This window comes from Simochromis diagramma, unplaced genomic scaffold, assembly GCF_900408965.1.
Source record: "Simochromis diagramma unplaced genomic scaffold, fSimDia1.1 OVJJ01000753.1, whole genome shotgun sequence".
Classification (NCBI taxonomy): Eukaryota; Metazoa; Chordata; class Actinopteri; order Cichliformes; family Cichlidae; genus Simochromis; species Simochromis diagramma.
The window spans coordinates 6,926,342-6,984,107 of record NW_024387523.1 but is presented as its reverse complement, the minus strand read 5'-3'; the positions used below and the strand labels follow the sequence as shown (position 1 = coordinate 6,984,107).

The following is a 57,766-nucleotide window of genomic DNA, read 5'->3' as shown; positions in this document are numbered from 1 at the left end:
TTTTCACGTGGCCCGTCTATGCAGCACCTTCGGTTTCGCAAACACCTCTTCCGCCATAAAACATAGTGACAGCGTGGAGGGAAAGTCACAGATCCAAATCTCCCACTCTATCCATCTCTCTTTCTCTTCTTACTCAAAAAAAAAAACACCTGCAAGCTATTCATGTCTCCACAAATCTGTCTCTCCACATCACACTTCTTTCCCTTTGCCCCTGTCAGCTTCTTTTTAATCTTCAAACCCAGGACAGAAAGACGCCGACGATCACTAGGGACGAGCCTCAGATGCTCTAATGTCCGTATCAAAGAGCGAACAGAGGGGTCAGATAAGATTTTGTCTTTGATGTTCTACGTCATGCCTACAATCACATTAGAGAGGAAGAGAAAGGCGTTGTGAAGATTCAGCTGTCTGCTTGTGTTCATTTAAAAAAAAAGAAAAAAGTGCTGGACGTCCAATTTTTTTTTACATGTAGGTTGTAGGATTTTTGCCAAGTTAATTTGACGTACATTACGTGACTGACATAAAGTGGATCACAGTCAACCAAGCAGGTTACAGTGATGTGATGATGTCTGTTAATGTCTTATTCACAGCTGTTCGACTCAGCTGGGAGGCAGCGGCTCCTGATTCTTTCTGACATTTGTGCATTGAGCTGACAGGCTTATAATTGCTGAATATTACAGTAGGTCTTGACTTACAGTCCCTTGCCTTTTTATAGGTCTGTACTTGCATAAACGATTCAGTGTTTTGACACCATGAAACACTGGAATGGCTTTAGCGTTTGCTCCGGGGCCCAAGCTGACATCTTTAAACATAATTTTTCAGGAAATTGGACTGCTATGATTTCGGCAGTGAGAATCAGTCTGGTTAGTTAAGTACGGGAATTACACTGTCATGTCTGCACCTTAAATTCCAGTTTGGAAAAGCATTATTTGTTCTGCTTACTATTTAAACGAGTGGATCAGGAGTGTTACCGGTGGATTTAAAACGCCCACCTATCCCCGAGCGGCTGACAAAGAGCTTCACATCGCCACCGTGAAACAGATACCCAACAAGTGCTCTGTCCAGGCTCTAACCAAGGAAGACATTCCATTAGCTAAAGGAGATGACCTTATGCCTGTTCCGAGGCATATTGTCGTTTTCTGAATCATTTACTGTGAGATAAGCCATCTGTAGCACGGGCAGGTCTGTGCTGTCGAGAAGAAATTCCCCTGACAAGCGGCACCGTCTGGCCCAAACAATGAAACAGATGCCTCCTCCTCAGAGAACATGATATAACTCAGGACATCAGTGACACAGTCAGGGTGAGTAATGCGCCATTCGAGCGCTCTTTGGAAACTCCCCTTTCGAGGTTGGGAGTCATAAAAATGAGTTGGGGCTCGTTTCAATCTAAATCTACTGTTTTATTCTTACAGTCATGCAGCAGAAGCATAAAGTATATCACGCTTTTCTTTTGAAACATTTGACATATTCTGATTCACTGACATAAAGAAAAGTTCACATAAAAACCTGGTTAAGCCAACGTCTATAAACTTTTAGCAATAGTTAGTCTGATTATAATTTCACATATACCTTCATTGGTAGCTTGTGACACTTTTTTGCACCAGTTATATAAATTAAATGTCCGGTACGGTGAGTTGTTGGAGGGTTGCATTTGGCTTGCACAATCCTGCGAGTTGAATGAGGCTGGAAGGATGTCTGCCATGAACTGTCTGGGCAATGATTCTTTTCCATCAGCCATTCCTCCAGGAATGATCCGTGTCATTATTTTCTTTGTTACATTATCCTTTTTTTCACCCCTTCCTCAACTCCAAGCCTGGTAGCATTACCTTTTGTTTAAGAATTTCTTGATGGGCCTTAAAAATCATGGTGTGACCAAGTCCAACAAAAGAAAATCAGCCCCAGATCTTCACATTTACAGCATCATGCTTCACTGCTGGAAGAAGGCTCTTTTGGCAGTGCGCAGTGATAACTTTTCATCACACACAGCAGTTTCGAACATGACAGAAAAGCTCTATTTTGTATAGGCTCACGCCTGAATTATTATCTCCCAGGTGTTTTGAAAAGGCTCCCATTTCCAGGCAGAGTCGTAGTCGGTGTGATTGCTCTCCATTTTGTTACATTTTTACCTCGCAGACGATGGGTAAAGCTTTGTAGAGGGCTTCTTAGCTTTCGCAAACAGATATGCTTTCACTCCCCTCTTCATGATGTCCTCTAAGACCTCCTTTTCCTCTCAGCATGTGGGACTTAGGGGGGGGCATGCTTTGATAAATATAATATATAAATATGTCCACATGAAAATAGGATGAAAAGACTCAAGATAAAATAGCTTCAATAGCTCCAGAATGACCACTTATTACAGCTATACATCAGAGACAAGACAAACACAAACAAATTGTTAGATTTTTCTTTATCAAAAACATTCTTTTTGTGGTATTTATCTTCCTTGAAATGCTTTTAGCCCAGTGTCCATGCAGACCTAAACTATTTTCTGTGATCTTTATACTACTCAGTGCCTGTATTTATGCACATCATAAGCTTCTTACATTTCGCCTCCCTTTCCTTTGTATCCTTGACTGAATTTCTACGAATCTCTAAATGATTTCTGACAGCACCTTGAGGTTAAATACATATATAGTGTTTGGGCAGCTTTGGATTTATTGTGTAAAAAGTGTGGCCTCACTTTCACATACTTACAGATTCTATATTGCTACACTTTCAAGAGGAGAATCTGTAACAAGTAAAATGCTGGCAGACAGCAGCTGATACGGAGGTTTTGACTCAAATTCGGTGAGCAACCTGCTAAACAACTCTCTACCCATAGATGTCGCCAAATCTGACTTTCACTCTATAACCGTCACAGTAAAGTAGACAGGTAAATAGAGAACACATGACAGACAATATGTTGCAGATTTACTGTAAGTACACCTGTAAGATAAATAGTGAATTCAGAGAAACAGTGACGGCAGCACTAAGTTGACTTATATATTACGTGAACAGTGCCCTGAATATCTCTTGGTTTGTCCTTTAAGTAGATTTAATTTATGAGCTAAGCTCCTGAAGTTCACAGGGGCTTACATTTTGTATGTAATAACTTGCTCAGGAATAAAGTGTGTGATTATTGTAAACCATGTTTAATGGTGCTTGTGAAGCCAAGGGGCACTCAGTTTTACCAGCATGTTAAGCCAGTTAAGAAAGTTAAGATAAATCAGGCTTTAATGAGGCCGTCAGGGGACATCAAAGTCCACACAGGTAGAAGAAATAGCCTCATGGGGTATATATTGCATAACCAGTGACAGGAGGAGTTGACCTACTGTACTAAGAACATTTCTCAACCCAGCAGGATTATAAACTTTCAGTAAATTCCTGCTATTTCTGTTGTACATTGAAATCAGAGTTTATTCTTGTCGTAATCTGAGCTCAGGGGGAATAGGTTTGTTGTTGTTTTTTACTTTTTAATATCTTTGGTAGAGACGGGATGTTCTTTTTACATTTCATATGTATCAGAACAGTACTCAGGATTGTGCCTATTATTAAAGACAATGACAACTGAGAATTTGATCAACTTACGAGAGGTTATATTCTATTCTTAAACAGCATTTCGAAGTATTTCAAAATACATTTTTGACTTTGCAGAAGAGGCTTTAAAGCAAAGTTTGTTCTTGTCAGAATAAGTTTTATGACTTGATTAAAGTAAACAAGAAATAATTAAATGTCACCAGTAAGATAAAACAGAACAATTAAAGAAATGAAAAGAAGTGTGACAAAAATAGAAACACAGACCCAAAATTGAGCTTTTTTCATTTTCCTGCATTGTAAAGTAAACTAACACGATCTGTTTGGACACTTACAGACTGAGTTTTCTATGTGAGTCACGGTCCTGTGTAAAATTACAGTAATTATTGGTACAGACATGCCAGACTGCTTTGAGCTGATAAGAAAGCAACAACAACCACTTACAGCCGAGGTATGCAGAGCATCTCTGAATGGGCAGCACGTGGTGGTGTAGTGTTGTGGAGGATATTTTCTTAGCACATTTTCAGCCCTATAGTTCCAACTGAACATCATTGAGGCATCGCAGCCTACTTGATTATTGTTGCTGACCATGCCCTTCCCTTTATGACCACAGTGTATCCATCTTTTGATGGCACACGATTATATAACATTCCAAAAAGTTCAAATCCGCACAGACTGGTTTCTTGAACATGATAATAAGTTCACGGTATTCAAATGGCCTCCATAGTCACAAGATCTCAACTGAATAGAGTCGATTTTATCTTGTGAAACAAAATATTTTCTATACGAGCATCCTCACACAGAACATCACATCCTGGTTTGGGAACAGCTGTGTTAAGGACCAAAAAGCTCTTCAGAGAGTGATCCGTACAGCACAACGCTGCTGCAGGATTGCTCTCACCTCACTTCAGGACATTTGCACCAGGAGATGCCGGACTAGAGCAGCGCAGATACTGAAGGACCCGTCCCATCCTGGCAACAAACTGTTCCAACTTCTGCAATCCGGTAGAAGGTTCCGCATCATCCGGGCAAGGACGGAGAGACTCAAGAGGAGCTTCTATCCCCAAGCAACATTTCAGATTCCTTTAATTTTAAATATGTTCATTTTGTCTATTTTGTAAAATAGTCAGATTGTCTATTCTTATTTAATTCACTTAATGTACAGAATTCACCTTCTTGCTGTATACATGCTACGACTGCACATTCACCTAATGTGTTTACATTGTATATACACCCCCCCCCCCCCCCCCCCCCCCTGCACAAGTCGAGGAGCGTGTCAGGTTACATTTGACTGTGTGTTATACTTGTATAACTATGCATGTGACGAATAAAGAACCTTGAACCTTGAGAGTCACATCATGGATGTGTAGCCGGCAAACTTTACAAAATGTGTGATGCTATTATGTCAGTATAGCATCATATATAGATATGCAAACCAAAATCTCCGGGGAATGTTTTCAGCATCTTGTTGGCTCTATGCCATGAAGAATTAAGACCCTCTTGAGTGCAATCCTGTGATAGCAAAGTGTAACTAATAAAGTGGCAAGTGAGTGTATATGTAGTGTAATAATTAGCAAACAGATATGAATGCAAAGGGGATTTCCCAGAACATGAAACTCATTTCTGTTTGGCGAAAAGGAGGATAGCAAACTTTGTGAGAAGAGAGAACTGGAGCTCCAGAACTGCAGCAAACCACAAACATCCATCAGTTCAGACAAACCACCGTCTAATGAAAAGAGGAAAAATCACCCTGTCAAACAATATCGCAAATGCTAGCCGTCTTATGGCTTCAGCTGGACCAGAGATGTCAACACTACTCACCCAAGTGCATCATCTGTCGGTAAGGGTTGGCTAATGCTAACCTGGAAAGAAGCAACCTGAGAAGGCAAAAATCAAACAGACTTATAAGAGAAACTTCCCCACTTCCAAAGAACACGGGACCATTTGTTGGATTTATTGTATTTGGAGTTTCTAAAAGGCAATTGGAGCAAGCTATATTCTAGTGGATGAGGTGTGTTAGCCCTGCAATAGATTTGCAACCTGTCCAGAATGTACGTGTTTTTTCTTAATGGTTGCTGGGATAGGCTCAAGGCCCCATGAATCTAACTTTAATTGGAGGATGGATGGATGGGTGAAACTCTGAAAATACATCAGCTTAGTGAAAACATGTCAAGTGACATAGATAGATGCTACTTTGTGCATATATATGAATGCCGGTGTACCGCGTGCCTTGAATAAGGCCATCTTTTTATACAGTCTTTGATCATAGCACGTGACTTGAAAAACTCATGCATGACTCCTCTTATAAAATGAAATAATCTGCATGATCTCAGGTCCACAGCTGCAGTATGATCAAGTTCACCTTGTCACAGGTGAATGCTGAGCTATGTTAAGTTGTTTGAAAGCATCCTAATGGCCCCCGTTCAAATCATTTCAGGATTTTGGATTTGACTTGACAGTCCTCTAGCTTCAGGTTACTGTGAGTCAGCTTCTCTTCTCCACAGACAGAGCAGGGGGGGGGGATGCACTGAGAAGAGGTGACGAGATGTTTTGGGATCCAACATTAAATCACTTCATCCCTTGGGAAATATGATGTCAGTTCTGGAAACAAAAAAAAAATAGTGTCAGAAAGGGGGAGAATTCTGTGACAGTCCAGGGGGAGGAAAGCTATCAAGACAGTTAACAAGTGTGATGTCAGCACTCACTTTATTATGTTTCACAGCTGATCTGATACCTGCAGCTCTCAGGATGAGAAGGATCTGCGTGTAGTCTCATTAATAGTCCCTTTTGAGCTGATGCTTGGCAAATACAGCAACCAGAGTCAAACTGAAATTTAAATGTAGAACCCGAAAACAAAATCGATATCGCTTGCTTGAACTTTATTGCAGTGAAAACAGAATTTGTGTAGTGACAGCCAACTAATTTAAAGGTCTAAGATGCAGCGTCTCCTGGACATGTTTTTTTTTTAAAAAAGGAGCAGGAAAATGTGCATGTGCATCTTAATTAGAGCAGCGTTAAGCTTCCTAGAGGGCTTTGCTTTGGCGCACATTAATTTGGGCTCTCGCCAATCCTCTCCAGATCAGTTGACTAATGTGTTGACAAGTGGAGGAAAGTCTTTCCACATTTTCAGACTGCATTTTCTTTTTGCAGCAGCTTCTAGTAGTCGGCACAACACCGTGTGTGTGTGTGTGTGAAAATGCTTTGAATATTAAAGAGGGCAGGATTTGACTGTAACCTTTGGCCAGGAGAAATTGAGGTAGATACGAGGCTGCAAAAGTTTATGCTGCCCTTGTGGATGTCTTCTTTATGCGTTACATTTACAAGGATACCGGTAAACTGTTATCTGCTTTTCCGTTTGGGACGATGAAGCTTTTTGTGAATTATAGAAAACACATCTGGAGTCTGCTGAAAGCTGCAGAAACTTCTTTTGCAGGAACTCTGTAAGGATCTCCTGTGTAGCTTCTTAACTGCAGCGTCTTCTTGCATACATTAACCCAGGCTTGTTTGCAGACTGTGAAGATAACTAAAGAAATCGATGGGTTTGTAATCAAACGGGGAAACGATTGTGTTCCAAAGTTTTCTTGACGCTAACGATCATTCTTCTTCCCTCCAACTTGTTCAAACAAACAAAACATCTGTCTTCTGGAGTTTTTTATGTGTTTGGTTTTGTTTTCTTTATGCTGTGTCACATTTTCTCTATGTCTACCCCCGCTCAGCGCGTGGGGCTTTGCATCATTTGTGTCTGATTTTTCCATCATCAGGTTGTACTTCCTGTAACCCTTCTTAACCCGTGTCTTCATTCCCTCCAGTCTCCACGCTGTTCCCTGATCACCCCAACCTCCTCCTCTTCCGCTCTCCCTCCAGATTTAGCTGTAATCCCTCATTTCTGGTTGTCACATCTGCGCAGCACTCAACAGCTGGGGAGCGACACACAAACAGCCACAGGCCTCGTGCGTGTGTATGTGCGCGCAGATATGTAGGCTACATGTGCCCACACTTTGGGCATCTGGTCAAAACCTAAGCCCAGGAATAGCTAATCCTTGACTCTGAAAAAGTTGTTGTGACAGAGTATTTGTGTCAGGCTGATGATACAGGATGTTGCAGACTGACACGAGTAAGTCTCAAAGGAACTAGATAATACTGTCTGAAACTTAGAGGAAGCTATAAAGAGGATACATCTTGTCTGGTTTGTAAACAAATCCAGAAATCCAGACCGAAAAACAAGTGCTACACGCCTGTAAACACGGCTTTAACCATTTTGATTTGAGCCTCTGAATTTCTCCGAGAAGCTGTAGATGTAGTGAAGATGTGTTTACTTTTTCTTACTTTTCCTTGCCTCACATCTTTTTTATTTATTCATTTTTACATCACTTCATTTCCTCTGCTTTCCTCCTCACTGATTGGCTCGTGTGCTCCTTTGTCACCTGACTCAAATCCCCTGCCGCTCCTTATCTAAGGACCGCACTCCCATTCACCTTCACATGGGGTGACGGTTATGGTAAGAGGTTATGTTACTCATTATTTCGTATCATTTGTTTGCTATGTAAATTGAGAATAAGTGGATAAAAGTCTAATCTTGTTTTCTTGTTTACTTTCCAGACTGAGCCGTACACGTGTGTCTCTTCCCTTGTTTACTCTCACAACAACAATAAATCGGAAGGACTGGATTGTAATTTCATGGCTTATGCCTCTCATACATTTTGAACAGATGCCTACAGCACAAAGAACTTGATAGTTAACAGAGGACCCGGCATGACTTTGACATCAAATGATGCATTTTAGAGCTTCTTCTTTTGCTTAAACTTTGAAGCGACCAAAGTGCTCGGTGTATATTTATAAGGAGACTTTTAGATCAGCTAATTTCATCACTGAAAAAAAATATAGCTTTTAATCTCCACCAATCTACTTTTTTCCACTTTTTGAATTCAGGGTCACAGTAGCGCAAGAATCTATCACAGCTATCACAGGTTGAGAAGTGGGATACACCTGGGCAAGTCATGAAGTTAACTGACTTACATTAGTTTCTATCAATCAACAGTTAACCTTGCACGCATGTCTTTGGTTGGTCAGAGGAAACCTGAGAACCTGGAGTCTCCACACAGGAAGATCCCAGCTGGCCAGTGGATTTGAACCCAGGACCTTCCTCCTATGAGGGGACAGTCCTAACCACCCTTGTGCTGCCTAGCTTGAGGTCTTTCTACCTGATATTATAAGATAAAGTCCCTTGAGGAAACTGTTGTTGAACTGAATTAAATTGAATTGAATTAAATTGAATTGAACATTCAATCATCACAGAATAACACAAAATTTGAAGACATAACGCTGTCCAGCTTTAAACCTTAAACTATTGTGAATCCATTTCATCTGATTTGGTGCAAATGAAAGTGACAGCAGGTGCACTGAGAGGCAACAACAAGATAACCTCCAAAAAGGGAATCGTCTGACTGATTTTTCTCTTGTTTGCTTCTTGCCAGTGTCCCTGCCAGTTAAACAGACTTTGTATTACACTGTAATAATCAAGTGTTTCCTTTATTTTACGAGCAGTGTTTGAATACCAGTGAGTAAGGAACAACAATACTGTACCAGATTTCATTGGAGCAGTGGTTGTGGTGCAACAATGTGGGGATCACTAGAGGAAATGTCAGGAAATGCTTGAGATCACCAAAGTTTGGATTCATGGTGGGAATCGTGAATATTTAAGATTACAAACGTCAAAAATCAAGCTGCAGAATTCAAGTGGACACAAGTGCAGATAATTTTGGTTTCAATGGGATGTCGGTTTTGTCAAAATATTGATATGAGGAGGGATTTTCTTAAAAGTTCAATTTTTGTTGCACTCCAAACCAACGTTTTGTACTTCGTGAACACACAACTCAACTCAAATCGGTTTACTTCAGCTGACTTCTTCAGACGTCACAAGATATCCTGACTCACTTCCCCGTGGCAACGCTTTTCCAAATGTCACATTGACAGGCTAACTTTGCTTCTCTTCTGTTTTCACGTGCTTTGATTCAACGTCAGACAGACATCTTGTCTCATTTGAAAGCATTCAAAACGAAACAGGGGTACAGAGCATGATTTCACACACTGTGTTGTTAAGTTGTCATTGTTTTCATCGCTTTTCACTGCCAGCCCTGCACTGGCTTCAGCAGATTTAATTTTTTTGGCTGCAGCATAAATACTCTTTGAGACTGGAGCCAAATGCCCATCTAAGCCACATAAGACGTGTGAGTGGCACATCACACCAGCAGGCCACAATGATGAGATGAGATGTTAACACAGACTGGTGAAGAATTTAAATGAAGGAAAGAACAGACTGACATCTGGTTATTAGAAGTTGAAAGTGATAGTAATGTATACATTAAAAAAAACGGTAATTTTCTATTTATATTCAAAATCAAACATTATTTACTAAATATTTTTTGCAGTCTGTATAACTGTCTTTTCATTTTTGCACAGGCAGTCTTTTTTTCTTTTTTTTTTCCCAGACAAAGAGCCCCGCCTCCTCTCCGGTGAAGTCATGGCCAAAGGTTTTGGCAGCAACAATTTGAAAGAATATAATTTTTTAACAGAAAGAGCTCGTTTGGCCCGGAATATCTTTTATTTACACATTTAATTGCAATTTTATAAGAAGAAAAAGAAGAACAGAAATGGATCTGACTCTTGTTAAAGTGTGTTTGAAAGTGTCCTATTTGCCTTTTCTATAGTTTGAATAGAAGCATTAAACTACTCACGGTCGTGCTGTAAATAAGTGTGGATCTCACAGGAAAAGGCAAACTGTATAGCTGTGTGACATCAGCTGTTACAGGAAAGGAACTATGAAAACACTTTGGATTTCCATTATGTTTCTGCTACTCATGCAGGACTATTGTTATTCAGCTGTACAAGGACAGCAATCGCAATGAAAGCAAATAAACTGTGGCTGTTCTGTATGTGTACTCACTAAACATACAATCCTTACAAATGAGGCCACAAAACTATTTCACTTGGATATGCAAAGACTTTATTAACTGTTCTCAGGTCAGATTTTGATCTGAATGGGACGTTTTATTAATACCTGCACAGCTACTCACATTAACTCCAGTTTTACTTTGTGGACACTGGTATTAAGTATTTGCATGTCAACAAACTAGCCAAACAATGTTAGCATTGTTTGGCTGTTTGACTGACACCCTAAGGAGACAGGTGTTCCATATCTGTGATAAATACATTTGATTTTGAAGCCTATTTTTAACACACACATAACACACCATATCACAATGAATTGTACAAGCACCTTAATAATTATGGCTCATTTTCTTTTTCAGGCAGTCTTTGTATAGTTTTCACGTAGCATGACCTATCCCCATATGAAAGCTTTTCCTCAGTTGGCAGCTTTCATTTATGGGAAATCCAACGTGGCGTGAATGCAGCATGGCTGTTGGTAGAAAGCCAGCAGAGGTCCGGGCTTTAACAAGGCCCACCTGTGCCTAATCAAACCCCGTCTTTATATCTGTGAGTTTCAGTAAACACTGAGGGAGGCTGGGACTGAAATAAAAAATGACTTTCATTGTACACACACTACATGCAGTGCTATAGCCTCTGTGGTATGTTCCATATGGTGCAGCCCATCCAGAGTTACTAATCATGTACCAGGAGGCTTATATTTGAAAGATTAACCAATAAAATCAGCGCAGACTTTTTATTACTCCCATCACTCCTCCCCTTTAACTGATTCCCCACTGATTTATACTTCAAAAATGGATCTACTCAAAATCTCTCAACAGACTCAAGATAACTAAAGGGGTCTGAGTTGGATCAACATTTACAGAGTTTGACCACCTATCAAGTCAGAGTTTATACACAAAGGAAGGTCACCAGAATGGTGATGCACTAGGATGTGTCAGTGTGAGGAAAAACAATATAGATCCCAGACACCTTCCTTAAAACTCATGAGTAACATTCAAGCTGGTGGATTTACAACTTCATGATCATTACGTTATGTGGAAATGAGCCATCTTGAATGAGTAAAAAAGTTTTGAATTTCAATGGATAATTAGTCATACATAAATATTTGCTTGCTACTAGTAGGCATATGTTTGGAAAGGTACCAAATTCATCTAATATCAATCATGAGAAAATCATACAGCCAATGGAAATGAAGTATTTTACTCACTGTTGCAAACTAGAGCAAACTAGAGACGGTGCTTTAGTGTAGGATTATACACACACATTATCAGTGATGCCTGGCTTGTACAGCTTATTTTCAAACTTAAGCGGGTCATAGTTTCTCAAAGGCTTTATTTATTTATTTAACTGCATTTATTTATTTATTGCCCATACCCATATTAAAAATCTCTCAAATGTTTTGTTTTTATAAAGTTTTTTTAAGCATTTCTGTCAGTTATTTTTTTTTTACCATTTGTGCCATGAATAGAAATGTACTGTAATAATAAACCCCTATGTCATGTTGAACACTTACTAAAAACTTTGAACATTTTCCCCTATAAGGCTCAGCTTTACATTTGATCCCTGAACATGTCTATTAATTTATTTAATAAACAGATGTGCTGTCAAACTATTTCAGAGGCCTTTGTAAGAGATTATCAGGAGGTATAATTTAGAAATACCCCCTAACACCTTTGTCTGCTGTCACAGAGGGTGTTGTTACTGTGTGTTTTGGAACTTTTTTCCACCACATTTCGCCCATTAACATCAATTGTGGGATAATCTGAAAGCATTAGCAACTCCATGGTGAAAACTGTGATCTCAAAAGTAATTTTAAAGATTAATTGATGTTAAACTGCTGGTTCAGACTTTTTAATTAAAGTAGTCTCTTAATGGGTCTAACTTTTTTCATCTTAACATCTTTTTTTTAACATCTTATTTCACTTTTATGAATGATGATAATGATGTTCAAGCATTTTTTTTTATCCATTTCTATGCGATTTAAATACAAGAGACTGTCATCCTAGCTCATTTCCCCCTAAATGACCCAGAACAAACCTCACTCCCGCTGTGGCGCTGAATTCCCAGAATGGGTGCAAATGTCTGTATTGACAGACACTGATGACTTCCAGGCACTTTCTCAGTTTATCTCCATATTGCTAATGCTGCTATCCTCAGATACATCCTATTAGCTGGAGTTTGAGAACATCGTTTTAATAGAAACCTTTTTGTAAACAGCAAGAATCATTAAAAGACCTTAGCTGGCCTTTTTTTCCCCCCATAATCAACTGGCTTATTAAGGGACGTCTGGCCGGAAATGCATGGAGCGAAGCTCTCATAGCTAGCATGATGTGTTGTGCAATAACATTGATTTTATTGAGTGGCGTGAAATGAAAGGAAAGATAAAAACATCTGCAGCGAACATCTGTTTTAGATTTTTAAATATAAGCAAATGAAGTCTACGCAGGATGAATTCAGAGGATTGGCGTGTGAGGTGTATGTATCAGCAGGGGCTGGTGTATGTGTGTGTGCGAGTGGATACATGCTCAAGGCTGCACTTTATTCAGCAGAATGAAAACAAGATAGAACATGGTTACATGGTTCACCTGTCCTGGAAGAGCTGTTACACAATCCCTGCTCAGTTTAGAAAAACAACAAAACATCATCTTAGTGAAACAGAATAAAAATAACCTTGTATGACTTTCATGTGATATTCACGTCATCTTAATATCTTTGTTCCTTTCCCATCATTATCACACAAGCAGAGCTAGAGCTCGCAGCCTTGAATTGTGTCGAAGTTTTACATAACAAATATTCCTGCCTTTTCATTTTTTAGATGAATTTGTCATCATTTTCCCCGCATGCACTGAGGGTGCATATCATGCCTTCAAGTTGGGTTATGTTTATTGTATTTAAGATAAGACTGATATTTAAATGTGTATTCAGAATTGCATAAATGGAAATTTTGCAGTTGCAGCAGTTTCATGACACATCAAGCCATTTGCACACCCAGGTAGGAAGCTGTAGGTGTAGTGTTTCTGTTTCACACAGTGTGTGCGAAGCAAGAGATTATTGCAATAGTGAAATGCATGTTTCTGAATTGGAGATTCTTAAAACAATTAAGCTATCACGAGCCTTCAGAGCAAGGGATGATTTTGTTATGGACAAAATGATGCTTAAAGATTAGAGAAGTACACTCATAAGTCCGGCCCTGCCCATTTCCCAAATATCCAAAAGTCAGCTGTTGTTACACAGTGAGTGAAAAGCGAGTGAAAACACAAATCAATGAGTGGAAAAAAAAATGGCTTCACAGCTTAGTGGGTTACACATTGACTTAACAACTTCCCCAGTTTGATTCCGGGATTAGACCCAGATCCCTTTGGGGGGTTGCATCAGCAAAGGCATCTGGTGTAAATGTGTTTCCAAATTAAATATGCGGAGCTTCCCACTGTGGCAACGCCTTGTGAACAAGGGAGCGGCTGAAAGTAGCTTAGCCAGTGGAAACAAAGCAAAACCAAGTGTAAAACGCAAAGGCCCAAATATGGTCATCAATGATAGGTGGCCAGTATGGTCCTACCTTTGTGTGTACTGGTGAGACTTGGATTTCTATTTAAATTCCCTTAAAAATGCAAATGTGCTGAGCCACACAAGTTTATTATTAAAGGAAGCACGATGGCGAGATGATCAGTTTCTTTCAGGAGAAACTCTGGGAGGTCCAAGAACTTTTGTCTTGTGAGTTATCACAAAACAAAAATCAAAGTGGATATGGTACAGTATAGAAAAGTAAAAGACACAACCATAAAAGTGCCAAAATGTGCAAATACAACTGTGTAAATGTGGTACAAACAAGGATGGCCTGGATATATGGCATATGGTTTAGAGTTGCTCATTGCTCCTGGCAATATGGCGTAACCAGTGGAAAAGTTAGATGTTTTAAAAAACTTTTTTTAGGATGCCTTGGTTCTGTCTGTTTGCACAGTTGTTTGTCTACGGAGAGCCTACAAAAAAGGGTTTTTTATACCTATGCAAACCTGCTCCCACACTCCCAATAGCATGTAGCCTGATGTAGATCATGGTTTGATTGGTTGATTGGCTGACAATTGTGCCTGAATAGGGGAGGAAGCAACAGCAGAGATCATCAGGGAGAAAAACATCAAAGATTAAAAAGGGAAATCCAGCATAAGAAGCACAGACAGTGGTGACACTGGACACTTCGTCACACAAAGTGTGTGTGTGTGTGCTTGCCTGCGTGTGTGTGTGTGTGTGTGTGTGTGTGTGTGTGTGTGTGTGTGTGTGTGTGTGTGTGTGTGTGTGTGTGTGAGAGAGAGAGAGAGAGAGAGTGAACGTGTGTGCGTGCAACTAATTTTTAGCAGCAAACACTTCATATTATGAAGAAACTGTAATGCCAGCTGGTTTATATTAATATGAACATAATACTGACATATCTTTAATTATAATTTATGGCAAACTGTTTATGAATGCTCACTGACATTGCGCAGCACTTCTCCCACCAAAACCTCAACATCTTGCAATATAACATCTAAATATAACCAACTGTAAGTAGTGACATGGGTCATGATGCAAATCCTAGTTTTGCTGTGAAATCCTACACTTCTTTGCCCACCCTGACCCCCCCTCCCTTTGCAATTCTGATAAATGTTGTGCTTCAAGCACTCAAAGACATTAACTTTGCAGCTATACGTGTGTTAGCTGCGCATGATTTACAAGTAGTCACTAGAACCTGTCTCACCTATTTCATAATTAATTCCAGTGTCACTTTTGGATGTGACTGTGTACTGACTGTACCGTGCTTCCTGAAACAAATGGCCCTGCTATACTCATCCATTACTCGACCACCAGCAGGTCTAATAAAGCTTCATAGTATTCCCCACCCAACTGACCAGCATGGACAGTATGATAAATCCGCCACTAATACGACTTTTCACTGAAACTGTGAAATTTGCTGATAGCAATGGGATGATTTAGAACAGGAGACGGTGCTGATCCTCCTACATCTCCTGGGATGAACACAGCGCACTATAAAGGCATTAATGCCTCCTTGAAGCCCACAAGTGGAAATCCAGAATAAAAGCACATTATCCCAGATAGCATCCATATGTATCACCTCAACAAAAGGTCCAGGAGGGACTGCAAACAGACCATCCAGCTGTTGTGCCAGTTGTTTGGTAAATACAGCTAGGATTAGTCCCTGCTCTTAAGCTTGAAGATAATGATTTGAAATGGCCCAGGGTGAGAGGTCGATGGCATGTGTGCTATTCTGTGGGCGGGATAATATGGTGCCTGTATCCTGTCTGTTTTCAGAAATAGAAAGACCTCTGCTCCAGGTCAGCGCCCGAGCATCTGCCGTCACACCACAACCGCCAGACTGAGATCGACATTTTGGATTTTTGGAATTGAAATGACAAACTAATGTGAATGGTGTGAATGTCTTGCACATGCAAGCACGCACACACACAAACAACACTGAATGAAGCACATAATTTGCACCTTTCTGTTTCAATGAGCAACAGGCTGACATTGACCTTACAAGCAACATCTGGATGAAGTCTATAATTCACACTGCAAGTCATGAGAGGTCTCTGCCAGCATAATGGACATTAATGAGTGTTCGAATATAGCTCGGCCAACTGAGGTCAACTGATAAATGAATATAACCTTAACTTCCCTCAGATATTAAATAGTATTGTAGAACATCGACAGACCGGAAACAATAATCTCTTTCTGCTGCAGAAGCTGCTGTTGTACTGATTTGATATATTTAAAGTAAAGGTCCTCTGGTCTGGATGTCAAGAAACTCATGAAGGATTACTCATGCATTTACACTTCATAGTTATGAAACACTGCAACACTTATTCATGATAGAAAGAATGATTTTGGCCCAAAATAAATCGTGAATCCATGTCCTGCCCCTGCTTTAGTGTCATTCTTTGTCATTTCTGTACAGGATGTTTCAGAAATGTTTCAGAAAAAAATTACTTTCAGAAACTCATAACATTGTCCCAATAACTACACAGTGAGTGCGTGCCTCATTCAGGCACTCTTGAGTAAGTAACCCTTCAGTAGTAATGATATCTTGAAAATTACAGCGATGCTATCTTCAGTTCAGCTCTGTAATAAGTTGTTGAAGTTCCTTTCGATTTTAGGTTTTGGTTCATTGACAACTTGTTACATTTTGTTTTCAGAAATAAAGCAAGAAAATTAAGTCAACCAAACATAAAACTGAACTTAGATACTCCCAGTTCAAAGTCCACAGAAACATAACCGCTAACATTTATTGGTTTACTGTTACAATCCATAAATGTGAGTTATTTTTAAATTCATAAGCATCACAAAGATTAGCAGAATGTTTACAAAAGGTGTGCAGCAAATGGGCTTGAACCTCAACAGCTAAGAGAAATGGAAGAACAACAGAGCTCCTTGCCAATTCTGTCATGTCCAGTCACTTTCTCCCGAAAAACCTGTTTAACAGACATGACTTGTCTCTCTTACAAACTGCTTTCCCTGCACAAACATGCTTCTTTTTAAAGACTCCTACTCCCCTGAGAAGACAGTAAAGTGAGCATGCATATTCATGACGGGTGCGTGTATTTTCCTGTCAGGGCAAAAGAGAGGATAGCGTGTGCTGGGTAGACCTTTCACGGATGAATCAGTAAAGGTTTTAGCACATTAACTAACAATGCATAGTGGTAAAGATGCACAGGACGCCATGCAGCAAGCTAGACTACAACAGTAATGAATGCACCGCGCTAGCACGAGAATTCAGCGTGTTTAAAAGTGATTGCTGAAAGCCCAGCCATTTAGGGGGCACATCCGTGATGCAGACATCCCAAGGGGCAGCACCTGCCTTCTTATACAGGCAAGTATTTTTTGTTCAAACACACACATACCCGCACACACAGCGTGCAGGGCCAGTTGAGGCTGTTGCTGAGGTGCAGAGTGGGGCCCACTTGGGTTGAGGGTCTTTGTTCCTCTTTCATGGGCTCTGCTTCCCTCTGATGATGGGCCCCATTGTCCATGCCTCCAGTGGACCTGCACCATTCAGGCCTGTCGATAAAGCCCCCTTTCACAAAACCAAAGCAGGGGAAGAAGGAGGGAATGAGGCACAGACGGGAGGGGAATGCGGTGAGGGAAGTCAGGAAAGGCAAAAGGAGATGGGAAGAAGAAATTTCACAGAGAAGCAGATGAGGGTTAAAAGCAGAAAAGAAGATGGAAGAAAGAATTAAGCAAGAGGTGTGTGAGATTTTTAGCTGGACCGAAGGAAAAAGAAAAACACTAGAAATTTAGTGAAACTAAATAATAATAGGATTCGAGTGGAGTATTTCAAAGTGAATGAAAGAATGAGGTGCTACTTCCTCATCTGCTGATCTGTGGACAGAAACTCTCTCTAGTTGTTTCCTGTCAAACCCAGAGCACATGCAAAGTCCATTGCATGACCCGTAATGAAGATCCACATGGAAATTAAAAACTCCACTGAAAAAATAAATTGGATAAGCAAAAGCAATTTTTTTTTTCACTTTAAAGAAAGCCGTCCATAATGAGAGCTGTCATCAGCGCTGATTCGCAACAGTTTCCGTTGCCGTTCAGCAAAACACTGCTTACGTAATTATGCAGATTTATTTATTTATTGTGTGTAACCATGCCACTGAACCAAACAGGGCCTTTTTTGTCCAGAAAAGCAGGAAAGGAGGAGGAAGAGAAGGCAAAAAAAAATTGACCACTGCTGCTGTCATGCAGAGCCGGAGGGGATGCTGCTGAGAATGTCACACGGTGTTCGGTCATAGCAGCAGGGCTTGGCCTTGAGGCAGCCTCTTCCCTTTCTCCTCCGCAGGATTACAGGGGTGAATGGTGAGCACTCATCATGGTCATGTGTTTTCACTGCTACACACGGAAAACGCACAAGCAGAAAGCAGTCAGAAGTGGTAAACAGTAGCCAAGTACCGCAGGAAGACATGGATTGGGGCCACAGGCCGAAGAAGGACAAGGAAAGAATGAGGCAGCTGGTCACTTCAGATGGCAAATGAGCTAGTCTTCCTTCACTCTGACTCAAAAGCAGGAAATCAGAAATAACAGAGTTGAGATGAGAGCTATTTGGCCCTAAGGTTTAATGAGATCTTTCACCTTGTGAGGCTTTTTACCAAGAAGTTCATTAATCTGGCCAGAGAAGTAATCTAAAATTAGATGCTCTAACGATGAGTGTTTCAAACAGATTCTGTGTACTATTTCTGGCTAAAGCCTTGTGACGTGATGCGTTGCAGCAGAGGTGGTCGTCATAACATAATCTGTACTGAGCCCATCCAGAATGCTCTATGTCAGAGTGCAATATCCCGAACTGAGGCATTGTGCATTAATTCCTCGGTTATAAATACGCATCATGCGCATAAAATGCAAAGTAGGAGAACCGAGAGCAATCTTGTCTGGGCCGACACTTTAGATTAAGATGCCCTTCCAGATGAAAACAAAAAACAAAAAAACAAATCAAAGCTGGTGACTCAGTTTGGCAAGTGAAACACTTTCATTTAGACATTTTTAAAGCTCAAATGTTAACCGCATCTGTGAGGGAAAAAAAAACTAACAAATTGCTTTGCATGGACTCATCAGAGGGAGTTCAAAGCAGCCTGGTAGTCATGGTATTTAAAGTCAAAATAAAAAGTGAACTTTCTGAAATGTTAAAAATATTCAGTGATGATTACAAAGCACTGCCAAAAGCTTCTGAGGGTGCATTAGTGTGCCAAAGCAATGAGCCTGTTTCAGAGGTGCAGTGTCCGTAGAGTTTTAATTTTCATTCTGTCATTTTAATCCAGTGACTGAACCCATTACATGTCTGATATTTCACAGGCGAGTGTGCATGTGTGTGTGCAGGGTCATTCATAAGGCCAGGATAGATTTAACAGGTATCAGGAATAGAACTGAACAATTATGTAAGCTAAGACACCCACTAAATAAGCATTTGCATAAATCCCTGTAAAAAATAGACATCAATTGCAAAAATAAAAATGTTTCTCACTCACACTTGCATAAAAATACCAGTTTTATGAATGGAGAGGGGATTGCACATCCATAGGTTATGATGGTAATTACAGGCGGGTAAGAGTCGGAGACAGGAAGCCCTGAAACTGAGTGGCGAGTAAAGCCGCAGAGAGGATATGTTTTTAGAGGAGCCGTAGATGTGTTTAGGACCATCTGCACAGCAACAGGCACTGGTACAAAACAACAAGACGAGAAAACAAGAAAATATAGTAAAAGCAGAGGAAAAATGATGAGGTGATAGTGTGAGAGTGTGAGAAGGAGAAGATTATACAGGGAGAGAAGTCATGCATCTGGTGACTGAAATATGTAGTCCTGCCAGCTGGTGCACGGTTTAATACTCGTTAAAAAAATAAGACTTGTTGAGAAAGTATACATAAATGCAAATTAGGGAGGCGAAGTAGATTGTGTCATTTGAGTAAGGGAGGTTTAGCAAGATGGGGGAGATAAAGAAAGGCGGAGAGAGAAGGATAGAGCAGGAGGGGTAGGTAAAGTACAAATTTGGAACCGCACAAGCCAACCACATGCTGAAAGACTGTAATTTGGATTTTCCCAGAATAGCCAGTAAACGAGGGATAGACGAGGGACAGAATAACATAAACTCTTTAGCAGCACGCAACAACAACACACTCCCCAAGGCGGTCATCATGGCACACACACACACACACAAATGCACATATAGGAACAAATATAGGCAATGCATACACCACTGTACTTACTTACATGTCCACATGTGTGCGCACGGATAAGGGCTAAATGCGCAGTGGCAAAACACTGTGCATAATTGGACTGTGTGCTCTCTGTTGAAAACATATAAGGTACAGCTCTAAATCTCACTTTGAATCGAATGAGATCAATGCCGCTCTCACGTCTGTATAGCTATGTAACTACACAAAGACGGAAATCATGCAAATGGGCAGCCTGATTCTGTCATGAAGTAACCAAATCCACCCATCAGCACGTCTAACGCTCACTCATGTTTGTTTAATCTGCACAAAAACCAAAGCATAAACACGACATGTTGCGGTTTTACAGGGGACTATTTCTTGGCCAGTCACAATGACTTGGCTCTGGGAAGTCACCACAACTCTTTTGTGTAACTCCAGAGTGAAATTCAACTGAATCTTGAGTGTAAATGTGGCATTATATTAGCCTCCCATTCAGCAAGACTGCCCTGCACTCAAAACACACAAAACGGTGATGTTACAGTGTGGGTGGTAAAATACACAGTAAAGCGATCCCAGTTGTAAACAGTTTATTAAACTAATGGTGCTGACCAAAAGTGCATTGTGCAACTGTAATAATCTACATTCGATGACGCACTTCCACAATAATGACTTTCGTATTGAAAAAAAAGCATGTTGTGTTAATTAGTAAACTATAAGTTTTTTAAACTTTTGGACTCAACCAGGCGAGCTGTTCCGCCCTCCGTCCATTCTCCGAGATAAGACAAGCTACACATCGTGCACTCGTATAAATCCTCTCTTGTGGAGAGCGGAAATGAGAACAAAACCAAAACATAACAAAAAATGTTGAACGCCTCGTTTATCTTTTTTTCCGTTTCTCCTCTCCTCTCTCCAAACATTCGTGGTCTGACTGTAATCACTCTCAGACAGATTGGCGAAGGTTTACAAATAACTGCCGTCTAATTTATAAACACAGACCGAGTGCCAACAGGTTGCAATCAATCGGAGTCAGTCTGCGCCGATGAGCATCTCACTGGAGTAAGACACTCAACTGCCAACTTGTTGTATTCTGGTTATATTCCTATGTAAAAGCTAGCTTGCTGAGCACCTATGCTGCCCATATGGCAGTTAAATCCTGCAGCAAATTTAAGTAGTTAATGTGAGTCATGTGAAAAAGAAAAAAAGAATGACAATATATTACACATTATACCATGTCATTATTTATTTAAGTGAAGCCAAGTACACACGAGATTGTAGAGCCACCTTTAGCACCATTAGCTTAGTAGGCATTTGTTTATGCACACATCTCAAGCCCCACCACAGTATTTTAGATTAAAGTCTAGACTTCAACTGGACCATTGCAACACCTTGAGTCTTTTCTTGTTCCCTGTGATGCGCTTTTGCTCATTGTCCCGTTGCATGAACAAATTTCAGCCAAGCTTTAGCTGTTAGATGTCCTCACATTAGACTTGAGAATACTTTCACATACACAGTAGGGGTGCAACGATACACAAAATTCACGGTTCGGTTCGGTTCGATACTTTGGTGTCACGGTTCGATATTTTTTCGATACAAAAAAAATGTTCATGCCTTTTTAATTTGTCATTTATTAAAATTATAAATATATATTTTAACTCAAAAGTACAGTTTTTAAATTTAACCCTAACCCTTGTGCATGTTTTTTATTTTGACAGCGAATGCGCACCTGTGGACCACTTATGTGCAGCCCTGGTTATTTAGCTCATCATATTGCAGCCACAGAAATTCTTTTGTCCATGAAACCATAAAGCTGCACTTTCTTTTTGCCTTATAGTCTGATTTGTCATAACTTCTCCGTTTTGTGGTAAGCTTTTCTTTGGCTGTCACTTCTTCACCCTGACCTGTCTTATTTGGCTCAGCAGAACTGAAATGCTTTTACACGCTCACTCACATAAGCTCAGCGATTCTCTGCGCGATCAACCTCTCACATGTTTAAGCTTGCTGCGGGAGATTTCACTTGTCATGTTTGCATAGTAAGCTAACGATTAATAAGACGATGTCAGAGGAATTGGTGCACAAATTATCATCACTCACAGATCAGTGCTGTCGCTCTCTATACACAGTTCGCACGATTGCAAAGTGAAAGCAAAAAAACAAGCGCAAATTCAAACGCGACTTCAATATGTCACATATTGACAGTGGCTCACCGATGCCAATGACATAATTACCCAGCTACATTTCTGAAAGAATGCAAAAGCATTGACATATATTTTTCCTACAATAGCCCGACGGGCAGGGAAGAGATAGATTTTGGTAGCCCGACTGAAAAAATCGCTAGCTCCGGGACGTCGGGCTAGCGATATTGCAAGCCCTGTATCTGATTGAGGAATCACTCATCTTTGGAAAAGAGAGTTTATTACAGAGAAATGGCTCTTTCCAAAATAAAAGCTATACTATCCGCTTCTTCTGGGCTATATTCTCAGCAGCATAAGGAGAATCATGTGCTAACAGCTGTCTAAATGACTCGGCTAAAGTTAGTAGCATGCTTGTTGTTTTTGTCTTTGCACTAGGATGATGTCGGCGTAAATGTGCAGTCATATTCGTTGTGTTCCCACTAGTGCTTTCAGGTTAATCTCGTTGAAATGACCTTAACGCCACAACACGGCAAATCTCCGTTAACGAGCTACCGCCGATCGCTCCGTGCATGGGGCTACACGGCAAACACGTTAACGAGCTAACTGCGCTAACACACTAGTTCACACCAATGTAATTGAGCATTGCATGGCACATCCAACATACTGTTTTACTTTAGTCCATGACTCGCTTACCTTCACGGTCATACGTCACATGAAAACCAAAATAATTCCAAACGCCAGATCTGAATGTTGCAAGTAGAGCTTAACTTCTGTCTCGCTAGCTTGCCCTGCGCTCTTCCTTCTGACTATGCTGTCTGTGTTGAGCGCTCAGTGGATCTGCACTCGACAGTGCAGCCTAGGCGGAGTAGTCGAACACAGATTCACTGAGCGCTCAACACAGACAGCATCGTCAGAAGGAAAATTGATAAAATAAATTACAAATGTTGTATTGTTCGATACATATGCGTACCGAACCGAAAGCACTGTATCGAACGGTTCAATATCGATACGAATATCGTTGCACCCCTAATACACAGTTCATAAAGTGGTCAGTGAATACAAAGCGCCTAAGTACTGTGGCTGCAAAACAAGCTAAAATCAAGGCTCATTATCAATTAATCAAGTGCATTTAATTAGGATTTTATTCTGCCTTTCTCCCCTCACCCTCAACTGGTCACAACAGATGGCTACGTATGTCAAAGCCTGGTTCTGCCAGAGGTTTCTTCCTGTTAACGGGGAGTTTTTTCTTCCCACTGTTGCCAAGTTCTTGCTCATAGGGTTGGATTGTTGGTTTTTTCTGTATTATTGTCGACCTTACACTATAAAACACCTTCAACACTGTTGTTGTGTTTCAGCACTACATAAATAACATTACATTTAAATTTAATTGGCTGCTACTTACCCTCTGAATTCCTGTGGAACTAATAAGGGTGTGCTTTTTTAGTTTTTCATACACTGCTTCTGAATTTGGGCCTATTTTTCTGTCAATTAAATAATGACACAATGTAATGTGTCATGCGTGACCACATCTGGGTTGTATTTAAATCATTTTAGAGTCTGCCAAGGACCATGTGACTCTTTATTATGTCCTGATTAGTAAAAGTTTAGAATGTAAAGAGGGTGTGGTTTCATTTTCATGTAACTGTATGTAGATGGCAACAAGTTTGTGTTTTATGCTGTTTTATCACAGTTAATTTCTGCATTATCATAAACAGATTGCATGTAAACTCAAATTTGACACCATTTAATCACCGACTGAATATATCTTTTTGCCTCCTTATCGCCATCTTAATGGCCCAAAGTTGCTTTTAAGGCAGCAACTGACTGTGAGTGAGTACCACAGTTTGAGACCATGGCTGAAGAAAAAGGTGACAATTTCTGTCTTGATGCCTGAAGTCAAGCATTTTTTGGTGGATGTGTCCAAGAAACTGGGGGACACTCAGTACTCACAACTTGTCAGTCACATCACCTTTCTTTGTACTAAGACCACAATTTACTAATTAAACATTATCAATAGTTAAGAAGAAGTCAAACTAGTGACTGAGACCATAAAATTACAAGGAAAGGGTTTACTGAAGATCTAGGTCAAGGATGCTGAGAGGTCATTCTTTGCTGATGCTTAGAAAGAATGCAATTTAAAGGCACTGTTGCATTGACTTTACTTTCATATCTGTGCATATTTAAAAGAACAAAGATTCAGACAGTAGATTTTATAGCTGTTGTTTTAATGCTAACAGCACACTTGACACAATTTTTATTTCCACAGTTATCTGTGTTTCTTCTGTAATCATTGTTTTCTTTACTGACACAAATCCACCTCTGCAGCCAATCATGCACTTTCACAAGCACCTAATACGTCCAGTACATCGGAAAACAGCTGAAACCAATAATCTCATCAGCAGCAGTTGTGTCATGGCTGATTTATGACTTAGACTTTAACACATCTACACAGGTGTGCAAGCACCACACACAATGAGCTTTCGATATCAATCTAGTTGGAGGTTATGTCCTCATCAAGATACTTTCAGCTGCATGTCACCTGTGCAGACAATGCACAAACATGTCTCCCAGCAGCCGTCTATCAAACTTACCAATGGCTTTAAATACACACAGATTCCGAGTAACTGGACACAGATGTTGTGAAAAGCTCTGCAGAATCTGACATGCTGTCTAAAACATTCACAGCATGGTTTGCAGAGAAGTATAAACAAAGTGTCAGTCATCACAGCGTTGAAAAGGTTTAAAAATCAGCTTCAAGCTTTTCCATATCTGGTTTACATCCAGCTTGAGTTAATTATCATGGGAGTGGAGGTTGAAATAGCATGACTCTGTCTGGAAGATAGCTGGTTTTAATTCTGCATGGAAATAGAAAGAAAAAAAAAACATTATAAAACAATGCACACTTCACTTTCGAGGAATGTGTTACTGCATAAGAGTGATATGGTGTAAGTAGAGTGGGGTTTAACCTTTGTTTCCAATGATGGAGTACAAAAAAAATGCATGCGTTCCTTAGACTTTCCCTGTTTACTTTCAAAATGCCCGTAACACATGATTCACATCATGAGCGACCACTCGTGCCTGATGGATTGTGGCATTCTAATCCTGGAAAAGACCACTCCCATCAGGACAGAAACTTCTCATTACAGAGTAAGGGTGATCACTCAAAACAACCTCTCAAACTCAAGGCCCGGGGGGCCAAATCTGGCTTTTGTAAATTTGAATCCAGAAAGCCAAGCACACTGCAAACTTAGTTTCTTAGATTTGTAGTGTTTTGGGCATTCATTTTCATTTTAAAGGGCTTCACTAAATGGTTAAAAGGCTGATTTGTTGAAGCCTGTATGTGGACCAGACTGTATGTAAGATTTGTAAATGGAACATATAATCCAGTATATTCTGTCCATATATAGTTATGTCAACTACATCTGGCGCTCACCATGCCAGTCAGAGCCACAGGACCCCTTCATAGGTGTCAAACACTCACCCACCTCTATGTGTTGCTTGATTTACTGGTATTTAAAGTCCCTACTGTGTTTAAACTTAAAATGAAAACTGTGAAAAGACTTGTTCTGTTTCAGCAGGTCAAGTGGAAGAAGTGGGTCAGCTGTTGATTTTAAGTGGACCGCGCTGGTCTTCTGGTGTTGGCCCTCGGGCTAGCTGTCGCGGATATTAAGAATATGCTGTCCTTGTTAAGAAACAATAATTTTCACTTCAGGATTTTCACCCTATGATTGTGCTTGATGAGTTCATCTCATTCAGCACAGCCTAGAATAAGCTTATTCCTCCAGGTTCCAGTGAATTTACATCTTGATTCAAGAAAAAAAACCATTTTTAACAAGAGCTTGAAACTAATTTCCGTGAGGTCAGGATATTTTCCACTGTTATTTTTTTTCTAACACGTAGCAGAGAGAAGACATCTGCACTGCTGGAAATACTTGTGAGGTTTAGGTGAGGGACGCAGTATACATGGCATCCATTTACAAGCAGTAAATGCACCAAATTATTAGCTGCACGATTTTCAGTTCAAGCCAACGTTAACTAGAGAGCTGGCAGGTTAAAGACCAGCTAATGTCAGGAGGGAAGGAGCTGAAGTGGTTCAAGGGTAAGCAAATGTTGGTATTTTTGTAACAATTAAACAACATGTAACTCATTAGTTAAGGTCAGACATGCTGGTAGGTGGATTTTATTGCGTTACTTAGGACCCAGCTGCAACCCCTCAGGACTGAAAAACGAAGCCAAAGCAGAAGTGCCAAAAACTATATTTCCTCAGTGGCTACTTGGGGCTGGCTCCAAAATACTGTCAGTTCTCATAGACTCCAATGCTAAAATTGCCCTTTGACTAACTTATGTGTGCACAAAAAAGGTAATGATGTCCATGGCTTGATAACACCTGTCTATGGCGAGAGAAGAGGGTGGTTTTGCGTAACGAGCTATAAAATTTGCAGCACATCAGTTTCGTGTTCTGCATTGGAACTACGTTAACTACTGGAAACCAGTGGATGCAGTCAGTGCAGCTCAGCTTCCATCATTCATACAGAATCTATGGTTTTACAGACTTGCTATTTCCTCTAATTTCCTGTTACCAAACTGAGTTTAACTAATGTGTTGCTGTTATTAGTTCCATGTTCCTAGGGTATAGGCACAGGGGTTGAAATAATACATTTATATACATTTTGTATTTCACATTTTTTAATTAACACAGATGAATAGTTAATAATCAGGTTAGTTTTTCCCATTTTAGTAATCTGCAAATATCCTTTTGGAGTGTAAACAATTTTATTTGTCAGCTATTTTAGTGACTGAAATGAGCAAGTGGGCTCATTATGAACCCAGTATATACTCCATGTAGCAATTTTTGTTTAGCTATTTCTATTTTCAGCATTTAAGACAGAAAAGAAACATTGCAGATAGCAACAGAAGTTTGACTTGACTGAGTTTTTGGTCCTCTTGCCCTCACGTGCTGAACGTGGCTGCTCAAGTGGCCTGTGTTACCAATTAAACATAACCAGGTATCTTTCTGTTAGCTTCCTTCTCTTGCTTTGATGTGAGCACTCACACTAAGCAGTCACAAGTAGATGGTTATCAGTTTGTTAAGTTGGTGAGTTGGCCATGTTTCACTGGATAACATCCCAACTGCAGTGTGGAAAATCAGGATAACATCAAAGGGATTAATGCAATTCCTGTTTATTAAAAACAAATAAATAACCTATGAAAAGCTGTAGTAGGATAATGAGTTTTACAAATTCATTGCAGAACCCCACTCGTTCACTTGACAGCTGTACACCGGGATAGATTTTTCATATAGCTATGATTTCTTGCCACAGTCGTCATCCTTGCTTTGCTAGTTCAAAGAGCTCTGCAGTTCCCTGCTGCTGGGAATGACTCAGCCAATCAGAGAAAACAAGTTCTCCTCCCAACTATGTGTCATTATCTATTTCCTGAACCTTCCTGTCCTAACTCTGTCTTTTGTGGTGTTTAAAGGCATTCAACACATCTGCAATTTTCATCGTTCATTAGGCAAACCAAATCACCTGAAGGTAGACCATCATGGCTAAAGCACAAAGATGAGCCCACTATGGCTTCAGTCATTCGGACTGATTTGATTTGAGATTGAATTTCTTACCAGCAGTAAACAAGCTGCAGGGCACACTCGACATGAGGCAAGGGGAAAGCCTTGGTTGTCATGACAAGTCATGGAAATGAGTTTGATGGTATTGTTATGCACAATGTGTGGGGCATTATTGTCCAAACTGTTGGCAAAAATAATACCGAATGTGGGTTTTTTGTTTCTTCTGTTTGGTTTCTATGACTGCTCTTTTGCTGCGATGCCAAAATCATTAGGGGGGTAAAGTGGGTCAGCTTGATCATGCACTGGCATTCTATCATTTAGGCAATACTCCACATTTAATGGTGGTGACATCTACCCAAATTGTTTGTAAGGCTATTTTGTTTCCATGTGGAACAAAACTCTCGTCATGCAGATTTGACCACATCGTTTTGCTGTCTGTGAATGGGGCAGCATTTTGTTCCCGAGTTAACAGAGATCTCACATACACAACCAATTATTTCAGTTCCCAAGGTCATTTTGCTCTTCAATCCAGAAATAAAGACATTTTTTGGCAAGCTCTGAATCACAAATGGATGTGAATAAATCATTCTAATAGTGAACACTGACAGTCACGATCTTTAAGTGGTTTTCATGCAGCTTTGAGCCAAATGTCCAGGCTAATTATATTTGATCCAGGGATCTCCTCATCACACGATTCTGTGCACCCTTAAAAAATTATGAATAGGGTCCGATGAAAGATTGTTATCACCGAGCTACATGTGTTCAAGTGTATTTACTCAGACTGCAAAGGTGCTGCAGGCCATTAACACGCCCGTCAAACCTGCGTGCATGCAGACAAAGCAAAAGATGTGCATACATGTTCATACCGATGCCTCTGTGCACACTTACTTAGAGCACACGCTTTATTTTTGTAACAAGACAATACTCATGATTGTATCCATATATGTTTATACTTCTCAGTTTCAAATGTTATTTTTGCACCAAAGTGTTTAGCTGGTTTCAAAATTTAAGCCACCACCACAACAAAACAAGTCGTTCTTTTTTCCCCCCCATAAAACGGATGCAGCACTTCCACACTCAGAGGTCATGTCCTTCGCTCTTGTCCTGATCGAATCCTGCTGAGAGTGATTCTTGATAACAGCCATCTCCAAACACTCACTGGAAATCAAAAATGGCAGATGAATTGAACCAGTTTTTGGAAACCTCATCTGATTGATTTCATTCTCACTGACTCTCTAACACTGGCACTGTTGAGTACTTTTAATACGATTAGTGTATCTGCTGTCATGTCAATAAAGTTTTTAAAGGCTTTAAAAGATATCCCAGGAAGCCTGGAGGGTCATCCATAAAAAGCAAATTTTCCAAGAAGAAAGCAAGAGCTTTTAATTGATTTTTCATCCAAAATATCATCTGTCTGGTCGTTTGCTCATCTAAAAACAAGCCAACTTTTTTTTTTCTAGAACTGAACGTGGTGATATTTGAGGATTTTCAGTTTGGGTTTTGTCTCCTAGTTACACACCCATGTCTTTGTTGGTGACGATAAACCAACTCATTTGACCCATGAATGGATTTAAATAAGTTGGTTTTCAGTTTTTTGTGGTCTTTTGTGTTTGGTATTGCACAGTGAGTGTTGTGTTTCAGCATTCGTAATGTGGTCGCCGCTCACACGAAAGGGATGTCCAGTAGTAGAGGGCGAAAGGGTGGCGTTCGTGAGCGTGAACTCAGATGCCTGCAACTGTGCAATCTGCAAATGCGCACTGAATGAAAATATCAGTGTCTTTGTTTTCAGGGTTGTCGACACATACGTTCCTGCATTTCTAAATGCATATGTCTCTGCAGTTCTAGGAAGTCTCCCTTTTTTTTCTTTAAACTTCCATCTGCGTGTGTTTGTATATTTGCACTGGAAGAAAGCTGGGAATGGCCAGAGTCTGGACAAAACAGGCAGACAGACAGACGAACATGCCAAAATGTGACCAAAAGAGAGGAAGGCAGGGTTAAAAACAAGGAAGGACAAGAGGAGGAAAAGACAGAGAGAGCTTGGATGGTGGAGAAAGTGGAGAGAGACGGGGCCCCTGACCTGACCACACTTACACACTTGGGCCTCTCTCTCCTTGCCAGCTGTGCATTGTGGTCGACTCAGAGAGGACACACTCGCACACATATATACTTATCTACGCATGCTGGCGATGAGGACATACTTGGCCTGTGTGAATGTGTGTGCATGTGTATGTGAGCATAAGTGTGTGTTTGGATGTGACAGCCTATCCATGCGTGCTAAAGAGAGTGCGAACGCTACCAGAAATCCTACCGTCTGTGTTTGTTTTTCCTTCCAGCCTTTTTCCCTTTGTTTTCACGTCCCTGAACCTGTATGCACATCTGTGCATATGTGTCTGTGCGTGTACATATATTTACATGTCCGCTGAAGTGTGCCGGTGCTCATTTCCATCTGTTTTTCTTGCTCTGCCACTCGAGCGCGCAGGATATTGGTGTGCAGCGTGTCCCCCTGAAGCGCTCCATCATCTCAGTCGCTTCACTGTGCGTCACGTCTGTGAACCATTAGCAATGTCGAGCACAAATGGAGTAATTAGAAATAAGTACTCAAAGGTGCAACAGAGAGACCCTGCAACCTCCCACAATCCTTCGCCGCATTCAGTGGCCTCTGTTCCCACCATTGGATTCTGACTGTTGCCCAACGCGCACGTCTCTGCAAATAGAAACGGCCCTGCTAACAGGCAATGTGGGCACCCTGTGTTTTCAGAGCAGGCCTCGGCGAGTGCTGACTGGCTCTCAAAGTGGTTATTTTTACCATGTGTGGAGTTCCGTTGGACTGGCAGGGGAGAGAGGTGCAGGAAATGCAACATGGTCAAAGCTTCAGTGTGGAAAGTTCCCTCTTAAGACAGCATTTGTCATGTCATTATTCACAGTGTGTGTAACGCACACGCTGTGTGTTTATGTGCCTCTGCGGGTGTGTATGTGTAGAATACACTGTAACCAAATGCGGGTGGGCTTTTACAGTATCTGTGCGCTGTGTTTAGACGAGGAGAACTGTCCGTGTGTTTGTTTGTAGGAGTGTTGTGTGTGTTCGTCTCCCCATTTCTAGGAAACAGGCTTTCCTTAGCAAAGCAGGCAGCAAGCAAATCTGCTAAAACCTTTGCGACCTCCACCCACAAGCACCACCTCCACCCTAACCCACCAGGAGAAGATGGGAACTGATGCTGGCATCCGAAAGTTAAGGTTTGGAGTATCAGTGAGATGCACGCACACATGCGCATTCAGATAGCCACACATAAACTCATGCCCACACGATGCCCACATGTTCATGTTTGCATGAACATGGGGACTTCCCCATGCAACCTCATGCCATCTCAATTCAGCGCCACCAAGTGCAAAGTTGTGTACATAGAAGAAGGAAAAATGCAGTGGAAATGTTGTGCTTCTCCGGCTGAGGTCAGTTTTGGAGACAAACCCCATGTTGAAGTAGAAACCTGAAATATGTGCCTTAATCGCTGTCCTCACTCTGCCCTCCAGCAATACGTGCTCTTGCCCAAGTCAAACAAAGGACAAAGAGGGGACTCGGCACAAACATATTTGCATATGCACACAGTTTACTCTTGAGTGAGCGCAAATGCTGTGTGCAAAATGGATCCAAATAATCGTAGGTGCAGGCTAATTAAGATAACACATTTTCCATTGCTTATAATCAGTCACATATGCAAACAAATCTGCTCACTATGCATAGATTTTATGGACCCTCGTACGCACATGCACATAGACATAAACGTAAACACGCTGGGGCCACCATAAATTACAGTCGTCCCATCTGGGAGCATTAAGAAGCTGTTAATGAATAGGGTGCTGGAGCAGCAGCCACAAGTGGAGCGAGGCAGCTGGAGGAGGGAGGGGTGCTGGAGGCAGGGAGGATGGGGGGTGGGTAGCATCTGGGCAGCAGATATGTGTGTAGTCATGTAAAAGAGGTTGCGGTAACAGTGCACGTCTTGGGGGAGGAGAGGAACTGAAAGATCTGTTTTGAAGCCAGTGCTCTCCGTGACCTGCCTGGTAGAAAATGCTCTGTATGAGCGCTTCAAACACAAATAACCATAATCATAATAATCTTCCTTGTAACGTGAAATTCTGCTGAAGGTCAAACGTGAGTACTCACATTTTAAGTTCCAACATCTAACATTATTTCAAGATGAAAAGCAAAATAAACCCAGTTCCCTCACAATCCCTGATACATAATGGGCTGCAGGGAAAGGAGAGCCCAGACTAATGACTTCACTTTATCTATGGGAGGTGTCAGAGGTTGTGTGGCAACAGAAGGGCCAGTTATCTTAAGTGACCTTTTAATACTCTAAGCCTTTTCAGTACACTTCCAGTGGCGGGCGTTCAAAGTGGACACATGGGCAATACACAGAGCAGAAGAGTGCCTCAGAAGGAGACAAAAGACACCACCTGTATGCTAATGCATTGTGAGGCTTTCAGAGAGGGCGGCAGTGCAGAAGCACAAGGATGAAGTGTGCCGCTCCTTTAAAGAAAGCCCGGGGCTATAAAATGGAAACAGAGGCCAAAAATTGATTTCGGACCTACGTTTTTTAACAAGTAGAAAGGCGAGAAACAAGAAAAATCTGAAGTGTGCCACTTTATGGGGGAGAGGGTGCTGTAAAATTGATTTTCTCCTTCTTTATAAGGCTGCAAAGAAGAGAGACAATAAGAGCAACGTGGATGAGTGAGTACAGGATGGTGCTGAGGAGAGAAGAAAGGGCACAGGCAGTAAAATTCATTTCCAATCTATGTGTTAAGTAATGAGAAAGTGAGAATGGTGGAGTGTGCCACTTCAGATGGCAGGAGGTGTCTGAGGAGACAGATAGGACCAAGGGCTGTAAAATTCATTTTCCCTTCCGCTCTTTAAGTAATGAAATAGCCAAAGTCTCTGAGGGTGAGTGTGGTGTCTTTGTCAATAAGCAGAGGGAGGGAAAATGGGGCAATAAAATTCATTTCCTTAGTCTTTATGCTGTGTTTTCCTAAGAAAGAGACAGGTTTGTCTAGCAGAGTGTGCCATGGCAAAGGGACCGCTGTTCATATGGAAAAAAGGAAGTTGGGTCAGAGGCTATAAAAGTCTTTTTCTAATTGCCTCAAGTGATAAAGCAGAGTAGCAGCATGTGCCTGTTGAATGGAGGGTGGAGTAATTGCTATTAATGTGATTTTTAGAGTAGCACGCTTGCACAAAAACCTAGACCATTCCGCCTTCACAGCCCTGGACCACACATGTGTTCCCTTCGCTCATTCATAAACAGACTTATGTAAACACATCTTCAGCATGCATGCAGGCACACCAGTCGTGTCAGCTAGATTTACCACTATCTCTGTGCTCCTTTAGGCTCTGGAGCTGCAGCAGCTTTTTTTTTCTCCACGCTATCTTGTTTCAGCTGAAAAGCCCCGAGCCATCTATTTACCACACTGTCTCTCACTGTGTATACATTCCGACCTCTGCGCTGTGAATTTTTCACACCGTCTATTACTATATTTCAGCTGCAAACTCCTGAACCGTTTTTAATTATATAATGCTCTGTCAGTGCACTTTTTTTCCCACTCTATCAGCCAAACAAGCTGCAAGAAAAAAGAAACCTCAGAGCTGGAAAGTTGCATGGATACTACATCTCATCTGTCAGCAGGAGTCTGCAGCAACTCCACTGTAGCTGTTGCGTGAACATGCATGTAAAGTATAACCTGTTAGCAACAGTGTCACTGCTGTTGCTATCAGTGTGACAGACAGAAGGGCATGATTCTAGGCAACTGCCAATATCTCCTCTTTCCCTCAAGGCTGCCGAGGGCCGATCTGTGCTAGAAAGGTCTGGGCACTTTGGACAGATCTCTGTTCTTCCAGGGAAGGAAGAACATTTTCCTTTCAGTTCAACATATTTCAGGGGATAACGAGAAAATACGGATGGCTTCTGCAGCCGTAGGCGTAACACTGTCGCCACTAAAATTTAGTTAAGATGACTATACTCTGGGATCAGGTGCATTACCCTACAGCTTCCTCCAAAAAAGTGTCTCTGCAAGCCTTGTCACCTCTATTCAACTTCGTGCTCAGCTGGCACCTGTGAGATTTTTAGAGCTCTCCGTTAAAAAAATCTCGTTGTGTAAGTGCAGTGCGGTGCTAGGCTTTTTAAAGAACGATATCATTTTAGGTTTGCTTTCTTCTCAGCCTTACGTTACGGGAAAAAAATCAATGCACCGTAGTATCGCTTTATTTTGCATGGCAATATTGTCGATCGATACATAGAATAAATAACTCAAGATATAGATAACTAAATAACTTAATCTAATTGCATAAAAAAGATCCTGACAAGCTTTTAACTTTCAGGACATAATCTATACCAGATGAAAGGTGATAAATCACCGTATATGTTACTGAAATATTCAGCATAACACAAAATATCAAAAATCGCAATATCGTATCGTGGGGTGAGGTGATTCCCACCTCTATATCTTTGTATGTGATGCAATAAGGTAATTGTGCTTGTGCTTGTAACTTGGTTGGCAACTTATTCACACTTAGCCCCTCATACACTCTCAGTCTGTTGTGCTGTTGTGTCAAGAAAAAGCAGGGGATGGTAAACAGAACCTCTGGGTGGTCCCCTTTCTCCGGACTCGCACTCCCTGGACACACTGTAAAGTCTGCTGACAGGAGGAGAGCTCTTTTCTTTTCAGCACAACCTGCGTCGCTGCACTCCTCTCCTTTCTGTTCTGTCGCTTGTTTGTGGCTGCCAGAGTCTATGGAACTGCCCTCATACATATTGAAGGGGCTTTTGAGGAATCCACCAGTGTGCGGCTTTTTCATCCTCCTCTCCCTATTTACATTTGAGTGTCAGTCTCTCCCTCTTTTTCTCCCTGCATCTGTCTGTATCTCTCTAAGAAGTACTTTTGCATTCCACTATTCAATTTAGGTTTTTCTCACCCTTTTCCACCTGCCCACTTTGATGCAGGCCCCCCTGTTTTCTCACACCACTTAGCGCTGCCTAAATATTTCTGGTCTTTGTTTTGTGCCAGTCCTTCTCTTCACTCCATTTTTTTTTTTGGTTTCCAGAGGCATGTCTTGTTATATTCCAGTATATCTCTAGATTTTCTCAATGTTATACTATGCCATTCTGGCATATTTCCATCCCTTTCTTTGGGTCCTGTTTCTTTTCTGTTCCAAAATTCAGTATTAATTTATTTCAGCTTGTTTTAAATCATACTCCCACTTCTCCTCACGTCCTATTTATTATTTTCTTCCATCAATCGAGAATCACTATTGCATCCCGTGTCCCTGTCTCCCCTGCATTTGTATTTTATGCCTCATCTGAAGATCTTATTACATCTTGTGCCTCTCCTCTCTCCCTCTGTCCTTCTTATTTGTTTCCTGTCTATTTCTATCTTTCTCACCCTCTTGCCAGCCCCCTCTTATTCATTTGGCATCCGTCCCTCCTTCCGCCTCTCCCCGGCACTCACTTTCGCCTCAGATATATTTCTGTGTACACATTAAGTCTCTTTTCACCTTGATTCTAAGCCGTCCTCCCTCACATCTCTTCTTGTTATTAAAACTTCCTGTAGATCGCCGTCTCGCATGTAGAATTTTTAAAATGTTTTCCCACTGCCTCAACTGGAAGGGACATCTGAGGCGGAAATCCATTCATTGTCAGCATTTCCTGAATTACTCTGCATTGCCCAGAGTAAGAACTGCATTGTTCATTTGTTTGCCTGTGAGTCACCTGCAATATCTCAGACACCATTTACCAGATTTGGACAGTTTCAGGGAAATGATGCATTGCACCTTAAAATTTCAATCTTCCCGAGGGAGGCAGCCATAATCACAGGTCAGTAAAAGTAGCATGTTGGCTAATTGCTGGCCCAAAGGTCTCCCTGCATCATTTATCGGTGAGACGTGTTTATTGCTGCCTTATGGTTTGTCCCCCTTTTCTTCATTTTTCCCCGCATCCTTTCACGTCACATATTGTCCTTCTTAAGTGTATCTTTTTTAAGCCCCTCACTCTGATCTCGCTCGCCTCTTCATTTTAGCTTTCATTCTTTGTCTTACGCTCTTGTTATCTAACATTGTGTTTGCATTTCTCCTCAGTCCTCCTCCTCCTCCTCATCCGCCTCCTTCTCAGCTGCTCTTTGTCTCTCAGTATGCGCTTCTGTGATGGTGGGTATGCAGGCATACATTTTTGTGTGTCTGTGTGCGTGGGTGCTTTCCTGAATGTCTAAGCATACCGACTGACCAGCTGTCAGCAAGGCCGCTAACTGAGATGCCGCCTTAATAGTATTACCTGATCTTCAGTCTTTCAGCTGGCAAACTGATCACTGGATAAGGCTATGCATAATCAACCGCTGCTTTATTTACCTCTGATAATTAACCACAGCTAATTAAGAACTGGCACTTACAACTTCATCGCTTTGCTGTAATGTGATCGGTTACTTACTGATTGCTTTGCTCTAAAACTGCTCCACCTAGTCATTAGCTTTGCTTTCTGTTGCCTCAGGAAAGTTGAAGAAAAACCATTTGTTCCAAAGGAGGCAGAATGAACTTCTTCACAAGCAAACCACTGGAAGGAGGGCTATGCTATCTTTACAGAGAATTTCATAAGAGGAGGTAGACCTGCGCAATGCTAATTACTGGAAACACTTCACTTCATTGTCTGCAAAGAAAGAGCTCATAGGTCCAGGAACAACTCCTGCAGAGAAGCTGCAGTGACTAACAATAGAGGACAAAAACCAAAGAGGCCGAGACACACAGTGGACTGGGCACCGCCGGGCTGCTCCAGAGTTCACACTAACACAGGTCGCTTTATGTAAATAGATGGTGGGCTCTTGTTTGGGGATGGGGACGTTATGACAGTCATTAAACCTCTCATTTGTATTCACAGCCAAGGGACCAAACACTTTTCCGTTAATGGTTATGCAGGAGAGCGTGAAGACGGAAAAGGACCAATGATCTCCAACAGAAGAAAAGGAGGCAACTTGATGCGGATCTTTTCAAACTTGCTGCTCAGGCTCACGTAGACTAACATGTTAAACAGGTTAAAAGCCCTTCCCCAAGCATAACTTCAAACAGATCACCTGAAAAGGTATATATTAGAAATTTTGTACATTCGGAGAAAAACAAACCCTCCATGGTTTGATTTATCTGTTCGGGATCATGGAAAGTGCATTTCTATGACATCATCTAATTACACTGGTTGAAACGGTCGGAAAAAAAGCAAATTATGGACAGGCGAGTTCCCATGCCTGCATAAAACGGTTCTCCCTATCATTTTCCTATATCTTATTTTCATGCCACGGAACAGGCTTGGTGCAAATCCCGTCAGGATTTGAGGTGAAAAGGGTTGTGTTTATGTGTGTGCGTGCGTTTGTGTTTGTGTCTGTGCGGACATGTACGCCTGCAGAGATCCATTTGTGCATCTGTCTGTCTGTATATATACATGCATATATATATATATATAAATGCATATATCGGGCTGAGGTGCAGTTTTGTTCTACCCCGTCTTTCTTTCTGTTTACTCATTCAGAAACTCAGGTTGGTATGAAATTAAAGGTCTGCTCATTTAAGCCCCGATAGAGTTTTGACATAAATGTCGGCGTGGAGAAAGCGTTTCCACAAAAAAATTTGATTGCAATGCAAATGACAATTATGTTTGCAGTCCCTCTCAGCCTGTTATCTTGCCACCGAGCCAGAGAAAACAATTGGACTCTCAAAAAATTGATCCACTGGGATGAGCGCTCTCCATGAATACAAAACACATTATTTTGGATGACCTGCTTGACACTGAATAGCACACAATTACCATGTATATATGCCTTTCTGTATTTGCTCTGTGTGATATGAAATGGTCTTTCTGTTTGGACAGAATTCTAAAACACAGAATGCATTGTGAATACTCAAAAGCCCCGAGCACAGAATGTCTGTAATATAAAAAAAGGCTCCTCTTGAGTGTGTGACTTTTGCAAGAGAAAGTAAATAATACTCAGAGTTTATGTAAACCTCTTAGCAAAATAGCAGTGTGGGTGTCTCATACTGGCGATTATTCAAAGACGAAGGACAACAGAGCACAGAATCAGACCTGGGTTAACAGGTGATGCAAATAGATATTAGTGCTTTAATCTGCTTGGAGCGCCAGATGAGTGGGATGCATCTGCACCATGACAATTAAACTGTCAAATAAACTGTTGATTTGCGTTCAGTGGTCTACCTGGCAGATCAATTATCTTGTTAAACTGTCAGCTACAGTCTTCTAGAATTCCACGTTTTCTTGTGGCTAAACACCAAACTGTATGAGGCGTGTTTAAACACAAGCAGAAAACCTTAAAAGCTTCGCCTCACAGATGCACTGAGCTTAACGGGCTCTGAGAAAGTAGTAATTTCTTTCACTCTTCTGCTCTTATATCCTGTGGAATGAAACACCTTTCAGATTAAGTCTTACAGTGTGGTTACATCAGGAGTGTATCCTGCACCCTCTGCACTCGTTCTGCGTTTTCTTAAAAATCAGCCAAACACCTGCAGAGTTTATCCGATCCTGTCCCTAAGTCTTATTTACATCCTAAAAAAGGAATCAATCCTCTCATCTGAACTCATTATCCCGAAAGGTTTCCCCTCACCCCCTTTTTTCCCCCAACTTAATTTAGATTTTTCATGTTTTGAAAGCTGTTATGCTGCTAATCGGGCATAGCAAATAAAGTGCTGTGTCAAGTAGAAGCAGGCTTGAAAACCCCTTCTGGCAACAAGGCCTCACTATGCTGAACAAGCAGCCCGCGGTCCTGATTATCCATGTCAATGGAACAGAAAATGAGAATAAAGATTTGCAGTGTAACTGACAGCAAGAAGGTTGCATGCTTCCAGTTAAATCTGCAGACTTTGTATTTGGCCATGTAGAGCTCTTTACCATTCAAATGGCATCCACGGTTTGAAAGCTAGTTCCTATTTTTTCTTCTTTTTTTTTTTAATTTTCTAACATCCAAATTTAAGCCCTTATAGTAATGATAGGAATTACACAGTCATGGTCATCATTAATGTCTGTCATCATGCAGAAGAGCCGTTGGAGATAAATCTACTAGCAACAGTTTGAAGAATCACTATAAAAACATACCAGATGTTGCTCAACGAGTTCTCAAGCTAGGGGTGTTGCAATTCAATGATAGATAAGGACATATGAGAAAGGAAACACACTATTTCAACTCATTCGATGGTTAAAAACTGACTGCAAGTGAAACACAAAATCATCTTTTGGATACTGTAATGTACAGATTTTGTTTATAGTGAGTTGCAGAGGTAGCAGCATGACTACTATTAATTTTATGATGTAATGTGTTGTTCATGTTTCCAGGTTAGCCCAAGCTAAAAGTCTAAACAACTGAAATACTGTTGCAAGTTCACTATAGATGTAGCCATATTCAAGGACGCGCTTTCCTGCTTTGCAACACGTTTATAACAATCCACTAACAGAACAAAAGCATTGACTTTTGGTAGTTTATAACAAGAGCTATCAATTACAGATTTATTTGAATACAGCTGCTACATTAGGATAATGTGGACGCACGAAAATCTGCAACATATGACATGTATTTACACTTGAAGCATAATAAAGTTACGATTAAAAAAATCTGGCATATAAATCACAGCAAACCCTCTGTGTGTTTACCCAGACACCCTGTACACGCCGGAGTGATGACACACACACACACACACACACACACACACACACACACACACACACACACACACACACACACACAAAGCACGCAAACTTGCAGAGAAACCTGTGCAGCTCGCTTCTCTCGGACAGCCCTCTGATTGGTCTCCTCCGCCATAGGAGGCGTGACACGCGGAGGTGGGCGTTTCACAAAACCAACCTCCACTCAGCTCAACCTCTCATTCACTACGGATTTGTCGAGTAATCTCAGTCTCCCTTCACTTATTTTTTTTTTTTATTCCTTTGCGAATATACAGAAATCTCTCTCAGATCTGCTGCGTGCGTTAAGTTTTTTGATTAACAGGTTCACGGATAAGCTTCCTTCGGTAAACTTTTAGGTTTTTTTTTTCTTTCTTTTTTTGTGCACAACCTACCTGAGTTGTGTTCCGTCTCTGCACGCCTTCACTCCTCTCCACCATGGATTTGGTTTGGATTGTGGGCTTCGTTGGGAGCGTCTGCGCCTGGTTTGCTTCAGCGGAGCGGCACAGTGTCTACTGGAACAGCACAAACCCAAAGTAAATATGTTTTCCATTTGCGCTAACGTAGCGCACTTCGAATCGTCTTTGCGCACTCTTGTTTCTTAATCGGTTCTACAAACTGATTTACTTTTGGCATCAAACACACTTTTAACCGCATTTGCAGTGTTGGCAAAGCCGTTATCTTATATTCAGATGCACGCTGAATAGTTGCAGCTCATGTATATTCAGCGAGATGCCTGTGATGAGCGCCTGATAGAATCGACTGTCTGCTGTTGTCATGATAATGCGGGACAGTTAGGAGTATCTTCCCTCTTCGCCTCTTTCTGAGCTCTAACCTGTTATCGTGGTGTTGTTTACCTGTAATTCTTTGTTTAAGCTGTCCAGATTTAATCCGTTTCGCAATCTGTGTAGCCTACCTGCACAGCAGCATTAGTTACACCAGGTTATGCCATCTGTTTATCTTTCTGGGCTGATATTGAGGCAGTTAAATAGTTCACGCTTAGTAGGGAAGAGAGCTGCTTTAAATGTAAATGCGGGGGGAGTAGAGGAAACAGCGGGTTTCTGAGGTTTAGGACATTTAATCTTTGAATACTGCTTGTTTTATCTTGCCTGCATGTCAGCATGTGGATACAGTGTTTTGTATGTGCGTGTGCTTGCAGCAAACATGTCAGTAAACTTCTCTTATGTCTGTATTCATGAGTTGCACTTCTACCCGGGTTTGGATACAATTTTTCCCTGGCAAGGGTTGTATTTTTCTTTTTCCCTGTTGATTTTTACAGGCTTGACTCACTGCAGAATGTGTTGAAAGCTCTGTTGCAATATCCTCCCCATCTGACACCGAGTCCTAACCTCTCAGTAGAGTGGGAGGTTGCCATATCTCCTAAATCAAGAGATATCACTTGGGTTCTTACGTGGCTGTCAGAGAGACATAGGGGTGTTCATATTTCAGGTGGTAAGACGAGTAATAATGGTGTATGACAGTGACAGAGGAGGTAACTTGAGGCCTGCCCAGTAGGTCACGCTGTGGGAGAGAGATGGATTGCTCAGGGAGGAGAAATTGGAGCTCAAATTGTCGGGGTTAGGGGCCATTTGGAGTAAGTGGGGGTCAATTAGAATTATGGTTGATGATGGCTGGGGTGACATGGCTCGGGGTACGAAGAGGGTTAGGTTTTCACTCCACAGATGAACCTCTACGTGCACCCCTACACAAACACACACACACACACACACACGATAGGGCAAGCACAAACAGGTACTCCTGGCAGGCAATCCTTCAATCACAAACCAGCATGTTCAGTCGCACCAAGTGACGCCGTCTGAATCAATCAGGGCTGGGCTTACACACTTTCCCTCTGGTGGGCAAACACATATTGTATATTCAAGTGTTCTTCCACACAAGCTTACATTCAACCACTTTCTCCCTCCTCATTTCCCCTGTGGTTAAAACAGCAGTTGCTGTTCTCAGAAAGTCCGTAATTACAACGACAAAGCCTTTCACAGGAAATCAGAATGAAGTCCCAGATGGAAAGGCGTTCTGCTGTGTCCCTGCTGTGGAATGACAGTGATCATTCCCATATATATACTGATAATCCGTCTTTTTGCACTTGCTTTTTTTTCCAGATGACTGTGCTAAATCTCTCCCTTTAGCTACTCTTAATCCTGTTTTCACAGAAAAAGCACGAGAGTTTTTATTTGGTGCTTTTCATCATTCACCGCAATCTCCCCTCCCCTTTGACCTGTTACTTGATAGCGTGTTTTCTTTTTGTTGGTCCGGGTTAATTGTTCCATCCAATTGGTCAGAGAGCCATCGTTAATCAAATTGATCTGAGATTGATCGCTTTAGTCCATGTGGTATATACTCATTTCCTTTTTTCCCCATGTGGGTGTGTTAAGGGATTTAGCAATAGACACACACACACACTTGCACAGTTTCCCTTCCTAACATGTTTGTGTGCACAGCTTGGGGCCTGCTGACTTCCAAGACTTCCAAGGTCATATCTGCCTGTACCTAAGGACTACTTTTTATGTTTCAGCACAACAAAATCTCCTACTGTGTGTGTTTGTGTTCGTGACCTTTTTGCTTGCTGGCATATTTGCGACCTTTGTTTCTGATTAGCAACAGTTTAATCACCAGCCAGGTTTGACTGCCAGAAAGAGGCTCACCAGCGTTCAGCTTTGGTCCCGGCATGCCAGCGTGTGTTTTTTGTAAAGGGAGTGTCTGTGCATAAGCTTACTCACATACACAGCATCGCCAGATCCAAGTGACTCACACGCTCTCATACACATTAACCCAGTCTCACACACACACACACACACACACACGCGCTACACATTTGGGATTGATGTTGACATCGGCCCAGGAGCCCTCTGGACTCTAGAACTTCGATGTGAGGCAATAATCTGCTCTTTCAGTGCTTCTTACTTCCTTTTCCCTTTTCCCTGTTGACAGAGCATGAGAGGACCACCACCTCCACCACCCCCACCTCCTCCTCTGCTTTGTACCTGTCTCTCCCTCTCTCTGGCACCTCCCTCCCCCTCTTCTTGGCCAGGTTCCCTCTGCAGCCTGGTTCTGTGGGCTCTGTGAATCTGTTAACCGTTTCATGGCACGCTCACACACACACACACGTTTGATCTCAAAAAAGTCTTTTAACTAATCTCTTATAATTCTGAAGTGATTTTCAGAACAGCTGTTTGATATTGGGTTAGCTGCGTTTCCAAGTAGTTTCAGCTCACTGTTCCTTCGTTAAAATGAGCTTGCTTCCTGCTGGCTCACACGAAAGTTATTTAAGGTATGTTTCACCCGCATGAAGCATTTTCTCGGTTTTTATCCGGTCAATGTGGCTTTTTTGTGATGCTCCCCATACAAATTGGGGCTTGCTCTTCACGGTGGGCCACAGAAAGAGAATAGTAACTGGTGTGACTGATCGAGGGTCAGAGTTCGCTATGTGATGAAGTGGCACGGCCTCTATCAATCTGTCAGTCATTCTGTCACGTCGGTGGTCCCTGAATACTGGCTGCCACTCAGGCCAGCCCCTCTTCACACAGCCGTGGCTCTGCCTCTGGGAAACTCTCTTTCTTCCCTCTCCTGTCTTTTCGGTCCCCTTCACTCCTTCACCAGCTTTTATCTCAACTTTACAAGCTGTCCCTTTTCAGTCTATTATTTCCTCACCTCCAGCTCTGGTTCTCAGAGAAGGGGAGAAGGAGGGAAGCATGGTAAGAGGTGTGGAATTTTTTTTATTTTTTTTTTTATATCATTCTTGGCACCCACAGCGAGCCGTCACAAGGCACTTTGCCCTTTCCTTCAGGGAAAAAGAAGCCCCCCCCCCCCCCCCCCCCTCACACATACACACACTTTGCACTTTACCTTTAAAGCTTCCTTCTTCTACTTCCTTAAGAAAGGCCACTGTCTTCCCAGCAAAACTGTTTTCGCTCTCCTTTCGGCCTTTTAACACGCCCCTCTTGAACGTCTTGCTTAACAGTGGAAATGGTGGAGCCTGTCTGAGAGCTCAAGTTATTAAAGGAGAGAAATGAGAAGGAGAAAACACAGAAGTGTATGTGTAGGAGTAAGTAAAAGTGTCTGTGTGGGTGCATCCATGTTTGAGAGATGAAACATAAGACTGGCTAGTCCACTGGCGTGATTTGGTGGGGGCAATAGATATGAGATGCTTGCAGTTTCCAATTTAAATGAATAAAAATCTATTTTTTTAATTTTTTTTATTCTTTTCTCATATACATCCAGAACACTTCACTTTTCAAATCCTAATCCAGCTTTAACCCCCTGGAATACCCTTCCCCTCCCCCTTCCCTTTAGTTGGTCTCCATATTTCTCTCAAAGTGTCCGCCCCCCTCCCCTCTCACCACTCTTAATCTGGCTTTGTAATCTGTCTGGTGCATTCAATCTGGAAAAAAAAATGCTGCCTCGTCAGGCAGATGGTAATCACCTCTTTTGGGTTCAGTGACCACTCAAGTGTGTTGATGATTCCCATCTTTACAGTCTGCAATCATAATAAAATTTTACCTCAGTGATCACATTGATAAGGTTCTTCTTTTCCTTCCAGCTCACTTGTTCTTGCAGAGTCAGAACAGGAGGGCTTGTTTTATTGACTGAGCTAGATAGTGAATCGGGCCAAAGGTTTTAACTTCCCGCAGGCGTGATGTTGGTGTTACTAAAGTCTGCACGCTGTCTGCTGTGTGTCTCCTGCGAAGTGTTGCGCTTCCTGGTTACGTTTTTCCCGGGAAAACAGCGTATCCTGTCTGCACAATAAACAATACATTTCTCACACACCAGCACACGCAAGGGTTTAAAGGTCTGGATAAAAGGAGCTGATTGAATTTCCCAGGCTCACATTAGAATGAACACATTTAGAGTAAATAACTGAGCAGGGATTAATTGTTTAATTAGGGTTTGTGTTCCAACTTTCAAGCCAGAAGGATGATTTGGGATCTTCCTCCTGTCCCCGCCCCGCTGTCAAATCGCTGCATGTCTCTATTTGGGATTCTCCTCTGATCAGTTTCACCTCGTTTGACCTCGGCCAGTGTTTCTGCCCTCTGCCCGTCCTCATGCTTCTTTCTTATCTACACACCAGACTTCCCCTGCACCTTCCCGCTATGCTGCTCCAATCTGCTCTGCTTTACAAGTGTTCAGTCCCACACATAAAACCAAGGAGGAAGAAAAGCTCCATTAGTACACAGATTTATGATTATGTTGCAATTACAATTGCGAACAGACCTCGCACTCTCTTTATTAGATGTGTCTGAGCCAGAGATTATGTGTGTGTGCGTGCGTGTGTCCTTCAGACTTGTTTGTCAATTCCTGGTGGCATTCAGTGCACGATGTGTTTGATTGAGGAAGAATTGGCCAGAAAGAGTCGGATATTATCTCTGAAATGAACCATTGTGGTTGTTTTTGTTGTGTAAATATCAGCTATTGTGTAACTTTTTTGTTTTTCCTTCTTTTTTGGGCCTGTTTGTTAAAGGTCTAGATGTAGTGTGTAAACTTGTCTGCACAGCAACTATCGCCACCCCTGCAGGTCAGCTGTATTACCATAATTTCTACTTGACGTCATAAGCAAGAGCTACCATTTAATTAAAGGGGTTTTTGCCTGTACTCACATATTGTTAATTCTCACTGGAATTCATTAAGTTACAATCTGAGATTGTTTTTACAGGAGGAAAAAAAACATTAAACATGAAAATTTTATTTCATTGAAAAAAATCAATCTTGCAAAATCGATTTTCTTATACAGATATTTGCCTGCTGAGAAATGTGATGTCAGAGATGACCTTTCTGCTTTGGCCCTTATAAGATACAAATGGCTCAGGGGACAGTATAAGGCAGCTGGAAAGAGCATATGTATTCATCTAACCCTCCTTAGTGCAGTGGAGTCGGCCAATTATTTCTCTGCTGAACTTAAAGCTTTGTCTCTTCGCTGGGTGGCAAAAGGAGCTCAGCTAGGTCAGCAAAGCACGCCGGCAGAATGACCAATGAACCGGGCGGACAAAGGTTGAATGACAAGACCAGAGAAAGCTGATTGAGATGGATGGTGAAAAGTCACACGGTGTAAAGAATGAAGGCTGAAATATTATGTTAACGGGGTTGGATCATATTTGTTTCTATGATGACCCCTGCATACCCACATCACATTGTGCTTGGCTATGCAAACGGTGGGTCAGAGAGCTGCATAGTTGGAATACCACCAGAAAAGGCTGTGATTGGTTCAACAGGTCTGAGTGGGGGGAGTGACGGAGTTGACACTAGGATCTGGTTTGCTTATTGAGTGTTGAGAGATAGACAGGGAGTGGGAAGGGTCGGCTGACGTTGATGGATGAATGGGTAGGTAGATGGATGAAACAAGAAGAATCCGAGCAATAACATTAAACAGTCCCGCTTAACTCAGCTAAGTTTGGATCTGGAAAAAGCTTCACCTGTCATGGAGTCATGTGGTTTTGAGGGATTTATCTTGAAAAAAAGTACTCCCTTGTGTCCAGTTTCTTTCAGCATTCTGTTACCACCTCTTGGTTCCCATTTTTGCACGGACACATTTGCACACACCCACACATATATAGCTATACATAGACAATGTGTCTTTTTTGAACTCCAAATCTTCAGTGAAAAGCCATAATACCCCTTCTCTATGTGAGAACAATAGATGTGGGAGTGGGGAAAAAAGCTCCACCCTGCCTGTCTCACCCCTTACTCTGTCCCCAGCCGTCATTCCCTGCTCTGGGCCTCGCTGTCCAGTCTAAGCCCCTGTATTAAGTAGGGTCTGGTGCTGATGAATGGACCTCAGTTCAGCCACTGCTCCACCCAATAATCCAGGCTTGGGCGAGCCAATTAGGTGGTCCCCACATTCCGGTTCAGTCATCCGTTACGGAAAATAATCTTGTTTATGTGGTTAGGGTGACTGTATGAAGCTCTGAGAGACAGTGGGTTAAGAAGACAGGAACTCTTTTTGGAAGCTGTAGTGCGATCTGTGTAGTTTGTTCTACAATGACCTTTATGGACTTTAGAATAGATTTGAATGAATCTTTACAGAGATTAATTCCCATTATCCGTCTGTAGAATTTAAAATGCTTAAAGACCCTTCTTGCTGACTGTCCATGTAGAAAATTCTCTGCTGACTTGGCAAGTGTCCGACCTTTGATCCGCGCCGCAGCTTCTTCGCTTCAGAGCTCTGACATTCCACAGGGTGAGAGAGTACAGAGATGAGAGGGTGATGGATGGATGAAAGAAGGGGATAGAGGTAGACAAGAAAGCAAAATGCAGGCCAGAGAGATTAAAGAAGAGATTAGACTCCTGAAGTTTCCTGAAAAGGCTCCAATAAATTAGGAATTCCTTCTCAGAAGAGGAGGAAGAGTGGTAAGGAGCAACCTGTGACCACTTGGCATTCCCTCGCTATCATCTCTGTTCATTATTAGCATTTATTATCCACCTTATCGCCACTGAAACACACTCCCAGATTCCCCAGAGCACCAGAACAGCAACACACACACGCACACCTACTCAGACATAAACAATCCTTGACTTGAATGTATCAGGCTGAGACAGACACTTGCACACAATCCTTGTTGCATATCTGCCATAACTCCACAGATCATCCGTAAGTAGAGTATTACTCTGCTACTCCATGCTGAGTTTACTGAGGCTTCGGGTATCACTGGCATTAAAAGGCATCCTGGGAAAAAACAATGGGAATAAACCAAAACAGCCTTATTGACTCAGAGAAGGAGACAATCTGGAGGAGGGAAATAACAAGGGACACACACTGGGGAAGGCTGAAAGTGAGAGGATTTTGTTTGCTAAAGTGAAGGTGGCATGGTTTGACTTTGTTGTTAAACTGTGTGACACAGGGGCCAAAGCTCTCTTTGAAGTGCGTTACCGCAATCAGTTAATTAAGCTGATGATGTGGAACGTTTCAGTGCTGAGGCGTTGGGGGGTGAACAAAAGGCAGCAGGATAATTAAAACTATTTGCCATTAATAAAAGGCACTAGCCAACATCCCCTGGTGCGTTTTCAGTGGCGGTTCTCCCTGCTAAGTGAAGCACTCCATCAGTGCGGGCACACTGTGAATAGAAACACTGTATGAAACGGTGGCATTGATAGAGCAACAGTAGCACTCACATAGAAACATTTACTGGGTGAGACTTCAAAAGCCATTCCCAATTCAAGCCCTTTGACCCACCCCCTTCGCCCACGTCTATTCATCCCCCCGCGCTCTCAAGCCTGCAGGGGCTGGGAAGTGGGGAGAGGGAGGACATAATTACCCCCTTCTAGGGCGACTTTAATACCCTTTTTTTGTGTTTTAATTGCACCCCCTTCAACCTCCTTTCTAATGAACACATTGGGACCATACTACAACCTGTTTGTAATCAGGACTAGAGGTCAGGGAGGGACTGGCTATAGGGAGTTTGTTAGTGTGCGCGTGTGTGTGTGCTCAGGGTGTGCAGTGGGCTGATAACTCTGTCAGGCAAAAGCAGAGAACAACGGTGTTTGTTCAATAGTGTTATCGATTCGCCTGGAATTGAAAGCGGCATGGGGAAAAAACACTTTAACAGCAATCTGGTAAACAGAGCATGGCAGGCAAACTGCAGATAAGCACTAAGCTGCCTGCTCCGTAGCAAAATTATAATTATTCCTCTCCCCACCGAAAGTTGGCTGGAACTTGTTGGCAAGATGGAAGTTTCATTGGTCCGCTAAAAAAGATGCTTGGTTTCTAATGGGCCCATGTTTCTGGCTTATCTGGCCATCGGTATTGATGGCATGCAGTCAGGCAGAGAGAGGCAAAGGGATGGGGGAAGGGAGCCAGAGGGGTAGTAGGAGTCAGGGCCCACAGTTTGGAGCCACTGTGTCTATCCTTTTACCAAGGGGGTACCAGGGAGACCCCTGGCAACAAACAACAACACCAGCTAACGAGCGACTGGAGCCAGGGCCTGTGCACTTTGATTGTTAGTCACACATATGGACCTTGTCACACAAACACAAACTCCCCAAATGCTACTTGTTACATTTAAGGAGTGGGTGGAGGTGGAGGTGGTGGGTTGATAAAAGCCAGAATTCTCAAAGAGAAGCCTGTTTTAGGAAAGAAATGCCATCACTGGTGTCAGTTTAACACCCCACGGGCTTTTGGGAGCTCATAACTCCTTGAGATCTGTAGATCTGATTAAACAGCAGTCAGTTAGCTATCTCTCTTTAGGGTTAGTGTCGAAAGGCTGTCGAACTATGCGTATATTCGTTGCAAAAGCAACAAAACTCTATATTACACACACATTCGCCCTGTGTGTTGTAAAAATATTTAAGTCTGTCAAATTTCATCTACTCTCAGGGAACCCCTGGCGATCCAGAACAGTAGGAGACGGTAAACTGATAGGCATCGAGCTCAGTACCATGGGAGGAGATGTGTGTCTGCCTGTGTGGGTTCAGTGGGTGTAAATAGTAGGTAGCTACAGCTTTAGGTTGTTGATAGATGGGAATTACTGTGAAGTAAGTGTGATTTTGTGTGTGTGTGCATGCGTGTGTGTGTGTGTGTGTGTTGCTTGTGGTCAGCTACCGCTTCAGGCTGGTGATAGATGGCTTTGGCTGAGAAGAGAGCATTAGCCGTGAGCCGCCCCTGGAGCTCTCACTGAGTCAAGAGGATGGGGACAAAGCTGAAATACCTTCAGTGACAATTCCCTGGAGACAACCTCATAATATCTCTGATGGTATCCCCCTGAGGGCGAAGGACTCATGGACAGTTGAGATAAGGCCAAATGAAACTGCACCAAAGTATTCTAAATTGTTCTTTAAGTAGTCTAAGCTTTCTGCAGTAATCAGTGTTTATGTGCGCACATGTGAAGCAGACTAAAATGATGCTTTTTGTGTAAGTGCTTTTTTGAGCCAGCTCTAAGAGGAGATTGGAAGTTTAGTTTACTTAAGGACCATAGTAAAAAGGGTGGAGAGGGTGGAAGAGTGAAGGGAGGGTTGAAGGGGGAGGCAGACAGTCTGACTGTCTCTATCTGTATTTGTAATGAGAGGGAGTGTGGTGGAAGACAGTTACAGACTGTCACCAGACTCATGTTGTATCTGTGCCTATCTATCTGACCCTAATGAGTGGGTTAAGACAACCCTGTTCTCAAAAAAAGCTGGGACGCGGTGTAAAATGTAAGCAAGAAGAGACAACAGTGATTTGTAAATCACCTGCATTTATTTAGAAAATGAATCAAGGCAACATATCGGATGTTGAAACTTGGGCCATTTATTGTTTTGTTTTTTGAATTTGATGCCAACAACTCGCCGCGAACAAATTGTGGCAGGTGGGTCTTTACTGCTACCGCTGTCACGTATCATCTATGAAGTGTTGTAAGAGTTTTAGAGCTGAGGGATATCTGTGTTTTTGTACTATTCCCAAATTCAGCTGCTCAACAATTTGGGGCCTCCTTTGCCTTTTTTTTTTTTTTTTTTTTCAAAATGCGGTGACCAGGCCGAACTGCAATCTAGCCAATTTACCCCTCCTCAGCCCCCTAATTTTTTTTACTACTGAGCTATGCTGCTGGAATATGTACACAATGTGGTTTTTCTTGCTGAAATCAGCTAGAGCTTTCATGAAAAGGAACATGGGAGCACATGTTTCTTTAAAAGCTCTGTTTATTGTTCAGCCATGATGGCGCTTTGCTAGATGTTTAGGTTACCCCTGCTGTGTGCACTAAGACACCATCAGACCATCACAGATGCTGACTTTTGAAGTGTGTCCTGAAACAAGTGAGTGTGTCCTGAAACAAGTGAGGAGATGCAACAGCCATAATTTCTTAAATCATTAAGATTGGTTCAGAAATTCCACTTTGCCTTAGTCCGTCTTATCCTGTGGCAGATGCTTTTGCCATTTCCTTTTGCTACCCCAGTTATAGTTTGTCTATCCTTAAGCTTTTTTTTTTTTTAGATTGAGTTGTATGTGACCTTTATTTATATTCTTGTCTCTATCGCTCGCAAACTCAGGTGTGTTTCCACTTTTTCTGTCATTATGCATTCTGCTGCTCTACCTGTGTGTGTTTGTTTGTGTGTGCATGTAGCCTGCAGATGTCAATACTCATCTCCTGTGTTGACGGGCTAACTGACTACTAATGTTTCTCGGTAAACATCATTCAACTCCAGGGAGACACGGGATCAATGTGCACTCGGTGCTAACTCTCAGCACAGCAGCATCAGCTACACTGGCCTCCCGTTCATCCATATTTATGGGCGTGTCCTCTGCAGATCACTTTTTCCCCTTATCGCGTTTTCCTTCTTCGTTCCACCTGAACACGCATATACATCCTCTCATACAAACATTCTTTCTTTCTTTTGCTCTCTATCTCCCATTCCTAGACCTAACAGTCTTTCCTCTGATTTCCCTGTTGAATACCGGCGTGTAGCCGATCAATATATAATCAGAGGTTTTGAGGCTTATATTTATTACTGCTCCGATGCTATAAGCACGGTTATCAGTCTCCTGCCACTTGCGTAACCTGCCTCCTCTCCCTCATCCCGACAGGTTTCAGCAGGTCGACTATGCTGTGGAGGTGAAGCTTAATGACTACCTGGACATCGTCTGCCCCCATTACCCGCAGGGTGAGGTGCCATCGATGGATGCTGAGCGATACGTGCTCTACATGGTGGAGCGGGAGGACTACGACAACTGCAAGCCGCAGTCGTATGACCAGATGCGCTGGGAGTGCAGTCATCCATTTGCCCCTCACGCTCCTGAGAAGTTCTCTGAAAAATTCCAGCGTTTTACTCCTTTCACCCTGGGAAAGGAGTTTCGCCAAGGAGAGAGCTACTACTATATCTGTAAGTGTCACGGATCCTGTCCTAGTTCCTAGTTAAACTTATTTTCTAATAACATGGGGAGCATGCAGCCACGATAAATGTGCTTGGAACTACATGCCAACTCTTCAAATTGACAGCGTTTTCCTGTTCAACATATTAGCTTTTGGATGTTTGCATGACACAAAGTCAGTCATAGGAATGTGGTACTTATGTAATGATGACTAGATGCTAGACACTAATGCTAAGCGATCCTTAAAGTTATCCTAATTCATGCTAAAATAAACATGGATGTCTTTTTGAGACATTTCACTTGGAAAAAAATCTTTTAATCTAAAGGTCATTGCAGCTCATTGCCTGGAAATGATAAAAAAAAAAAAAAACTTCATGTCAATCCATCTAATTATCCCTGATTCACAGAAATCTTATTTTTGCAACAAAGTGTGACCTGGGTGGCGTTTGCATGTTTGTGTACCAGGTGTGATAAGCTGCAGCTCAGTGGCCAGCTCTTTGAAAACTGGGGCGCTGGCTCACTTTGCCAAGTTTTATGCAATACTAGCCTTGCTGTAAACTGACCACAAAGCACAGGCAATGTTGTCACCCTGGCCATGGTTGTAATTAGATAAACGGCAGGACAAGACACACTCTGCCTGATCACAGATGGCTTCCCAGGGCTTTGTACCGTTGTTTTTCTGTTGCCAAGGGTTTGTGTGTCAGTGTTTGTATGCGCGTGTGCATTAAGGTGGATTAAGGGGCCAAGAGAGGATAAGTGTATTAGTGAGGATGTTAACGCCTGTTTTGTTTCTTTCTTCTTCCCTGCAGCCAAACCTTTGCACCACCATGGCCAAGAGTGCCTGAGGCTGAAGGTGGACGTCATAGCCGCAGATGGTAAGTTTTTGACCACCCTCTTGGATGAAAGGAAAGCAGTACAGTCACCTCTAACAGTCGTGTTTTAGGCTATTGCAAGACAGAATGATTGATGGCCTTTTTTTTTTTTCCAGGCTCTCAAGAGGCCAGAGTGGCTAAAGGGGGCACAGGTGGGACTGCAGTTGGAGCCGGTGGCGGGGTTCACAACCCATCCAACAGGCTGCCTGCAGGTATGTAGCCCAACCCCGTGTCCTATCTAATTATCCCTGACCCTAAAACAATCCAGGTACATTTGGGGTTTATGTAAATTTATGGTACTAATGTGTTTTCTTTGTCTCCTGTCCTCAAGCAGATGACCCGGTGGTTATCCTGCCAGATGTTCAGAAGAGTGTACGGACAAACTCCGCAGCGGCAGCTACATCCCTCTCAATCCTCTCAGTGCTAGTCCCATTTTCGTTACTGTTTTTGTTGCACTGAGAATACATAAAAAGGATTCCTGTTGGCAGACTTTTTTGGGGGGGGGGGGGGGGGGATTTTTTGGGTTTTTTTTTTTTTTTTCAGAGACTACAATGAAGACAGTCCGTGGGGTTGAAAACCACTGACTTAAAAAAAAAAAAACATGCCCAGTGCTGGCCGCAGGGAGAGACTTTTGAAGCTTGCAGAGTACAGATGGACTCGCTTGCACAACATGTGCTGAGCAACTTTGAGCGTTTGAGACAAGTACTTGTGCTTTGTCTTATTATTTTTTTTGTCCAAAAGATGACAGTATTTTTCTGGAAAGACTAAGCTCTCCTTGATTTGTGCTATTTGGGGCTCCCCCATCAAACCAACCACTCTGGAGGACTTCCCTGCAAGAGAGAAGAAAGAAGTTGAAGAGGAACCTGAAGTGGCTGAAGGACAATCAGGAGCTACGACACCAAGTTAACCAACTTTGAATTTTATACTGACATGGGGGACAGGGAGTCAGCATTTAAAGAAACAAGAAAGGAAGAAAATAAAAAGTAATCTCAAGCCTTTTGAGCCAAAGATCAGTCATCTCTCCAACTTGTACACTATTCCACCCTGAGTACTGCGTACTATTTGTTGTATTGTTATTGTAGCGGTATTGCGTGACCTTGCTGTCCCAGGTGATTACGTTCTCTTAATGTAGCATTAACAGACACAAAAGTTGTTCTCATGACCACCATTCCTTCGCAGACCATGTGCTTATATACTGTAGCACTAATACTGCACATCAACATACACTCCATTTAAAACAGTGCTTAATCCAAACACACACACACACACACAATCATCAGACGCTCTGTAACACATGGAAACACTACGTTGAATCATGTTACGTGTACATTCTGTGAAGATAATTTATAACATTTGCAGCTGAGACGTTTTACTGTATATACCATGTGCTCACAAAATGAAATGTTTACTGTTGCCGATGGGGAGGGCCCCCGGTGGAGGTAGTATTTGTGTGAAAGGCAATATGTGCGCGTTTAATTGAGAACAGGAGAATGTGTGTAAGCTGTGCAGCGTTTGATTGAAAGCGTGTTGAGACAAATGTTGTTGGTTTTTTTCTGCCAAAAGAAACACTGAGATGTTGTGTGAACCGCAGAGAGGCTGGACTTCTCTGTTTGTTGGATCTCGCCTCGCAATGGTTAAAACTGTCTGACACAAGGAGCTGGTATTAAATCTTTCTTTTTTAGCGCAGGACTCACCCCTGTGTGTCATGGTGCTTTCCACCCCGACTGGAAAACAAGCAAACACAAAGTGGGGCAATCAGCTATTTAGTTTTAGAGCAATTAAAAAAAAAAAAAAAAAAAAGTTATAGTCACCAGTTCACAACAGACGAGACACAGCATCAAACCCAGTTGCCAAGCACATCTTCACCTGACAGGCTGGCTTGATTCAACAAAGCACAACAGTGTATGACTACCATTGAAGTCAGTCTTTTTTTTATCTGAATTCTTGTTACCTAATTTTGTACATGTGTAAGTAAGAGAAATGTATAATATGTGTACATATAAATATATTATAGATTCTATAAAAAGCCTGTTTGATAAATATGATAAATGTGAAAACTTTTCATGTGAAAATAAAAAAAAAAAGATGTTTTTGAGAAAACCAGAATGACTTTCTTGTGATTATTTTTAACCGCGGCAGTATTTAAGCAGTGTTGGCCCCACCCCTTTGAGCTTTAATAACTAATGGATGCATTAGCATAGAATTTTGTTTTTCGTGGTTACCTGTGAGCCTTTTCCAGAGCATTGGTATAGTTTGGAGTAAAGTGGCTCTGCAGCTAATTGGCAGACATGCATTCTTTTTCAAATGCCAGCAGGGGGCGACTCTTCTGGTTTTCCAGTTGTACAGAAGTCTATGAAAATGTGACCCTTGGTTCTATTGGTCCGAATAGAACATGAAGTCCATGGGTTTAATAATGTCCATCAGACTCAGAAAGTAAGGTTATCAGGGCTCTGTTTTCTTGAAGTGTCAGGTTCCTCCACAGGCTTTCTGGGGACTGGCGAGATCGCTCCATGAGCTTAATGTGCATCTTCGGTAGCCATTAGTATTAATTGCCTTGGTATATTTTGGGTAATTCTTTTGCTGGAAAACCAGTCCCAAAGCATAATGCTTCTACCTCTGTGCTTGATTGCAGGGGTGATGTTCTTTGGGTCATACTCAACATTTTTCTTCCTCCAAACACAGCAGGTCAAATTGATGGTAGACCAGTTCAGTTTTGGTTTCATCTGACCACCACACTTTCTTCCCACCCTTCTCTGATTCGTTTAGATGTTCAATTCAATTCAATTCAATTTTATTTATATAGCGCCAAATCTCAACAACAGTTGCCTCACGGCGCTTTATATTGTATAGTAGATCGTACAATAATATATACAGTGAAAACAACCCAACAATCCTATGACCCCCTGTGAGCAAGCACTTTGGCGACAGTGGGAAGGAAAAACTCCCTTTAATGTTCACTTCCAAACTTAGGATAGGTCTGTACATGTGCTTTCTTCAGCAGGGGGATTTTAGTTCTCTACATGTAGTGTGTTACCAGTGGTGTTCTTGATGACTGTGATCCCAACTGCCTTCAGATCATTAACCAGCTCCTCCCAAGTTGTTTTGGCCAATCAGACATTTTTCTCATGATCATCCTCACCCCATGAATGAAGATCTTGTGTGGAGCTCCAGACCAAGAGTGATTGATGGTCATTTTATATTTCTTCCATTTCCAAATGATCGCATCAACAGTTCTCTCCTTCTCACCAAGCTTCTTCCTGATGGTCTTGTAGATCAAAAAATAATTTCTCACACTGTAGCAGTATTATTAAGCTGTTTCTCTCTGAGATGTTTTGGATTTTTTTGTTTGTTTTTTTTACATAGATTACAAATAAAAGTAATGAACATATCTCCTCAAAAGTTGCAGAACATTCCACCAGTGATCTCCTCCCTGCACAGAAACTGAAATCAGCTGTATCTGTACAGGAAGAAAAAAGAAATGTCGGATGTTTCTTTTTTTTAGTCCATCACACAAACAACATCTTTTGTAACAGAAGTAACAACGCATTAGTAGAGTAATGTATCGCATTATTGTATTACCAAAAAACACAATGTGACTGCATTACTTTACATGCATTGGATCTAACACTGCCAGTGAGTGATGTCACAGTGGTTGCATCCATCTTTTATAACCTGTTTGTTTATCTGCAAATATCAGTAAAATTAAAAATAATTCTAATAATTCCAGCTGTGGACACATTTGGGGTGTGTTATTGGGTGAATAAGGATTATATTATAAAGTGCTTCGAGTGTTCAAGCTAAGTAGAAAGGCACTGTATCAGAATCAGTCCATTTACCATGTAAGCAAGTGCATGGTAAGCAAATCAGAAACAAGCACACCTGCTTAACACCATAAAGCTACCTGGAACATCAATAATAATAATAAAGTATTATAAGTTATCTTAAAGCTGCCCTCAGCCTTGCAGAGCAGACCTATTTTCAATCCTGGAACACAGTAAAACATCTGAGACAAAGTTACAGTGACACTTAGCTTTCTGCTTGGCTGCACTCTTTCACACAGTAACTGAAGCAAAACATTCTCAGATAACTTCTCAGGAAGGTGAGGAGCAGATGGCATTTAGGTGTACAGCTGAGGCAGGTACAATTCCTCCACTATGTATGGCATCCAACAACAGATGATCACCACAGGATAGACACATTAAATATAAAGGGGTAGATATTCATACATACTCTAAAAAGAACCAGCAATCCAGTTTGCCACTATCAGTAAAAAGAAAAATGCATCTTTAAATTAAGGGGATTTTTGTGCTAAAAAGCTTTCAGGAAACCAAACTCCATTTTGCCTTTTCATTACACTGGGAAGATCTCCCGAGCAGCACATATCACAGATAATGGCTCAGATACACTAATGTGACAGGAGACAAATAGAATAAAGGCTAAGATGGTCACAGACAGGAAAAGCTGCGAATGAGATAAAAGAAAAATGAGGTGCAGTCTGTTTGTTATTACCATTAGCATTGTCTTTTGGCAGGAAGATTGAATACGCCTTAGTGACCCCTCTGCTATCTTTATTTCAACCGTATGGTGAGTTTCCACACTCAGCCCCAGCATCGACACACCTCCTCCTCTCCAACCATGATAGTTTGCGTGTCTGCAAGCTGTATGACAAGCCATTGTTCTCATCTCTTCTTCTCTTGTCTCACCCTTCCCAGGGGAGCTTTATGGCCGTGACAGTAAAAACAGCTGTAGCACCAAACACTGGTGCCACAACCTCCCAACTCCCCAATGTTTTCAAAGACGTGGCCGTAAATTAAGGGCGTCGGACAGGCCGCTTAACCGTCCGACCCCAAGAAGAGGCTCCAATGAGTAAAAGCTTGTCAAGAGGAAACAATTCTTTTTATTTACTCACTCGTTCGGCATACCAGCTTAAGTAAACGCGAACAGCAAGAGTGAAATCTTTAAACACCATAAGAAACGGTAAGGGGAGTCAGTAGATAACTAGAGCAAACGTGCTGCACAAACAGCAGGAACAATGACTTTACAGACCTTGGAGAAAAAAAACTGCATGGATTTTAAAGCTCAAATTTACAGACCAGAAAGATTAAGTACAAGCAACTGAAGCTAAACTACAATAAGGTGTGACGACACCTATCAGTTTACAGAAATAAAAATGAAAAAGTTCAGTCAAATACGTCAATACAAGAGACATTTAGAGGCTTTATTCCATATTTTTAGTAAAATTTTGCCCCTTACATTTATTCCATGCAGGGTTGGCACCGTATATGCATAGTACATTGACAGAAAAATGTAGTTGCAGTTATGAAAGTGCAAAATAGTCTGTCCTAGATTTTCGAGTCAAAGCAGAAGACACACGGAGGAAATGGAGAGACATCATCGGTCGGTGCAGAAGTAGATCAATGAACTCATCTCACACACTGGGGCAGCTGACTGTGAGTGCACGATATCCTCAACACATCTTCATTTGTTTTGCGATTTTCGAGTTTAGGGTCACGCTTTAAAACCAGCTGCACAAACTGATGAATGACCTCCCTT

General features: G+C 41.8%; 1 protein-coding gene across 2 annotated transcripts; it reads left to right on the top strand.

Annotated features, from left to right (window-relative positions):
• The first annotated feature begins 39,748 nt into the window (after nucleotides 1-39,748).
• efna1a (ephrin-A1a) lies at nucleotides 39,749-54,013 on the top strand. 2 transcript variants are annotated; one of them, XM_040020832.1, is made up of 5 exons: nucleotides 39,749-40,089; nucleotides 51,057-51,352; nucleotides 52,151-52,216; nucleotides 52,330-52,425; nucleotides 52,548-54,013. In XM_040020832.1, exons 1-5 carry the CDS (start codon nucleotides 39,992-39,994, stop codon nucleotides 52,670-52,672), a joined length of 681 nt encoding a protein of 226 aa, XP_039876766.1. In that variant the 5' UTR covers nucleotides 39,749-39,991; the 3' UTR covers nucleotides 52,673-54,013. The 2 variants fall into 2 exon arrangements, with proteins under 2 accessions (XP_039876766.1, XP_039876765.1); XM_040020831.1 differs by having other exon boundaries at nucleotides 39,750-40,089; nucleotides 52,545-54,013.
• Nucleotides 54,014-57,766: the final 3,753 nt, after the last annotated feature.

What these genes read in the sequence shown, in the direction of transcription:
- efna1a (XM_040020831.1), top strand. Translation starts at nt 39,992, where the DNA reads ATGGATTTGGTTTGGATTGTGGGCTTCGTTGGGAGCGTCTGCGCCTGG. An exon ending in GGACGTCATAGCCGCAGATG is followed by an intron (nt 52,217 to 52,329) that starts GTAAGTTTTTGA and finishes TTTTTTTTCCAG; the next exon opens with GCTCTCAAGAGGCCAGAGTG. An exon ending in ATCCAACAGGCTGCCTGCAG is followed by an intron (nt 52,426 to 52,544) that starts GTATGTAGCCCA and finishes CCTGTCCTCAAG; the next exon opens with CAGATGACCCGGTGGTTATC.